General features: G+C 39.0%; 3 protein-coding genes and 1 long non-coding RNA gene across 11 annotated transcripts; 2 read left to right on the top strand and 2 right to left on the bottom strand.

Annotated features, from left to right (window-relative positions):
- Nucleotides 1-473: 473 nt before the first annotated feature.
- LOC104016359 (galanin receptor type 1) lies at nt 474-20,570 on the top strand. Of its 2 annotated transcripts, none has more exons than XM_009469220.2 (3): nt 474-1,537; nt 3,190-3,255; nt 18,191-20,570. In XM_009469220.2, exons 1-3 carry the CDS (start codon nt 830-832, stop codon nt 18,506-18,508), a joined length of 1,092 nt encoding a protein of 363 aa, XP_009467495.1. In that variant the 5' UTR covers nt 474-829; the 3' UTR covers nt 18,509-20,570. The 2 variants fall into 2 exon arrangements, with proteins under 2 accessions (XP_009467495.1, XP_087594777.1); XM_087738651.1 differs by lacking the exon at nt 18,191-20,570 and adding an exon at nt 14,451-14,605.
- LOC148050995 (uncharacterized) lies at nt 14,396-24,151 on the bottom strand. The gene is made up of 3 exons (XR_015700313.1): nt 24,011-24,151; nt 15,184-15,289; nt 14,396-14,495 (listed from the first exon to the last, which is right to left on the bottom strand). It is a non-coding gene; the product is annotated as an uncharacterized LOC148050995 (long non-coding RNA).
- DDX28 (DEAD-box helicase 28) lies at nt 21,564-23,957 on the bottom strand. Its single transcript, XM_009469355.2, has one exon. The coding sequence runs from the start codon at nt 23,861-23,863 to the stop codon at nt 22,229-22,231; it is 1,635 nt and encodes a 544-aa protein (XP_009467630.2). The 5' UTR covers nt 23,864-23,957; the 3' UTR covers nt 21,564-22,228.
- DUS2 (dihydrouridine synthase 2) lies at nt 23,830-52,370 on the top strand. 7 transcript variants are annotated; one of them, XM_087738639.1, is made up of 17 exons: nt 23,830-23,969; nt 24,425-24,564; nt 27,538-27,583; nt 29,120-29,211; nt 30,139-30,182; nt 30,998-31,058; nt 34,778-34,825; nt 38,118-38,183; nt 40,801-40,860; nt 41,648-41,718; nt 42,236-42,322; nt 44,662-44,830; nt 45,773-45,894; nt 48,589-48,732; nt 49,918-50,005; nt 50,595-50,668; nt 51,886-52,370. In XM_087738639.1, exons 2-17 carry the CDS (start codon nt 24,442-24,444, stop codon nt 52,121-52,123), a joined length of 1,533 nt encoding a protein of 510 aa, XP_087594765.1. In that variant the 5' UTR covers nt 23,830-23,969; nt 24,425-24,441; the 3' UTR covers nt 52,124-52,370. The 7 variants fall into 7 exon arrangements, with proteins under 7 accessions (XP_087594765.1, XP_087594768.1, XP_087594769.1 ...); XM_087738641.1 differs by lacking the exon at nt 23,830-23,969 and adding an exon at nt 24,145-24,275; XM_087738640.1 differs by lacking the exon at nt 23,830-23,969 and adding an exon at nt 24,185-24,316.
- Nucleotides 52,371-54,269: the final 1,899 nt, after the last annotated feature.

Below are 54,269 nucleotides of genomic sequence, written 5' to 3'. Positions count from 1 at the left end.
CAGATATCCAAGAAGCGGCAGGACCCAGCTCCTGAATCTAAGGCTCTTCCAGATTTTTGTGCTGAAAACACAACTATCCAGATTGCTGTTCCCTTTATGTGAGCACATTAAAGATGATGAAACAAAAAAATCCTGCTCTGTTTATAAAAAAATGTATTTTAGCCTTTTTCCTCCCCATGCAGCCAGTTCCAATGCTGCTCCTCACAGAACTGCACATGCTATCACTCAGCAGCTGCTGCTCAGCCCCTCCCTTTGGATGAGAACTTGCTTTTGCTCTGCTCTTCCCCTCCTCGTGAGTAGTAATGTATGGGGACAGAGCTGATCAGGGGTTATTTTCTGAAGGGCTCAGGTCACAGACAGCATTTGTTCCCACTGCCACAGCTCCGAGCGGAGCTGTGAGAGCAGGTACGACAGCCGCAGATCCAGGGACTGGTGTGGGAGGGAAGCAGAAGAGGAGGGGCATGAGGAAGCCAAGCTGCAGCCGCTTTGCCTCTGCTCCAAGCTCCCAGGGCAGCTTCAACCTCAGCCCTTCTGGCACGGACTTTTCCTCTGCCACGAGAGCTTCTCCAGCAGCAACTGCCAAACCTGCAGTTACCTCTTGGATGAGAAAATTCCTCAACCCCCTTTTTTGCCATTCCAGGAAGAATCTGCACCAGAGACAGACAGAGCTTAGAAGAATCATCTGAAGAAAATTGCTCCCCAAAGGAAAGACACAGAGCATTGGAAAACCCAAGCATTCATCCTCTGGCCACCACTAACAAACATAGACCTGCGCAATAGCAGTCAGGGCTACAGTGACTGCTCCCTGCCTTCCAAGCAGCCTGGCTCCATGGAGGAGCAGGAAGACAAATTTGTGCTTTCCCTCGGAGCCAACACAAGCAAGTGCAGCCTTGAGACTAACCAAACACGGGCTCCAACATGCTGGTCAGCAGCAACCAGGGGTGGCCCAGAGGTGGTGATTGTACCGGTGCTTTTTGGGTTGATTTTCCTCCTGGGAATGGTGGGAAACACATTGGTGTTGGTTGTTTTGGGGCGTCTCCGGCCTGGGGGACGCCCATCCCGCAGCGCTACCAACATCTTCATCCTGAACTTGAGCATTGCAGACTTCTCCTTTCTGCTCTTCTGCGTGCCCTTCCAGGCCACCATCTACTCCCTGCCAGAGTGGATCTTCGGCGCCTTCTTTTGCAAGTGGGTTCACTACTTGGCCATGGCAACAATGCTGGTCAGCATCTTTACTCTGGTGGCTATGTCTGTGGACAGATACATTGCCGTGGTCCATGCCAAGCGTTCACCCTGCATCCGCAGCAAGCGCAACGCTGCCCTCGGCGTGGGTGTCATTTGGCTGCTGTCTCTACTCATTGCCATCCCTGTAGCCCAGCACCAGGTGCTCATGAGCGGTCATCAGCAAGCACCCAACAGCTCCTTCTGCTGGGAGCACTGGGCAGATGGTTCAACAGCCAAGCAGATGTACAAGATTACCATCCTGCTGGTGGGATACCTCCTGCCCCTGGTGCTCATCACCTGCTGCTATGCCAAGGTGGGTGAGAGGAACGTGAGTAATGTTTAAATGGAGGGAAAGATCCCTCCCAGACTCTTGGTGGCTTGGATGTGTACACTCAAGCTACCCAGCCAACAAATAATAGATCCAATTCTTTCCATATTCTCTCCTGGTACAGAATACTTCTCTGAGACAGGGGGAGGGAAGGAAAACAGAGAGTGAAATTACACCAGCACACAAAAAAGTTTACAACTGCTAAGTTGACACTCAGCCTGACACCCAAATCCCCTAAAGACTCTTGCTGTTTTTCCTATTTTTCAGTTTGTTCTCTCTTGATAATAAATGTTTGTTCCTGGCAAGAGGAAAAACCCATGGAGGGAGAAACTATGCAGAGAGTGTACAGCAACAGTATTAGATAAAGACATCACCCCGATTTGTTTCTTTCCTGTTTTTATTTGTTTGGGGTTTTGGTTTGGTTTTGGTTTTTTTTGAAAAAAAGCTCAGACACTGTGTCTTGCAAAGACTTGCAAAAAGAGATCTTAGGATCAGAGTTTTATTTAGCAAGAAATCTCTTCCTTTCTTCTTGTGGATTGCTATCACTTAAATTTTTTGTTTCCTGTTACTGATCTTTAGCATGTTTAAGACTGATAGTAAGTCAATGAGTTGTGCTAGCATGCAGAATAAGTTTTCTGTAAATTTTGAATTAATACCCTATTGTGCACAGACTGCCAAGGACTGGACTTCCTTGTCACTGGTCAGTTGCAGGTCTGCCCTCTCAGGAAAAAAAAAAAAAGTTTTCCTGGAATTTAATTTCATGTCTGTTTAATCAAAAAAAACCACATTACTTTCAATACTAATCTGTTCTGCTATCATCAGTGCTAAGGACAGGACAATGCACTTAGGTTTAAGCTAAAAATCTCTAAACCTCAGGCCTTGCTTGTCACAAGAGGAAAAAGCCACTAGAGCTCTTAATTCCTGTCACTGTAGCTCCAGCTCTTTGTCCTCTCACTGCCCTAGGTGAGACAGCAGCAACTGGAAGGTGAGCTGCATTTAATAGAGGCATTTTTTTGTTCATTAATTGCTTTAGAAAACTTAGTCTGTTAGCTCCAAAGGCCAAAGCATAAAGATTGCCAGGTTACTACCGTGCTGTAATCAGCTTTCAGAAGCTTGTTCTAGATGTTGTTAACTGAGAATTTCCTTACAGTGCTCTAACATTTCTTATGACTCTCCCTCTGAAAGGAGAACCCACTCCAACTGCCCCATTTGTTAGTGCTGCGTTCAGGAGCCACAGGACAGTCACACCAGGGTACAGTACTGGCAGCCTGCTCTCTGCCTTTGTATATAATCAACCTAGAGAATCAATGTAGATAATTTGAGGCACAAGCTAAAATTCAAAATCCACGGAAAGACTCGTGTGGATTTCAGCGTAGTGCCAGCTGAGCTCTTAATATATGCTGAACTACATCTTCTGGAAGCATAGCAGTTTTAATGCTTTTTCCAAACCCTGTTTCTTGAAGGAGAAAGAACTGTGGAGGGCTTAGAATTAAAAGTCTCAAAGTATCAAATTCAGCTTTGGTTGAAGTCATGCTAAAACAATTCTTTTAATTTTTGATGCTTGTATGAGAAGTTCAAATACTAATATACACAATTCAATTTCCCATTCAATATATTGCTCCTTTTTTCCCCCCAAGGTTTTATATCATCTCCATACGAAAGTAAAGAACATTTCCAAGAAGTCAGAGAGATCAAAGAAGAAGGTAAATATCTTTGGTTTAATCTGTACACTGACTATAATATAAGAAAAATGTCAGGTTTCTAGAATAACCAACAGCCTTTTCAAGCTCCATCTGCATACTGAAGTGTCATTCATGCACAAGTCTTTCAGTTCAGGTTCAGAATTCATGTTGGCAGCTTGTTACATCTTTATAGACTCAGTACATAGTGATGCCATTATTCAAATGTTATATTGATCTCTATATACAGGCCTGCTGGACTGCCTTTTGATTTATTGTGCTATAATAGAATCCCACAAATACTATCTTTTTACATTGGCAGCCAGTAAGACACTCGGACTATAAAAATATCTAGGTGTTTTGGTTATTTCTCAGCAAGCTAAAAGGAAAATACATGAAGAACCCTGAAATTGAAGTACTTCAGTTTTGCTGCAGTTTGCATTTAAGATCTTTCTTAAGGTTTGCATCTAAGTAGGTGGTGGATTCAGATCCTGGTTTGATCCCTTTGCAAGCCAAAGAACAGGGTTATCCCTGGCTCAAGCTGTATGAAATAAGTGGAATTGCAAGTATTTACTGAGAAAAACGTTAAGGATAGAATATTTTTTTTCTAAGAAGCTTAGCCTGAATAAGCCATAATTAATAGAAGTTTTCAGGTAGCAAAACTCACCGACTTCAGTGATGCAACATCAGATTTACCTGACATGAAAGGGGAAAATGCTATTTCAGTCAGAAATGCTGTACTTGTTGAGTGCGCAGTGACAAGTGAAACTGTAGGCTACCTCGCTAGTCAAAGACAGGAAGTAATGGAGTGCTATCATTAGCTGCTGGTCGAACAGTCAGGTCACAGTCTACACCAGCAGCACAGCAACTGTACAACCCAAACGAGCAGTGTGTGAGCCTCTGAGCAGATGTGACAGCGATGGAGTTGACTAGGGAGTGCTTTGATTTGCTCTCAGCCAGCGCACTGGCCAGTTTCAGCAGCTACCTGCCACATTAGAGCAGGCCTACAAGATGTTGCCATGATGCTGCCGATGACAAAAATGAGGGTCATTACAGCAAACGTGGCCATTTGATTGAAAAGGGGACAAGACATGGAAATCAAAGCTTTGATGTGATTCCAGCAAAAAAAGACAGAACCACTTCTGGGCACGACAAGTTGCATCCAGTGATTTATTCACTAGCATTACAGGACCCCTTTGTAAATCTAGATCTCTAACAAGATGAGGAACTCAAGATACTAGTTTTTCAGCATACTGCAGCTATAGCTCATAATAACCTGAACCAGTACCTCTATTGATTTCTCTTTCGCCCAAGAGGCTTACTGTAATAGAGACAAAAAGGTATATCCCTAATCATAACATAACCATCTGTTCCTTATCTTGGAAAGAAACCAGTCTTAGCAGGTTAATGTTCTGTATGCAGCTAAGGTATCACAGAAAATTGTACAGTTCTCATCAACATAGATGTCTTCATGGTCAACCAATTGAGGAAAAAGCAGAGGTACTTTAGGAGGTTAACTGTGCACTTTAGCAGCTTTAGTAGCATCTCAAACAAAACTTAAGCATTTTTAATACAAAAATAATATTATCTTTCAGGTGTATCCTCTGCAATATTGTGGTACAGTTTTAATAGTCTGGTCTGTGCTGCTTCTAGTTGATTTAGAGCTGTTACAGAGATTTTGCCAGTCATTTATGCCTATGAATCCTAACCAGATTTAACTATAAATTATATTTAATTTCTACTGGTTCATTACATTCACTAACATTACACTCAGTTTTGTTGGCAATATACTTACGTTTATCAATCCATAATTGGTCTTGCACCTACACTGCCTGTAAGGATAGAACTCAAGTGGTATTTGCAATATTATCTCACAATACAAGATGACTATAGAAGTTATAATACACCACGCACAATATTTCCTTAATGATAGTTACTTTCCCTTTCCCCTTAGAGTGTTTTGGTCATGTTTTCTGTGTTCAGTTGCTGAGTTCACAAAGTATAAGCATAAAGCCTCACAAATACCGCTTTGTTCATCTGCTTGTTCCTGAACCTTATTGAGATTAGTGTTATGAGTCCAGCTCCTCTAATTTCAAGTAGGTTCTGATAAACATTCTTTTAATCACCTTTTCTAAGGCTATAAATTATGCAAGAATTAGCTGCTATGTATTGCCTGCTTCAGGAACACCACCAGACCTAGATGAAACAGACTACGCTGAAGAACACCATGTCTTATTTTGCCTACTGACTTTCTGATGAACACTGATGCTGCCACAGATAATACTGTGAATTAAAATTTGAGAACCAAGAGTATCATTTCTGGGCAGATAGTGCAGACTACAAGCAGAAAGTGCAGTCAGAGTCTTGTGTGCTTAACAGCTACCATGAGAAAAGGCAACCAAGATCTGTTGACAATTTTGTTTATGTAAAATACAGCAAATAAAGTGCTAAGAAGCACTGTCATTTTACATAGAATAATTTCATGACTCCACAAGTTTGAAAAGTTGCTTTAGGTCTCAAAATCATCAACAAATCCCTGAACAGTTTGGTTGGTTTGAATTCCCCTCCTGTCTTTCCTTACCTATATATGAATGGCACACTACCCATTTCTTTGCTATATTTGAAGAGAATGCTACCAACAGTCAAAAATTACTACTGTCATTTTCCCATAAAGCAGTAAGTTACAGAATTTCATTTATTACACTATTTTTTTCAAATGTATCTGTTTGCATTGTTTTCAGATTTGACCTGTAGAGTTCGATGAAAAAACAGCTCTACAGTTTCTTCAGCTTTGAGTTTCCTGATTAGATATGACTTCACCTGTTCAAACAAGTTACTGGTACAGCACTTTTTCCTCCCTCCCCTTAAGTATTTCCCTGGCCATAATTCTGGAACACCCAGTAGCAATTCTTGCTCCATTTGGCACAGTTAGGCCTAATTACATAGGTGATTCTTTCAGATGAAAGAAAAATCAAATACATTCCTCTATACACAGATATCATCTTCCACAATTTGTCTCCTTCCAGTACTTTCTGTGTAGAAATTGCTCATCTAGCCTTTCTGCAGGCCAAACAGTATCTTTAGTGTACCTATTTCAAGTATTTTTTTGTTTCAACCACTTCTCTTAGCATTTTAGTCTTTCTTGGGTACGTTGCAGACACACTCAATTCCTGGATATGCTTTCAAAGTATACTTGAAACACATTGAGTGTCAATGATTTAAAGCAGATCTTCTTAAGAAAACTTCACATTAGAACCTAATAGGAAATTCATATGTGCGTGTCAGTTCTGTTAAATTAGCTTCCTTCATATGTACTTAATTGGTCTATTAGTGACAAGTAGTTTGGTTTGGTTTTAATTAATAAACTTCATCAGAGACTAAGTGAACAGCTTTTGCTTATTTTGCTCAAAGATGTTTGACAAATGAATCATGCTCCACGTTTGAAGGGTTAATTTAGCATATACAGAATATCTAGCTTGTTCTGAAATACATGTGCGACTTCAGTGGCTAAACCCTAATTGCCTTGATCTGTCACAAGAAAGTGTAACACAACAGCAAAAGTCTTCCAATATGAGATGATAAAATTACTTGTTGCACATCTGTTAATTCACTGTGTGTATCTTGACCACACTGATATGGAAAACAAAGTGTCATACTGGTACAAAAGAGTACAGTCTGGAACTATGACCACTCAGTTCCTACTTCATTCCTATAATTTCAAGAAAGCAGGACACACTGGCTATTATCCTCCTCCCACCCCTAAGGGAAGGGGGTTTGGGTTTGGTCTGTTTGGGTTTTTTCCCTGGTTTGGTTTTTTTTGTGTGTGTGTATGGTTTGTGGGTTTGGGGTTGTTTTGGCTTTTTTTTTTTTTTAAACAGGTAAGTAGTAAATTTTGCAAACAGTTATTTGTTCAGATCTCACTACATTAATCTGGGCTATATACATAAGCAAAGGTCTCAAAAGAATCAAATTGCAGACTCAGTCCTTGTGGATCAAGATTTTCCAGTGAAATGGTTGCCTGAATTACCACTGCAAACAATTTGTTTTGCCATTCAGAATTCCAGAAACTATAATATCTCTTCTGCTTTGTCCTATACAGACTCTTCAAGGTAGAACACTTCCAAGATAAAACATAGTTAAGAAACAAAGCAAATGCCATAGAGCTTAGGGAAGGGACTTCTCATAAGCAGCATTCCACACACTGGCTGAAAACACATAGCTATTATTCTCCATTGTAGGCTGCTTCTAAAAAAAAACCAGTAATATTGGGTAAGATTTTTTAAAAATGTCGTGACTTATTTCTGGATCTATAGCTTTCATTGACCTTGTCGGACCCTTAGTATAATACCATTCCCTCCACCCCCAAATCCTGTAAACACTGATAACAGGTAGAAGAGACATCATCCTAATTCACATAGTTTGAGCCACGGAACACAGAAATGCATGCAGTAAGGAAGTATTACAGGGACAAATCCAAATTCAAGCCACCTGACAGGTCATAGAGCAGCCAGTATTTTATCTGCTATTAGTACATCCTGTGAATCTTGAAACAACATGTGGATCTGGATAAGGCCAATATTTACAGAACAAGTGAGAGAGACTGCTAGATGCAGACCTAGGGCAATTTCTAAAGAGATGATGATAGCATGGCCAAATGAACACAACAGTCACAACAGTGACAATGAGTCACAACAGTGTTGTGCAAGTATATGCCTGACTTTCCTAGTTGCATTGCTGTAGCAAAAGAAAGCAAAATAATAATGGATTTAACTGAATCTGAGTATGTAAAGTACATTACTGGAGCCCAGATACTTGGTACTGTAGCTCAACCTCCCTCTTTAAAGATCATATTGTAACAGTAATCTGTATCAATGCCTTTTTAAAAAAATAAGATAAAATAAAAAAGCCTTTAAAAACAAAAATCAAACACACAGGAACAAAGCTTAATGAACTACAGTACTACAAATTTGTTATTCCAAGAACTCTCTTGCTTGTTTTCTCTAGCACTTCCTTCTGCCTTTTTCTGGCACAGCATGGTTTTCCAGCGCTTGCCCCCACAGCGCTGTGCTCAGCCTTCTGTACAGACATACCTGGTGTGCGCTGTTTGCACCCAGCAGAGGAGCACCAGCTGCCCAGGGACCGAGCAGAGCTGCACGTGCAGACAAGCGTGCCTACTGTCTGTTATCCGAGTACAGAAACAAAACCCAGTTAAAAGTTAAAACAATTATAAGTTTTTTAGCTATCTGTGCAATTAAGAGGAGCTCCGACACATACACCTAAAACAGAGTGGCACTGCCCCCAATTTCTCCTCAAGGGAGCTTTGTCAAAAAGTTCCCAGAGGACACTGGTATATGAAGCATCTTCTCCAAATAAGTCTTAAATGCCAGGCTTCACTTCAGCAGGATCTGAAGACCCTGCTCTTGTCTCCCAGACAGCATTGCCACAAGATACACCTGGGGTTCCAGTGTGGATTTCATTCTGTGCATGGTGTTTGCAAAGTCACCTTTCCCTTCTCTTCCATTATTTGTGATCTTTCTGCTGCCTATCCTTGTCCCATTTGCTACAATGTTGTACTGAAAGTTTATGTTATTTGAAGATATGTAGGGGCTAGGAGGATAGATAGGAGGGCCCTGTTTTCTAAGGCCAACCTACCTGTAAGTAGTGTTTAGATACATGATTTTTAAAGTTAATTACAAACACATTTTATTTGAATGGGCCCAGTTTATGAATAACCCAGAGACCTCTGACAGCCACCCCCTCCAAGTCAGTGTTCAAACACTCGCCGAAAGGAATAAGTTTGTCTTTAACAGAATCCTACAGATGACATACAATCTTCCAGGCACATACATTAAAAAAAAAAAAAAAAAAAAAAAAAAGGGTTTGCACTTGGGTTGCGATTTGTAAACTTTTAAGTTACAGCAAGATTATGTTCAAACTGCAGCAACTTTTCCAATTTATGCACACTTGAAACTTGGCAAAAATTTCCCTTGCACAAAGTTTGTTGCATCCTGACTTCATATTCCATTATCAAAAGCGTTTGACCTTTAATTCAGATTCCTAGTTTACAAATTTTTATATATGCTTGCCATCTACATGTCAATGTTGGACATGCTCAATTTAATATGCTTTTCCATTTATATGTAATATTTGTGCATTAGATCAAGGAAGCATTAGATCAAGGAAGTAGTTTAGGACTTTTTGCAAGCTTAGGCTGAAATTCTGCATGATGAACCGAGACTGTGCTTGCAGAAGAGATACATAACTGTCTGTTTCCCCATTTAATGCCATACTAGCTGCACAAGTTTGCCAACCTTAAAACTGAGATGGTGCGATGCTGCAGGATTCCCCTTTGCAGTTTTGGATAATTGTTTCTTGAGGCCAGGCAGCAAGACCACATGCTAAGAAATCCTGTGCACCCCTCTATCACAAATAAAGTATACTTCAGTTCTGTTACTTCCTTTCCGCATTATGCGGAGTACAGCAAGCGTATAATTTGGCTCCAAGGAAAGTTAACAATGCCCTGTCTGACAGTGTTGAAAAGTGTTTCATAAGAGCCCAGCCCTAGGAACTCCGAACGTACATTTGCAGTAAATAGGATGATTTAACAATGGAAATTAATGCAAACCGAGGTCTATTCTGATCAAGAAATGGCCCTGTGGTGTTTTACTGGCCTCTGGAGCACACCAGGGTTCCTCAATGTTTACTCAGTTTTGTCCTGTACATCTTTAAAGAACAAATAACAAGACTTGCAAACTGAACAATCTGAAATGCTTTTTCAAGTCTAAGAATGTTTCCGGGGATGTGAATTTCACAGCTATTTTGCAAGCTCCCTTGAAAGGGCAGTAGAAGTGGTGGAACCTTGAGGCCAAAAGCTCCAATGGAGCCATTTAAAGCTAACAAATTAGTACTATGCTTTTCTGTTGTTTAGCTACAATGGAAAGGTGAATCATGCTTACCTGGTGGGAGAGCAGTGTCTCTTGTTTTGTTCTCTATTCCTTTCCTAATAATTCCTAAAATTTGATTTGCCTTATTTTATTACTTTTTTAAAAATTTCCCCTCTTCTAGCCACTACTTGAGAACCAAGTTGTTCACAAAACTACCATAAGCCCAAAATCTTGCTCCAAAATTGTAATGGTCAGTCCGAAGCACATCTCTCTTTATGAAGCTGATTGTTTTCTTCCTCAGCTTATATATTCACTACCTTACATCTACCTACATGCAAATTAGCTGTTCATTGCTCCCAGAGCTAAGTAAACGCAAGTACATACAGAGTTGATTTGGGACACTCCATGGAGCACTGCATTTTGAAAGTCATAGAACAGGTTGAGGTAAAACATACAGAATTCCTTCAAGGTAGACAGGTATTTCTGAACACCTTGGCCAAGAGAGGCAGACGAAAGTTGCACTGTAACTGCTTTCCTATATGTGGAACTATTTCTGTGGCTTCTGTTCACACAAATGGAAGGTTTCCATAGAGACTTAATGAATGCAATGTTCAAGGCCTTGGCACTTGAACAACAGTAAGTACAGCAAAGGAACATGGGACATCCTGGGATCCATCCAGCAAAAATATATTAATCAGAAGTGAAATCCTGCAAGTTATTTGCTAACAAGAGCCTAGGGCAGCAGGAATAGAGAGCATCATTACCAATTAGTGGATAATAGGAATATCACAATGCTCATAGGCATCTATGAATACAAAGTGAGTCAGTATTAAGGGCATCAACAGAGGAGATTAGTGACATAATCACAGAATGAGAGATGTGCAGATGAGCAGTTAGAACACTGCAAGCAAGCTGCTGGGAAATGAAGAGTCCACCTCTTAGTGCAATGCAAGTTGCCAAAATGAACTGATAACAACGGAAAATCTATTTGCTTCAGTCCCTCCTCTTCTTCATGACAGCCAACTGCCATCTCTGATTGCAAGAAAGAAAATACAGAACAATGAAAAAGAACACTTCCAATGTGGTTTTCAGAGCACTGAAGAGTAGTATTACACTCAAGTGTAATAAAAAAGATCTAAGGGCAGTGAGAAGTGCTTCAGAAGTAATTAACAGATGCATTTGCTCTGAAGCAGAGGAAGCTGCTGTCCAACATTTAAGTTAGTTAAGAATAGGTATAGCCTTTTCTGATTCAGCTGTTTGAAACATTGTGCATTTATCACTAAGCTAGAAGTATGTTTCTGGAGATCAAATTGTGCTTTGGGACATTTCTGTTAGAACTTTACAGGTAGAAAGGAAAAGGATGTTTGCAAATGTGTCAGGGGGAGTTGGATTTGTGAACAAAGGAGAGAAGAACCTGGCACCAGGAGAGAATAGACTGACAGTTTTCACTTTGCATATTGGCTTAAAGAGGGACTCGGAGCAAACGGGTGCTCTTGACTGATTTCTGTCTTCAGAAAAGAGGATCCCAGAATTTAAAGCCACAAAAATTGTTTTCCTCAGAAGTTAGCAAGTACCTCCAGCAGTACAGTGGTAGATTGTGCTAAGCTACCTGTCCTTCCTGGGCACCAGCACAGTGTACCTGCAGTATCTAAAAGCAAAATCTTAAGGCACCATGGGTCACTACTTTTTTGCCAAGCCTTTACTACAGGAAAAGTACAATATATAGCCAAGTCTGAAACTCTGTGGCTTACCCAAATCAAGTCTGGGGCAATCAAAACATGCACCAATTGTCTCTCAAACTTTAGGGAAAAGGAGATGCAAGTTAGAGAGGAGCATAACAGGAGAAAAGAATTTATCAGTAAATCACATCATCAGATAGGCTTTATATTAGAAGTCAAAGAGAAAAGTCCTGGCCCACACACAAAGGCTGAGGAAGTATAGTATGGTGTGAAGAAGCAGCACTAGCTAGAATAAGTCTGCCTGTGGAGTCACAGCAGAACATTATTAACTGAAATTAGTTTTAGGGAGTAGGGGAAGGAAGACCTAAAGTCCAAACCAAGTTCATTATATCCCCCATCCTCCCACAAAGCAGTAATAAAGGAAGGGTCAGTTGTTATTTGCTGGTAAGACGGTGTGGAAGAACAAGCATAGGCTTCTTTATGCTTCTTCCTTCAGAATCATGGAAGAAAAAAAGAGAAAAAATCTTCCACCATATTGAGAAAAGAGCAGTTGTCTCACTAATGAAGCCCAGTTTTTCTGCAAGCTAGTGAGAATGTACTGTTTAATAAAATCCTTATTGAAAGTTCTTTCCCATTTCTTTGCGGCTGAGGTACACAGTGCAAATGGATGGTCTGATCAGCTCTGAAAAAAGATGTGCAGCTAGCTGTCTCAAATACGACTAGATCAGGAAAGTGACAAGCTCTCTACCTTTAGACTGCTCTGTCCACCCTATATTTTAATCTCAGGAATGTTTATTAATCTAATGTATCAGGTAGTTCTGCCAAAAACAGGTAAGTCCATGGAATACTCGAAGCATTTGACTCATTACAGGGCAATCTTAATTTTGCCCCTGACAAGTTGCCTGACAAGTTGAGACAACTTCATTAGAAGCTTATCAAGGACAACAGCTCAAAACACAGTTAAATGCTAAAGATTCATCATCCTCCAGAATGAGGCATCTCCCCCAAAAAGGGTTTTTAAACACATTTCCCATTGCTTTTTGAAGGATGGGTAAGGCTAAAAGCAAGAAATAGCTTGTCCAGGGCTTAAAAAAATCAAAGTGAAAACAAAGAAAAGCAAAGCAGGAAAGCATAAATGACAGTCAGATCACCTATAAAGATAACAAAACAATAAGCAAGTAAATTCTAGACAATCTTTGCATAGCAGAAACAATAAGGGGAGAAATAAGAGAGAAGTTCTATTTATTTGACAAAAATATTTATGATTATTCTCTTAGTCTCTATTCTCTGAGTCTCTATTTCACACCATGCTATTGATTCACTGTACACCTTAAGCATACTTACTTTGTCTGTACAACAAATAATGCACTAAGTTATTTTGTGGAGCTGCTTGAAAGATTTCTAGGGGTATTAAGAGAGAGTTAGAGAATCCAGCAGTGGCCATTGTACATGTCTATTATGGACCCACTGAACCTTTGGAGATGAACCAGAATGCCAGCATTAAGTGGGCACAGCTAGACCAACAGTAATGCGTTAACTGTGCAAATTATCACAGCCCACTGAACAAACTCAAACAGTACACAAACTGTTTGGATCAGTCCTCTGCAGCTGGTCACAGTCTATATTAACATTAGTTTTAGCTACAACAAAGTTACCACAATAAAAGCCAAACATAATATTTTGTTTCCGTTTCCTTTATCTCAACAAGATAGTCCCTAACTTGAAAAAAGACACAAGTTCCATTTCCAAAACATTTTTCTTGACTCATGAATTATGTATATTATTGATCTGGTATTGTCTGTGTTTTCCATCTGCAAAATCCCAAATAGCTGGACCTCAGAAACAGCTTTGTGCTAATACATAGCAACTGCAAACCCATTTTTTAATACTCAGCCCTATGTTAAATGTGTGGTTTGTTATTTCACAATAAAAGGAAAAAAGAATCCAGGTATATATCCCTTATTCAAAAGAATATTTCAGTGCTTGTAGCCCCCTAATTAAAGCAGAAGGATGCTATGAAAAGGTTGCCTGGGTAACAAGCCTAAGCTACTTAACATTGCTAGAGGGTAAAAAAGTAGCACCATTATTGCTGGTGAAAGCCAAAGATGGGATCTGTTTATTAATAATTTTTTTAGTACCCATCATACCACAGCAGGCAAGCTAGACCCCACAAGACCACTACATCTGTGCCTTTCAGTTCCATCAACTTCTAATCATACCAGTATATTTTTAAGGACAGCATCCAGTTCCCAGTGTGGCCAGTTTGAGGATGTTTGGGAGCTGAGGTTGTTCACTCATGTGGGAACATGCTTTGTCACCTCATATGTCAGACAGCATTCTAGTAGGTGAAACAAAGAAGCACCTGAAGTATGCTGGGTACAGCATGAACGTACAGGTTATTGCCTTTCAAAATTAATACAAACTTCCTTGAGAGCCCTATTTGACAGAAATACCTTCTTTTTTTTTTTTACTTGTATTGTAGGCAAATGTTTTCTCTTATCTGCACAGAAATCTTGATCTGATGCAATAACATCTTCCTAGACAAGTTAACAGATTTAACTGGCTTGTTAATGTAGCTAAGACAAACGAAGGCGGTACCTTTGGCTCCCAACCAAACACATTTTTCCACTTCAATAATCATCTGTTTTTATTGCAGGAGATCATTGTTGCAGACCCGATGGAAACACAGCAAAGATGGTACCTGTCCAACATAGAGAAAACTCCTCTTTATCATGCAGTTGATTTTTCTGCAGGGTTAAACAAGTAGAAGAAAAAGCAGTTGCCATGTAAAGCACCTCTTAGCCTTCCCCCACATTACTATTGTCCTAGCAAGCAGAATAAACTTTAAACATTTCAGTGTAATTCACTCAGACATAAGATCAGGTTAAACGTATGTTATAAACAATAATTAGAATTCTAGTGTGCCCTCATGTTCTGCAGGTTTTCATACTGTTACTTAGGAAGGTCAGCATAATATGAAGGTCCTGATCCAACTCCAATTGTCTAGATAAAGTAAGCCCTAGCCAGATATTTAGTAAAGAACTATACCTGAACACATAAGCATAGCAGCTTCTTAGAGCTGCAAACGCCTTTCCAAGTATTTTGACATTTAAAAAAAAAAAAATCAAAACAAAAGGTTTTTAAAGTTCTGAATGATCTTAGGGAACTTCAAGAACATTATAGGGCAGTTTCTAAAGTGAAACAGAAGAACCTGGAAGACAAATAGATTTTCTGCAGTTTCACCCTGTATCTCCAACCCCTTTGAACAAGTCAGGTTGTAAACATAAGACTTGTTTATAAATATTTTAGGAGTGTCTCCCACTGTTCTCACGTATGGGACTGCAATCAGCTGTTACAAGCCCCGATGTTATGCACCAAGATCTAATCACCTTATATTCTTTCTGCCATGAAGTAATGTCACTCTGCTCTTCCCTGGAGCATTCTGTCATTTCTCCATGCTGTCATCGTCTCCAGAACATGATCTTGGTAGTTAGTCTGCAATACAGAAGCCTTCTGTTAGCCAGTATACATTCATGAACGCAATACCTAACTCATTGATACAGGAAGACAGAAAAAGCCATCACTAAAGTAGACTCTAGACAAGTAAAACTTTATTAAGTATTTGGAGAGCCATTAACAAGGGAAAGACTGCAAATGCTCTTAGGAGAAGTACTTTCATTGTACCGCTACTGTCTTTTAGGGCGCCAGAGAATCCATCGAAGACATAATTCCTTAGGAAACCTTGCTTCGTTAGTTCTGATACTCATAATTTCCTGGTTTTCCTCATATTACCTTTCCAACAAGGCCAAGAATATGCCATAGAGAGGCAGACTTACTAAAACACCCTGCAATTTCCATCTCACCCAAAGCACACAGCCACAGAGGGTACCAAGAAAGGAGCAAATGACACATGAAATGCCCTCCCAGTTTAATGGGAATCCAAAAAATCACCTTCCTGAGCCCAGCTCTACCCAGCCACTTGAGTCATCACTGAAATACTGCCTGGGAGACATGCTTAATTTGGCAAGTCATGCCAACTCTGCAGTGCTACAGAAAGGTCAAGAGAACATACAGAGGTATTGCAGCAGCTGTTGTATTTGCTGTATCTGGGGGGGGAGGGGGGGGGGGCGCTGAGAAAAGATTTCCCTTCTCCTAAAAGGTCGTTCCACTTTAGGTGTTTTGGTGTTAGATATATGTAAGCCTGAGTCTTTAACACTTCTATTTATACATTTTAGCATAACAGGTATAGTGACAGAGTGCTTTAAAATGAGATACAAAATCCTGCAGGTCTTCTCTAGCAGACAAAACAACTACTAGATGTAGCCATTATTACCACTGATTAAATGAGTTTTTGTTCACTAGAAAATTATCCCTCTTCTAGGAAAGTAATTACACACTGTTCACTTTAAAATCACGCAAGGGAATTATTGACAGAAGCATTGACCTAGACGAGTAAGGCTGTAAACCTTAAGCTGAAACAAAGCCTAAGTTCTAATTTTTCTCCGTTGCTTTTTTGCTACTTGTACAATAGTTCTCCTTAGGGGAAGGGTATCATCTGCATATTTGGAGATTGTTATATTTATTAAAATGACAAAATACAAATGAGAAACACTAAATGGTAAAGTTGAAAAGCACACATTTTGCTGAGAATCAAGTGGGGGGAGAGAAGTCACCCGCTGTGCATCTGCTACAGTACCCCAAAAAGGAGGGATTAAATATGTAAAAAAATCCTCACCTTCCATTACCATTAGTATTTTTGAAAACTCCCAAAGTCAGGTAGAATTACCCCTGCAAAAACATTAGGAAAGGCTCTCAGGGGCCCTAAGTCAGTAAACTCTGAGCCTTGCTAGGTATTCACTGAGTGTGCTAGAAGTAGAAAGTGAGAGAAAAGCAACACCCTCAGCTGCCTTAAACTTGAAAAGGTAGGTCCTGCTCCCACAGGCCTCAGGGTCTTACAGAAAGGAAGCTGAAGTGACTTATAGTTTAATTTTATTTACTGTAGCTTACAGTAAATAAAACTCATTCTTCATCCTCTTCAAAGGCTTCCACAAAAATAAAATAATAAAAGAAAAGAGTGCTTTTGTTGTAACACACACCCTTAACTATACCAGGTTGAGGAGTTTTTGTTCAAAAGGAGAAAGACCTTTTCAATAAAGATTGAGTTATTTCTTGGTATGCATCCTGCAGGTCCGCTGAACGTTAGCTTCACAGCAATATTCATAGGGCAAGGGACTTCGCCTACATTGGTGAGGATCTCTGCTTCAGGGACAGCAGACAACTTGGGCTCACAGCCCCAAAATGCAGGCGCCTCAGTCTTTGCCTTCAGTCCTCTCTCCACCCAGGTTCCTCACAGCCCGAGCCCCTCTCCCCAAGCTACCATTTCCCCTCAACAAAAGGAACAAAACGCAAAGAAACACTCTGCTAAAATTCACACTGAAACAGCACAAACAGCTCATACCACCTACCTTTGGTCAAGGCTATCTCTCCCTGCACCCCTCCCACCCTGGCAGCACACAGCCACCCCCCCATCCTGCTCCACCATGTTCCTCAGCCCCCTCAAGACACCACCTCAGCCCTTGTTCCTCTTCCCCAGCCGCAGCTGTGGGACTACCACAGCTGCTGTCAGTAGCTCACAGCTGCTGTCAGTAGCTCATATTAACCTTCATTTTGGATGATAACTTCAAAGGCGGCTGTTTTCAGGAAAATTTTACCTCAGGTCAAGCTTTGGGGTTTGCAAACCACAGCTTGTGATGGTGGCTGTCCAGCCTAACTGGAGAGCAAGCATTGCAGGGGCACACCTCTAACCCAGCCAGCACACAGGCTGGGATCCCACAGGCACAGTGGGCCTCCCTCAGGTAATCACCTAGCTAGGAATATTTCTAACCAAAGAGCACTGTGTATTTAAAAAAAATAATCCTCTATGCATTGTTTTTCTTGGTTTCTCCTGTAAGAGGGAAGCTACTAGAAAAATCTTTCTCCTCAGATCATTCTTTGTTACTCCTTTCAGTGTCATGTTTCCTTGCAGACTGTTTTCCCCTGCAGTTATTTTCAATAGCTTTAATGTTCCTCAGCCTCCAAACGTTAGGGAATATTATTTCCACTCTTCCATGTAACATAGCATTACTTTGCAGCCTCTGTATTGTTTGAGCTTTTACAGGCACTGTCTCCATTCCCTATAGAGTTATTTGCTTGACCCAAAACCAGGCAATCCTTGTTTTCCAGGGAGGAGGGTTTTTTAGCATCCTTTTTCATATTGTCATAATTTGCCCACCTGGCAGTCATCAGTGTTGCCTGTGTTATGCTGCCATCACTACTGACAGAGGGAGGCAAACTCACTCGTACCACTGACTCGCTTGACCACTGCAACCATTTAATACATGATCTTGTCTTTTCCAGACAGCACAGACGGTGCTTCTTGTGGTCGCCGTGTTCCTGCTCTCCTGGCTGCCGCACCATATCATCACGATGTGGGCAGAGTTTGGGCAGTTTCCCCTGAACAACATCTCCTTCACCTTCCGCATCATCTCTCACTGCTTAGCCTATGGGAACTCTTGCATCAACCCCATCATTTACGCTTTCCTCTCGGAAAACTTCCGCAAGGCCTGCCGGCAAGTCTTCACCTGCAAGTTCTTCCTGCGTCCGGTTCCCACTGAGAAACTGGTCAGAATACGCATGGAGAACTTCTCTACCACACACTCGACCACTAATGTGTAAATGGGGCTCACAAACACATTTCAGGAAGAAGAGGAGGGGAAAGGGTGTTGTCTGGAGAGAACAGGTATACAAGTGCTTTTCAGGGAGCAGTGCAGTCTGCAAAAATGTGGACTTTGTCAGATTACTGAAGTGGTAGGAGGTATTTTTTCATCTGGCTGTTAGGACACTTGACACAGCTTGTCCTAGGGTACCTTGCTAGGCACTAGGCTATGTGCAACCCAAGTACCTAAATGTCCTTGTAGTGCCCATAAGATAGAACTCTTATGCAGTTGTAGTTATGCCCATAAAGTCTGAAGTAAGAGTTACACAGAAGGTAGAATATGGACAGACAAGAAAAGAGCAGTTAATTATGTAGGCAGACAGTCATTAGGATGTGAACAATGAGTGATGTGACATTTAGAGAGCACTGAAAAGCAGTTTGGGAAAAGTCAAACTAAAAAGTCTTGGAATATGTCTTTGTTTCTTAAACAAGTTTGACCACATGCGAGCTACATATATTTTTAGCTCGCTAGCTGTGATAGGGTCATCTCCTTGAAGGCTTTGCTATAGTATTTACCTATTGGGTAGTAAAACCTTTCACATGACGTGTCAGTGATGTGGATGTCTGCATTTGGTGGCTCTTTATCAGCTTATATATCCCAGGGTTTGAATGTCTGTATGCTCCTGAATGTAATTACTGCTGTTAATCACTGGCTCCAGTAACTGTCTCTTTGTGAGCACCGGTAGGAAAGTGGTATTTCTCAATATACGCTTAAAAGAACTGTGGTTTTGTTTGAAAGTAATGTTTACAAAAGGCTTTATTGGTAAATATAGTGCTCTCTGAGTATACCTACCCAAAGCTTTTTATTGGCCATTTTAGCGTGTAAATGTCAAAAGGTTTTGGGTTGGGTTTTTTTTGATAAACTGTTTTGATCAACACTACCCTAGCAACAATCAGTTTAGAGCATTTGTACCAAGTTCAAGGTTTACTGTTTGTAAATATATAAAGTGTATATTACTTCAAAATTAAGAAGCATGTGGCTAAAAGAACTTTATTATTTCACTGTGTTGTCCAATTTGATAATATTGTGTGCTGCAATCCAGACTGACCTGTCATGGGATTCACTGTAGCACTATTCCAGATTCATAGACTACGTTACTGAGTTTTTAAAAGTGAGTTACAGAAATTAAACTATAAATTATACATCTAAAAAACATAACAAAAACATCCAAATATAACCTTGTAGAACATCTTCAAAATCTTTTGTTATGGCCATCAGAACACATACAATTAATTTCTGTAATGTGTAATACACCAATCATTCATTTTTAACATGTCTATTTTGTACCTCAGTGTCAAGTATGTCCACAGTGCCTTTTATAATCTGGATAATTTATCAGAAGTCACCCTTCCTCCCATTTTCCTTCCACATATTTTAACTCAAGAAAAAACCTACTCTCTTATCACCAATGCCACTTAGTTACTGACACAAATTAAGCAGATCCATTCATTATGAGTGACCATTGCCACATAGTTCGACCGTGGATCTTGTGTCAGAAGTTATGGTTTATGTGACATAATTTAACTGTGATTAACTTTCGTGGCATTACTTAGCTGGAAATTGTAGGCAATAGAGCAAAGTATTACAGTACACAACATCTGCAACAGTTCCAAAATTTTAGCCCCAACAACTGATTGATTTCATCCTGTATACCAGCTGTAAGATAAGACAAATACTTGAAGACAGACATCTGAGATCCCAAGCAACAATTTTCCTCAGAAACTTAAAAGGGCAACTGTGTATGTTGAACTGGGAAGCACGGTCACCATTACCAGCTGCCTCAGGAAAGACAGGCATTCTATGAAGCGGGTAGTAAGTTCATATTTATGATAATACAGTGAAGCGCTACAGCTTTGAAAAAAATCAGATTCAAATTATATGACGCTTGAGATGGAGTCAGCCTGAAAATGCTTAGGCAAAGCAGGCAAGCAAATATTAAAAATTCTTAGTTGGAGTCTCTCGAATACAATTTACCTTATTTAAATTAATCTGTGTGTCTACAGTTAAAGGAAGCTGTTTCTCAGCAGTTCAGAGGACCTGATACAACTTAAGATGCATATTAACAAAAGGAAATAGGATCTTATGTAAATTATAATACTAGATTGTCCCCAGATTTCTGTTTAAGGATTTACCCTACTCCTATACTTGAACAGTAAGCTTCTGCTTGTGGACACATTAGTTGCCTGATTTGCAGTTACATGAACTACAGATGAGAGGGAAGTAGTCCATGCAATTAATAGGTCCAAATATAACGGCTTCCAGTCTCTGAGTGAATCACTCTTTCACTGTATTTCTATAAGTCGAAAGCTTTCTATTGTATGAAATAATTTTACCACAGCTTGTAACTTCCCCTAAGAGCCCCTTAACTGTGCAATGTGAACAGAGCGCATGTGTACAATTTCTAGTATCAGGTTATACAGCCTTATCCTTAAGTGATTATCTGTGCAAGCTTTCTGTTTGTTTAGATTTTACTCTCGGTATACTAAGAGTAGCTCCAGTGCCTTATTTCCTCTGAAACCAATGATTTAGATACTATGCTGTGATCGTTTCATTTAACAGCTTACTATTTCTACATACTGAGTTTCAGCACAGGCTAAAGTGGATAGCATGGGAAAAACAACCACTAAAAGAAAAGGCTGTGATAAATCACTGCAACAGAAATCAGAGCTAAAATGCTATTTTTATGTGATTCATTATTTACCATGGATACAAACTAGCTGCTAGTTATGAAATAGATGTGAAATAACCTCAGCCTCACCTTCATCCTTTTGGTTTAAAGCAGAAAAGAACAATGGCACAATATTCAAAAGAAATTTTGTACTCACTCTGTTTGTTACCTGTGAGCCATTAGAACCTCTGAGTCAACACACTTCTTCCCTTTAACAGGAGACATTTTTTGGTGGATTGGGTTGGTTTTTTTTTTTTTCTTTTTTTACAATCAGTTCAGAGACTGGACATCACTACAGCATACAGAAAAAATGAGCAGAAAACACTTAAAGGCTTTTTTTTTTTTATTTAATAGAACATGAAGCACCTTTTCTCAGTGAAAGATAACCATGACAAATTAAGACCTTGAAAAAGCCTCAAGCTTTATTAGGCCTTCTCGTTCCCGCCAAACTTTAGAGGTATCTGGTCCAGAATTCTCTGAATGAACTGCTACATCACAAGAAAATCAAATATAATTTGTCCTTTAGTCTTTCTACATGTATCTATAACTGGTCAAAATTATATCAAAGGAAAATATTTTCTTTTTTTTTTTCCTGCCACAGTAGTAATTTTTAAGTTTTATTAATGAATGTTTAGTTGCTGGTGGTGGGAAGCAATGAAATGCAACAGAGCTGCACTTCATACAGGCATGCTTTCATTTTGATTTGAATTTAAGTTTAAAGTCTCGACAAAATTAAACAAAATCAACTGATGAGATCATTCTTCAGTGTTCTCCAAAGGCATTTTCTTCGTCACTTACTAGCTTCCTTTTGGAAAGCCATGAGTTGCAATGCTTATGGAAATGACTACTGCAGCTTCCACAACAGTGCACAAAATTAACCTGGCCACTTGGCTCTGAAACTCAATTCTCTGTTCTTGCAGTCTAGCTTACACACAGCAGTTCATTCGCTCTGCCTTAATGACTTCAAGCTTAGTCCCTGCCAGGCCGTTTATTACTGCTTGGCAACCTGAATCAACCTCCTTTAGGTGGAGGCTTATTAATGGAGGAGTCCATGCCTGGGAGACCTGCCCTTTTCCGGGCTGCAGTCTCTATTTTCCGCACCAGGTCCACATCCCACCGATGGGTGACAAAACTAACCACGGCTCCAGGCGCCTTGCTTCCAACCCGTCCAACTCGCCCCACGCGGTGCAGGTAGTCCTGCAGGTTGTCTGGGAAGTCATAGTTGACCACTAGCTGCACGCTGCTGGTGTCCAGCCCCCGCGAGGCAAGGTCAGTGCAGACAAGGACAGACACATCACCCTTCTGGAAGGAGGCAAAGATGCCAGCTCTAGCAGCTGCTGACATCTGTCCCTGCAACCTCAGGTGCTTGATTTTGTGGTCATCTAGGATATAGCCCAGCCAGTTGACAGTGCTGGCACTGTTGCAGAAGATGAGAACAGCCCCACCGGACGCCGGGCGCTCCTTGAGTAGCTGCAGCAGTTCGGGCAGCTTGTCCCGGCCTTTGAGGCGGACAAACTTCTGCTGGACGTGGGGTGGCAGGTGGTGCAGGCGCTGGGTGGCGAGGGTGACAAACCGGCCCACGTCGGTGAACTTCCCCAGCGTCTCGCTCAGCCCTGCGGGGAAGGTGGCTCCGACCACCACCACCTGGGTCCTCGCCTCCCCGGGGCCGGCCGGCCCGGGGGCGCCGGCGGCCAGGGGCGCGGCTGCCAGGATCTCCTCCAGCGGCGCCGTGAAGGAGTCGTCGCCCACCAGGGCGTCCGCCTCGTCCAGCACCATCCAGCGCAGCCGCCCCAGGGCCAGGAAGCGCCGCCGCAGCGCCTCCCGCAGCGCCCCGGGGGTGCCCAGCAGCACGGCGGCCCCCGGCGGCGGCGCCCGCAGCTGCCGCCGCAGCCCGCCCGCGGCCCCGCCGCCCGTCAGCCCGCGCACGTGCAGCCCCGCCGGCCGGCACAGCGCCGCCGCCACCGCGCCCACCTGCGCCGCCAGCTCCCGCGACGGCAGCACCACTAACCCGCGGGGCGACGGCGGCCCCGCCGCCTCCGCCGCCGGCCCCTCGGGGCGGGAGAGCAGCCCGTCCAGCAGCGGCAGCAGGTAGGCCAGCGTCTTGCCGCTGCCGGTCTCGGCGGCGCAGAGGGCGCTGCGGCCGCGGCGCAGCGCGGGGATGGCGAGGCGCTGCACCGCCGTGGGGCGGCCGACGGAGAGGCCCTCCAGGCCGGCCAGCAGCGCCGGCTGCAGCCCCATCTCGGCGAAGGACGGGCCCTGCCCCGCGTCAGGCGGCGGCGCCTGCAGGGCGGGAGCCGCCTCCTGCGAGGGCTCCAGCTGGAAGTAGTCCCCGCAGGCCTTCCTGTGCTTCCAGCCCGCCGACACCAGCTGCGGCTGCTCCCAGCGCCCCACCGTCTGCCAGCGGGGCTGGCTCAGCTCCGGCCGCCGGCTCCGCAGCAGCAGCTTCCCGGGCCGCGTCGCCGCTGCTGCCGCCTCCCCTTGCCCGCGCCGGCGGCGCTGCGCGCCCCGCTGCAGGCGCAGCCGCAGGGCCCAGGGGACGCGCACCACGCTCCCGGGGGGCTGCGCGCCCGCCGCCGCCCGGGTGGCCGCCAACCGCCGCGGCAGCAGCGGGAGGGCGGCCGCCGTCCCGCCTCGCCCCAGCGCCATGGCGGCCCCTCACGTGGCGGCGGCGGCGCTGCCCGATGACGCCGCGAAGAGACGCTTCCCCCGGCTCACCCCGCCCCGCCGCCCGTCGCGGAGCCACGCGAGGAGGGTGAGTGCCACGGGTGGGGGGCGCGCGCGCGCGGCCGGTACCTCAGGAGGCGGCGGCGGCGGCAGTGGTGGCGGCGGCCGCTTCCCGTTCGCCTTTTCAGCTCACGGCTGAGCGCTGACCCCCGTGCCGCGCCCCGCGGGAGCAAACATGGCCCTGAGGGGCTCTGGCAGAGCCGGCCCGGCGCCCCTCGCTCCGGGGAAGGAGGCCGTGCGGCGGGGAGCACCCTCCGGGCCGCCCCGACGCCTCAGGGCGCCGCTGAGCCCTCTCGCGGCTCCACGCAACTGGCGCCTGGGCCGCGGGAGCTGAGTAAGCAGCCGGCCTGCGAGCTGCTAAGAGAGCCCTGTCAGGTTTGACAGGGTCACGCACTCCCCCCCCACCCCGCCGAAGGAAACTTCTGGGCATTTACGAGTAGGAAATTACATTCCATGGCCATCCCCCTCGATTGTCTCTTTCAGGTAGTACCGCAACAGGAATGACGGTGAACACACCTCTGTGTTTTAGAGGAAAGAAGATCCTGGCTCCAATGGTGCGAGTGGGAACATTACCAATGCGTCTTCTTGCTCTGGACTATGGTGCTGATATCGTGTACTGTGAGGTATGAAGGATGAGCAGATAAAGCAGTCTTATCTGATAAGATTATTAAGAAAAGTACAAATAGACTTTGTTTATTGTAGGACTTTTTCCTTTTACATATATTTTTCATTAGAAAAATGGGGAAAGAAGAATCTCTATGGCTTAAGGCATTGCCCTTTGAACAGTCCTTGAGTTATGGAAAACCCATATTTTAAGACTGTTCAATAGTTTCAATTTATTTAGACAAAACACTCAATTTCCTCACATTCTACTTGGTTTTGCTTTGTGTTGGGTGTCCCCCCCCCCCTTTTTTTGAGTAGAGTCATAGTATTGAAGGAAGTCTTAGACTTCCTTACCCCCTCACCCGGTTACTTCTGCTGTGCTAACCCAGAGCATCCATATATACCCCTTACAGCACTGCTGTCCGTGTTGCTTAACCACTTTTCTTAAAGCTGCCTGAAGTTGAGACTCTGGTTTGCTGCAGATATTATTGCTAGCACTGCTCTGTAACTTAAGGTACTTACGCTTCGCTGTCCTTATTGTTGCAGTGCATCAGTATTCACATTTTCCCCTTCAGTGCTATTATTAGCTCTTCTCAAATGTAGGCACCAGTACAAGTTACATGACTCAGCCAAGATTAAAAAACAAACAAACAAACAGTAAGCAGTTAAATATAATGTAAACATGGCTTAAATACTGGCTTTTCTGGAGAACGTTTGATCTGTACCAATAGAACAGGCTGAAACAAACTGTCAGAATCAGTTATTTACGATATTCTCCAGGAATCTTCACATAAGTTCTTTCATGAGTTAGCTCACTGCCCTTTTGGGGGGAGAAGAAAGGAAAGATTTGTTCTCAGATAAACAACAGACTGTTTTTATCTTGGCCACAGCTCACCTTTTGTCTCTAGCTTCTAGAATTACAAATGATATTTAATTAGTTGGATCAGCTCCATGTGAAAGAATAGTTATTGCTGGGTGATTCAGAAGAAATCTCAAAATTCAGTAGAATAGTTACTTGTGTGTGTCATAAAATTGGGAGTGATAAGGTGTTTTTCTTCTTTCACAAACAATAGTTAACAGTTTCCCAGTTTATGAATTATGGCCTCTCTGCTCTACATGGGATTAAGTGAGAATATATATTTTTTCATTCTCTGGGAGGCTAACTGTAGATCATGTATAGAGAAATCACACGCATAGAGTTAGGGAATCTAGAAGTCTTAAACACTAAAAGTGAGTCAGGCTTCAGACAGCCTTTGTACTTTTCCAGTATCTCTTACACTTCTTAGTAGCAGCAAAGAACCTTGTTACTGAGCAGCTACTGGATTTCATTAACCACAGATTTGACAGGGCCATTGTATAGGAAATTAGTGGAAGATAGTAATATAGTTTTTAAAACAAAACAAAACAACACAACCAAAAAACCACAACAAACCACACACATAAAGGTATTGCTTTGCTGACTGCTGAAGTCACAGGGCATGAGAAGTTATTTAATCCAGCACTATAAACTGTATAGCTAAAGCAGTTTCTCCTTCACACACGCTTTTTGCCACAATTCCAAAGAAACTACTTCAAAAGAAGAGACCCTCAAACTTCCTTAACAAGTTGCAGTATGTAACAAAACTTGTAGGGCGTGTTATTCCTGTAGCCAAGAATCTGTTGTAGTTTTCCTCATCTCAAAAATAAGGTCTCCTACATTGTCTTTTTTTTTTTCCCTCCACATTGCTGTTGAAAGACAGGAGAGTTAAGATGCCTTTGATATAGATTAGTGTTTGCAGGTAGATATCTGTCTTAATACATTTTATCAAAGAAACTACGCTTTGTAGGTTTTCTTAAGAACAGACAAGATAGTATAAAATAAAACAGCTGTTTTAGGTAATTATACTGCAGTTGTTTGGCAACAGAACAGCATGGATAACTGCATTTTGTAACTTCATTTTCTGATTTATCCTTTTGTTTTCCAGTCCTTGCCCCCCAACATTTTGGAACTCAAAACTGTTTCAGAACTTAAAGTGAACAGTACCTGATGAAGAGTATTAGTTAAAATCTTAAAAGTACTACTTGTAAGACCTATGGTATAATGCAAGCAGATTGAGATTGGCCTAATTTATTGCTTGGTTATCTCTTACCTGTAAATCAGTAGGTCTTAAACCCTGTCTTATTTGCTGAAACAAAGAGTCTATAGTAGACTAAACTTCTTCAGGTAACTAACACTATAGCATGATGGTAGGTTTTATTTCTTAATTTATGTAACAGTTGGTTTAACAACTGCATATTTATTTCAGCAGCTAACAAGTTATATTGGCTCAAGCTGTAGCCCTTTGTCAATTAAAGGCAGTCAGTTTGTCTTAAAGCTCTTCTATAATCAAGTTGATGAGATACATATGAGAAAAGGACTGAAATGGTGTCCTTAATAAATTGCATTGCATAAATCTGCAGTTAAGCTAATATATATAGACTGAAGTTCTGGTTTTCTTTTAGAAGCAAGCTACAATTTCTAGAAGAATGGTGACTGTTTATTAGGTTCTTTGGTACAGGTCAACATGAAGTTTCATTTTGTCTTTTAACTAATGTAGAGAACTGTTAAAACTCAGGATTAAGGTAAAGAAATCTTAAAGCCTAGTACTGTGGTTTTGTTCACCTATGTGCTTGGCCAGTACAAACCTACGCTGATTTTTGAGGTGGTCTGTTGCTGTAGCATTAAGTTATCTTCTACTCTAGGTGGTTCGTTCTGCTTTGTTTCTAGCTTGCTAGATAGGTATTTGAATAAAATGGTTCTTCTAGAACTATGTAAATGTATTGTGTTCATATATTCTGTTCATATTTTGAAACTTCTGTTGAGAGTGTTGTATAGTTAAACTTGTTTTCATTTGCATTCTTTTCTATGTTTGGTATCTCTAGATAGTTGTTCTTACTTAATAAAATGGGCAACTGTTTAGAGCTGTGTGGCTTAAACACTTCAACTCATGGCGATTTTTATTCTTTCTTCTCAGGAGCTGATTGATATAAAGATGCTGCAGTGTAAAAGGGTTATAAATGGCAAGTATAGCATTTCTTTTGTTAATATCTGTAAGCATTCTTTTTTCTAGTTAAGAAAAAAGATAATTATTTCTCTGAAGTAATTTTATAGTGCTTACAATGATGTATCAGTACATATGATCTCTTTAAACAGTGTCTAGGGACTTAAAATAAGCTTTTGAAGCTGTACCTTACACTTGTCTGCTGCTCTACAGTTTCAAACTTTCAGTTTCCCTTCTTAAGGAATTTCAGCAGTTCAGTCGGTATCCCTCAGGAAAGCCACGCATTTTTTTGGAGGATAGGGGTAATGTATTAGTAACTGACAGTTTGTTATTCTTTTTAGGGCCCTAACACGAAGTCTTTCTCCACCATTTATTTAGTTTATTACAAGGATTTGATGAGTTTTCTGTTAAACTCTTTGACAGAGGTCAGGTCACTGGGTGTGCAGGTATAGGCCTTCTAAAGCGAAAGACTTTCTAATTCTAGCTCTGGGAATTATGTCTTTCTCTTTTTATTAAGGAAAATGGGATCAGTGTTGGAAATCCATTACTAATGTTTCAGCATTATGCTTCCTGACAGCAGGTGAAAGAAACTAATAGCTGGAATAGACAGGACATTAAAAGTTCCAGTGCATTGTTTAAAGTGTTAAAGCTTTTAGTTTTATGTGGGTTAAAAAGACAAATAATACAACTGTGACTAACAGATAACCCTCCTCAATTCTGTATCTACATACTGGCTTCAGTCTCGTTCTCTACTGCCTTTGTATGCTACTATATTAAAGAACGAACAGTACAAAACTCTTGTTTTGTTTTGGGTTTTTTTGTTGTGTGGTTTTTTTTTTCCCCCAGAAGTTTTACATGTGTATGCGCTAATATAAAATCTAATTTCCTGAGAAAAACTACTAATGTTAGTTACAAAGCCTTTTAATTTTCCAAGAAAAGTTTCAAAGTGTCCAAGAAACAAATTCAGAGACGGTTTCCAATAGTAAGTCTTTATAAATGTTAGCTGTTTGTGACTTTATAATATACACACCTTTTAGTCTACTGCAACAAGGAAGCAAGACATGCAACATCTCACTGTTTATCATTCTTTTATTAACTTGAGGTTCATGGGCTAGATTTGGCCTAACGTGATTTTCACAGACAAGTTCTTAAAAATATATTTTTGAGACCTCCCCAGCTGAGTGGCATGAGAAACAGTTGTTTGTAGTGTCCGTGTTGGGGACCAGAAGTCTGCTACAAATCTACTTTCTCTTCCTGCCCCTTCCCAGAAATGGTACCATTATGTTCATTCTGGCTGATTAGTCATTAGACTTGTTCTGGTGCTGATGCTTGCCCAAGAAACAGGCTGGGGGATGATTAGGGAATGCTATGGGAGGGAAACAGCAATGTGCAGGAAATGTACTGCAAGGACTTCTAGGAGGTAGGGTACCATTAGTTCTGTGGTTCACGCATGGCTTATTTGATAGTATTTCATTTATATACAAGTTATATAGTGATATCACTTTTTTATGATTACATTTGTATATCACTTTTATCTGTTTCTCATTTCATGTAGAAGTACTCGAAACAGTGGACTTCGTTGCACCTAATGAAAGAGTTGTTTTCAGAACTTGTGAAAGAGAGAGGCACCGTGTTGTGTTTCAAATGGTAAGAAACTAAACACAGGTACTGTTCTAATAACAACATAGTAAAACAAGGTAGTGCTAGTAACATTAATCTAAGTCTAAAGCAGCTCTCTGTATTGCATACTATCAATTTTTTGATGCCTCAGTGGATGTAAATGAAATTTTACATCACCAAACTTGTTGCAGAATTTCTAATCTGTTGGTACACATGCAGCCAAGATGCTACATTATAAGCTCTCAGTACAGCTGTTTTCAGAAGAGGTGATTAAGATAAATTCTGTGCTCTATGACAGCAGCTTGGTTTTGTAATAGCTATTTTTGATATATTTCCAAATGTATAGATAGCAAAAATAAATTATGCTGATGTTTGATCACGTGTTTAAACCTTGCACTGTCCAGTAAACAGTCTCACTGTTTATTGGGAGGATTAGTCTGTGTATTAACATTGCACAAATGGATTAAAGGCTGCCAGAGAGCCAAAGGTAGCAATTTGTTCTTTGAGACCACTCTGTGTAGGACAAGAGAAGATGGGGGTTGGAGGGAGGGAGAAGTGTGGACTGCATTAGATATTGGAAAAGACCTTTTTCAGTGGTAATGATAGCCCTGGAATAGGTTGTTTGTGTAGGCTGTAGAATTGTTATTAGTGGAGCTTCTAAAGAACATGATAAATAAATATCCATCTGGTGATGGGCTAAGAACATTTGATACTGCTGTAGGTTAAGAGGGTGGACAGACCTCTCCAGGTCCTTTTTTGCATCACCTTTTGTCATTTAGTGGCTGACTTAGTACATGCTTTAGCTAAATGTTTCAGCTATCCATTGTGCCGTGAATGGGTCTTTGTCACTTTGTACTAAATGTGTACCGCAAATACACACATGTGCAAGTGAGCACTTATTTTTACTAATTTGATTATATTTTATAATTAGAAATCCTCTTGTTTTACCAACAGGGTTCAGCAGATGCTGAAAGAGCCCTGGCAGTAGCTAAGCTTGTGTAAGTAATCTTCTCTCACCCCCTTCCCACCGTGGGTTTGTTTGGGTTTTTTTGTATGGAGGAATTATGATGGAAGACAGTTTTTTATGATTGAGAAGATCAAGGTTGGTCTTGATAAGACCAAGAAAAGTTCTGTAGGAGCTGCACAGTAAAGTGTATTATCTCAAAAGGCTGGTGGTATAATGGTGTAACTGCAACTTCTATTTAAAATAATTCTTGCTCCAAACAGCAGCTGCATAAGTTCTATACTGGGATTGATGGCTTTTTGCTAGTGCAGTAAGCGTGTCCTTGATCTCTCCAATGTGAAATTTTCCTGGGTATTGCACAGCTGCAAGTAAGATCAATATGCCTGAAAATGTTTCCTATTGTTTGTGGTTTGAAGCCCCCAATAAAATATTGTGCAGAAATGAAAAGTGTGTCTCGGACCTTTTTAAAAGGTGTTTTTAAGCCTCCACTTTAAATAGATGGAAGTTTCAATAGGGCTTGCTTTAGTGACAGTGGTGAATTTAGAGGTGTATATACTTAAGTATATTTAATCCTATATAAACATGTTTAAGGTGAGTATTTGCAGCTTTTGCACAACAGTGGTCATTGAAACCTGTGGACAGACTTAATCTGCAGACCACTGTTAAAATAAATATGTAACTTATATAAGCGAGAAGCTAGAAATTTAGAAGTTCAAATAAAAACTTAACCTTAAATTCTCATTTAAGCCTTAATGATGATGGAAAAATTTTCCTGGAGAGATGTCTCTTTCTTGATTCTTGTTTTAGTATGCTGAAAAATATTTTAATTGTTCCTTTCTTCTCTTTCAGAGAGAATGATGTAGCTGCTATTGATATCAACATGGGATGCCCAAAAGAATATTCTACTAAGGCAAGTGGATTTTGATTACTCTTAAATAAGCTTTTTTTTTTTTTTTTTTTTTTTTTTTTTTTTCCCTCTTTCCTTAGAGGTGTGGAGTGCGGAATACCTGTTCTGGTTTTCTGGGCTGAACAAATTCAAGCAATAAAATTTTCATGCAGATAAACTTGAGTTATTTTTTTGTGGTAAACAAAAGAGTCTTGAAGGTGTCATGGCCCTAATACAGTAAAATAACATACTCTATTATAAATCTCACTTAAGAATAGGTTTGGTCATGTAATTAAACATACCATATCCTTAAGTGGGTAAGCATATATGAAATTTGTAAGCTCAGGTTAGTGTGGACTTGTACAACTGAGGAAGTGGTGATTGTATTTTCTGTCAAGACAACCACTGAATATTGAGAAAAACGTAGTGAGGTTGTTAAATTGTATTATTGTACAAAATTAACACTGAAGTTATGTAGGAGTCTGAAAATTCTGACAGACTATGTTGTATCTTGCACTTAAAAGTAAATTCTGTAAGGCAGGATGAAATAAAGTGGGTTGGTTTTTTTTGTTCTGTTTTCCTGAGGTCACTAATTCGTTGGATGAGTGAAATTTGTTCTTCTTAGCCTTAGAAAAAATAGGAATCACAGTTTGTCATCTGAACAAGTAAACATTCAGAACTTAGCCATGCTGAGTTCAATTATTGGTCATTTTTAAGTGGGAGCAGGATGGATCACTTAACTTGATTTTTTTTTTTTTTTTTTTTTTTTTTTTTAAGGTATGCGCATGCAATACCGAACTAGTCCTCTGTCATTGGTGGCTAAAACAAAGTAGTCAAACTGTTTGTTAGCACTGTTAAGCCAGTTAGCGTATAGATGAAATATCAATGAACTAGAGCATGGAGCTCCATTTTGATGTGGGATGTTAATGCAGAATAGATAAGAGAAATTTTGCATTTATTGTCAAAGAAAAAGAACTTCAACTTGGAAGACTTAAAACATCATTCGAAGGAAGAAGCCTGGCTGTTGCATTTAAACTTTCTATCCTCTAGTCTTTGTAGTATTGGCATTTTTAAAGTTTGGAGCACGTTCTCTGTCATGTGGATCTGTAATGCTTCATCCTTTATACAGAAAAAACAATATATTCACATAGGCAGTACTTTCACTTCCTAATTCTGTGTTACCCATCTTTATATCTGGAAGCTTTTTACTGGCCTTTTACTAAAGCAAGAGCACAAATGTAAATGGTAACTTGAAATCTGCCCTAATTCCTAGTATCAGCCTAAGCTTTTTATAGAGCTTATATATTTTTCTGTTGTCAGACCAAGTTGCCTGTGGACCAAGTAAAACTATATTTTTTTTTTCCCCGCCCTCTCCCCTTTCACAGTAGGAAAAATAATAGAATTCTGTGGCAGTTTATTGTATCTGGTGCATAAATACATGGCCAGTTGAAATATCTGGTGCATGAAAGCAATGTTGTTAAAATGGAAAATAGTGAAGGCCAAAGCTGACACTGCCAAACATGCCTGTACCTTGCATGACGCCATGCCATTGTACAGACTCTACTCCACGTATCATCCTTCTTTCTCAGTTTTTCAGCCAAGAGAAAAGAAAGCTTTCTCTAAATGGGTTTATTTTCCATTAATGGAACATGTCTTTTGACAAAACTACTTGAAGAGGAAAAGGGTTTATTTTAGACCAAATTGCCTTAAAGAAATAAAAGGACAGACTACATCATGGAGTTTTGGAACAAAAGAACCCTAATGACTGTACATACAAGAGAGGGCTCATGTTTTTCCATCACAAAGATTGCTTTTCCTTTGGAGCATGTGAGGTGTGTAAGAATGTTCGACACCTTTCAGGTATCTAGTATCTTCACGTTAACAGTTCATAGTGTTTCAGCCTGGATCTGACAGTGGCCAATGTTGAAAGTACTAGGCGATGGTGTAAGAAAGGTATAGGATGGATCAGTTTATAGGGGGATTTTCTGTTTCACTGCTTCTTAGTTTTGTAGGTTGGCTTGCGCTCTGAAGAATAAGTACTTAAATTCTTCTAATATATTCCATCTAGCTTGTGAGTAATTTTATCCACATATGGTTCTAGGGTTTTTCTGTTTTAATACCATTAACTTTTTTTTTTCAATGATAACTCATGAAAATGACAAGGTAAGTGAGGTATGGTGAAAATAAACATTTCACATTCTTTTAAACTCAAATTTTAGTTTCCCCTGTTCTGGAGCCTGTTTATTTATGTATTTAGATTCTGTTCTTTCTGAACTTCTTCTGTTTTTCTGCCAGATGGCTTTTGAGATAAAGTGGTATCACCAAGGAACTGTAGTCATGTTGAGGACATGTCATTAAAATCATAATGGTCTGATGATATTTACAGTAATGTTTTCTTTAGCCTTTATTACTTTCTTCTATAACTTCTATAACTTCTTCTATAACTAATTACATGAAAGACTATTTAATCCTTCCACAGAATCATAATTAAGAATAGAACACAGAAACATCTGCCCTGTACTAGGACAAAAGATCAAAAATTCAAATCATAAAATCATAGAATGGTTTGGGTTGGAAGGGACCTTTAAAGGTCAGCTAGTCCAACCCTGCTGCAATGAGCAGGGACATCTTCCACTAGATCAGGTTGCTCAGAGCCCCGTCCAACCTGACCTTGAATGTTTCCAATGATGGGGCACCTACCACCTCTCTGGGCAACCTGTTCCAGTGCTTCACCACCCTCATTGTAAAAAATGTCTTCCTTCTATCTAGTCTGAATCTACCCTCTTTCAGTTTCAAACCATTACCCCTTGTCCTGTCACAACAGGCCCTGCTAAAAAGTCTGTCCTCATCTTTCTTATAAGCCCCTTTAAGTATTGAAAGGCTGCAGTAAGGTCTCCCCACAGGCTTCTCCTCTCCAGGCTGAACAACCCCAGCTCTCTCAGCCTTTCCTCATAGCAGAGGTGTTCCATCCCTCTGATCATTTTTGTGACCTCCTCTGGACCCGCTCTACCAGGTCCGTGTCTTTCCTGTGCTGAGGACCCCAGAGCTGGGTGCAGTACTCTGGATGAGACCCCACCAGAGTGGAATAGAGGGGCAGAATCACCTCCCTCAACCTGCTGGCCACAAATGGAGGTGAATGGTTATTCTCTGACAGTAGTTTTGGGTCAAAAAAGTTCATACAATTTTGAACTTATTTCTTATGTCTGCCTATTGGCCTCTAGATCCACGTATGCAGATGAGATAGTGCAGAAAGAACAGCTAAAATATTTAATTGTTGAAGTGTTCATAATTTGTGTTCAATACAGCCACTAAATTTGTCTTAGCCTATTTTTCTGCATGTAGTATGTAGACAGAAGCTACTGGTATCAAGACCTCTCAAACATGATGTATAATGTTAAAACAATAAATCTGTTCAGCTGTCAGTTAATGAGTAGAAACCAGATGATTACGGTTGCTAAAAATGTCTTTTTGAAATCCTGTCTGCTCCACAAAGTAATGGGAGCAAGTTGGTTCCCTGAATTAGTGCTTAATTATTCTGATACGGTTCTAGGAAATGTGTTTTGCCAAAGTATTCACTAATGCTCCTGCACTTTAGATTTTGCTATTTTCTCCCACCCCTTCCCCCCCCCCCCCCCCCTTCTTAATATAACATTGTACTTCTGCTGTGGTCTGCTATTAGGCAAAATAATTGAGTTGAAAAATGTGTTTGCCTAGTGTGTAACAGTTTTTGTGTATTTTCCCAGGGAGGTATGGGAGCGGCACTGCTATCTGATCCTGACAAAATAGAGTCTGTAAGTATCACCTTGTGGGTTTTGAACTGCCTTGGAAATGTACTGTGGTCTACTGGAAGCAGGAATGAATGCCTGGAAGACACATTTATAAAAGCTAGAGTGGAATAATCAATTTTGAATACTAAAATTAAGGTTATGGATAAATAATCCTGATTTAGTTCTCCTTGTCATTGTCTGGACTATAAAATTGCTACCTTCTTCCTTTTCATTTTTAAAACTTTCACAGTGTGGTGCTGTATTTCCAGAGGGAGGAGCTTTACGTGCATATGTATGTAAATCTATATAAAACCCTATGTGAACCAGTATGAAAAAGGTTCATATACATGTATGTATATATTTATTTGTATATATATTCTTTTATATCTATATAAAACCCTGTATGAACCTATATGAAAAAGATAGTTATACATCTATCCATATGTAATATATCTATATGTAATATAGATAGATAAGTAATATGGTGTGTTTCCCTCCCTGCCAAGGACTTCTAAGCTTCCTGAGGTTAAACAGAATCCAGACATTGCTCTGGGTTTTCAGGAATGTTCTTAGCGCATAGTTCTTTTATTTTCTTTCTGTTTAAAGACCTGATTCTTCATAGTTCAGATGAGTTGACTGTGAACTTTGTCTTGCCTCCCCTTAGCTTTTAGTTGCTCACTATATCCTTTGGAGTTCTGAGGGCAATTCTAGCTTACAGTTCACCTCTCACTAATAACTGAATTGTGGTACACAGTGGCAAATGTTTCAAGGTAGTTATTCTTTCTTTCTTGTACTATCAAAAGTATGCAGATCTGGACAAAACAAAAGTACCAAAAGCATTGCTCTGCCTTTTTCCATGAGTGTTCTTTGTTTTAAGGGTTCTTTGATGTAAGTCAGTCTTTTGAAGAGAGACCAGACTCTCTTCGCTCATCTGCATGACTCTCTGAATGATAGCCAGTCTCTTTCTGGTCCCTGTAGTTCATGCCTTTTCCTTCTGTCTAAAACAGATGTTGAGTCAGTCTGTTTTGTAAATCCTTCCTCTTACTGGGATAACACCATTCAGCTTTGTAGGCTAGTAAGACTTCTACAGTTTCAACAAGCTGATCCATTGCTTAGTTACAATTCTTTGTAAGCTCAGACATGAAAACAGGTTGTTCTGCATCATTTAGTTCATTGTCTGAGGACATGCCATTAGAAAGGAATGTCATCAAAGTTATAACCATGATGGAATGCCAGCCTTTTGCCAAATGTAAGAGTCTCTTGGTGTCAAGAGCCACTGTGTTAGCCAGGCTGCATAAACTGACCGTTCAGCAACTGGAAGCATTATTAATTGTGCCAAACCGAGAGTTTAAATGGAATAGACTGGACCTATTACTCTTTCTTTCATTAGCTGATGGCAAAAGCAAAAGTACAAGTGATCCAGTTCTGATCTCAAAACATTTTTAGAGAAGGTTGGTATCAGTCTTGATTTTTCAAAAGAGAAAGGAGAATCAGGTAAGTGTTGCTATCTGCAGAGAGTCAGCTAACAATATAAGCAACAGAACTGGAACCAGAACCCAATTTTTTGAGGCCTCTATGGTGTTCCATGAATTAAGTAAGGTGGGTGGTACTGTCCAGAATTAAATTGCAATTTATGAAGCATGAGGTGATGAAGGCTGAAAGAAATAAATTTAGAAGTGGGAACTGAGAGGAAAATATTTAGCAGGCTAGAAGTAAATCTGGCAAAAGTATTTCTCATTGGAATGAGAGGCATTTGTAAATATGATGGCTAACAGCTTCCCTTCCCCTCTACGATCATTACATTTTGTTTTGATCTTCAGAAGAGCAGGAAACTTGATGTTCAAAAATCTGGAATTGTTCTTTTCAATTTAAGATGTTAATAGCAAAATCTGAGGCACGAAAATTTACTCTTAGCCATCTGCAAAAGGATAAGTAAACTTGCAGCCTGCAAAAGACACATCTGAAATTACAGCTCCAGATCAAGCTTTCCATGTGATTAAAAAATGTAGGATTTGGTTCTCACATTGGAATCCTTCATGAGAAGGTTTGCTTATGATGCTATTGTAAGAAAAATATTATAGTGATGATTGGAAAATGATGTCATTTCAGTTTGATTTATACACAAAAAATAAAAATACTGAAGAGGGTTTTTTTTTTTTTTAGATAATTTGCTTGGATCTTACTGTTTTGTTTGAGAGGACACTACTGAGAAAATATTTGAGAGGACAGTGCGAGGTGACACTAATTACTTGCCAGCTGTTCTAAGAGCTTGTGAGTGCTAGCTGTAACAGCTCATTTCTGTATTGGGAACCTAATAAGTGCAGTAACATGAAACAAAATTCAAGTTTCATAGTATACACTACTCTGAAAGGAACCATTTACCTGCAGTTCCAGCCATTTTATACAAGGGAAGTGTACGCAGAATAACATGCATGACAATATCTTAAAAAAAAAAAAAAAAGTTGAAAAACAAGTATTTTTCTAATAACAGTCAGGATCAGCTGGTTTCCACTCTTTTATTTAGAGAGCTGTTGGATTTCTGGTACCATTTATTTTATAGTCATACAGTGATTTACACATGTATAGGACATTACATGGCCCTTTTAAGTATGGTCTGTTGCACTTAAATTCAGCCTGTGAAAAGGAGATTCTTTCCATAGCTCAGTTCTTAAATGGTTAAACTAACTGCTGCTCATTTATCTGCTTATTCTGAGTTAGTTTTAATGAATCAAATATGCTTTGTGTTAAGTGTGGAATTCAGTTTACAATTTTTCTTTTCTTTTAGAAGGTTCAATGATGTTGGTGCTTGATATTTTCCGCTAATCCTTTTCCATTTTAAAGGGTTTCTTCTCTTCTTAAAAAAAAAAAAAAAAAAAATCTCTTTTTAGGGAATACTTACATATAGTTTTCATAAGAAACTCGCAACTTGAATATATGAAGACTGTGAAAACAGTTGCATGAAAATAAAAAACCTTTGCACTTTATTTTGAAATGATCAGAGTTTACTGGTCACTTCGTTAAAAGCATTGTTGAAACTCCGTCAGCAATTAATTGCTCTGTAAAAGTCCAGTTAAACCAAAAAAGAAGTGGAAATAAAAATGGCTTAGGCTAGAAATAGGTTTGTACATCTATCGGATAAAATGATATACTCAATTACAGACTGCATGTGTTCGTCTAGCGTGTAAGATTCTTTGTAGAGGAACAGTAACTAGTGTTACGTTGTTCTCATTTCTTTGTATCTTCAAGAGAGAAAGGAGGAGAGCTTTATTGATGTCACTGTTGTGATCACAGTTTTGTCTTTTTTTTCTTTTTCCAGATACTGACTACCCTTGTTAAAGGGATTTGTAAACCAGTAACGTGCAAAATCCGCATTTTGCCCTCAGTAAGAACATAAATCATTATGCTAAAGTGTTTAGTTGTTGTTTAATTCTGTGATTTTTTTAAATCAATTAGAATATATGGCATTCTAATATGTTGGTATTTTAGACCTGTTATTGTGAAATAGCATTTGGAATTCTAATTTCTGTTTGGGATGCTGTCATGACCTGAAGGATTATCTGACCTCTGGGTGTATAGAGATAGGGATTGCGGGTTTGTCAGATTCCATGGTACACAAGGGCACAGAGGCTTTTATGCTCTAAATTTCTCAACTTCATTACAGATTACCACAAATACCACAAAAATCACTGTAGCAAATATACCTGTGATTAATAAAGCAAGATATAGATATATCTATCTCAAGCTATTACAAATTATTAGTAGCAACGATTAATAGTGTAACGGCAAGGATTAATATGGTAGCAATCAATTATAGCAACAATCAGTAACAGCAACAACCAAGTAGGGATATACCATTAAAAGTTACTACAAACTTATCACTAGTGAAGCAAGCTTATCAATAATATAACAGCAGATATACTTATGATAGATTACTTATGCATATATATATGCATATATGTTCATAGTAATAATACTGATATCAAGTGCATTAGACAGATCTCAGAAGGGGGCCAAACCATCCCAGACAGAAGGACAAACTGATCCCAGAAGGGCACCCAACCATCCCAGAAGTAGGAAGACAAACTCAGCCAGCCCCAAACATAGGCCCAGAGGGGGACCAATAAAATAACAGACAGAGGCTCACTCCAAAGATGATCTGTGTCATGGAGTTTGGAGTCAGCCAGGCATCCCTGGCAAGAGTCCAAGATCCCGCAGAAAGTTGTGGAGAGTTCAACCTGTTTAGAAAAAGGAAAAGTATGTGCAGCATGGGAAGTTCTCAGAGAGAGAAGCTCCATTTTGGATAAAAGTAAGTAATTTCATGTCATAGAGACACCAGAGGGTGTAGGATACTGCCCCTTGAGCAGCCAGTAGATGCTGTTAATGCCTGTTTTTCACCAGGGGCAGCCAATAGGTGATTGTTTTCTGTTTTTTCAGACCAATTTTTATTTTTTCTAGACTGTTTTCCTATTCTTACAGTTAGAAGAGCCAATGGCAGTTACAGGTTCTTGCTTTCTCAGGATGTTTTCCCCTTTTTCCAGACTATTTGTTACTTTTGCAGATGACAAATTGTTTATACGGTTCCTTGGTTTTGCACTTATTGATGGTATCTCAGGATGTTGCTGGTTTCTAGGTACCCAGCTTCACTTATCAGGGATGCTTCTGGTTCACAGGCCTGGTTCCCAGGCTGAAGGTTTTCAGGCTGGCAGGCATTTTCTATCTCAGTATTTTTCAGAAGATATTTTCTTCTGTTCAGTAATTTTCCCCTTCCAACCAGGTCGCCTTTCTGGCTGCTCACATCAGATGCCCAACTTCATTTCTCCTCTCTAATTTAAAAAGTCAAGAAAATACTAAGCATTAGATGTCTACACAGGGTTTTATTCCATTGAACTCTAAATGTGGATACTTCTATTAAAAAAATATTTTAGTCTGTTTATTGTAACCCACTGAGTTAATCCCAAAGCTTTTGCTGGTGAATAAGCACTAAATGAAAATAAAAAGGAAAAATGCACTCTTATTTTAGAAGAAGACTGCCAAATGTGGAATTGACTGAGAGTAATATCGTGTACATAAGCACAGTGTGATGAACTTTGGATTTCTTGACAGCCTGCTTGAAGTTTAAACTTCAAGAGGGGAAGACCAAGCCCTAATGTTACTTCTCCAACTTCCAGCATTCATGGTAACAATGAAGATTTCACTAATGAAATTGCGTTTACAAAAGAAACTGCCTGTGCTCTGTAAACTACTCATATTCTACACTGCAAGGAAGTTTTGTGTTACTTGACTCCTAATTTATTGTACGTGCAATGATAGCAATATATGCTACAAATGATACCCGAATTAAAAACAACTTCTGCAGCCTTTTTAGAAACTCTTTGATAGATTGAAGCACTGAAATTGCTAGCTTATTCAAAGAGGTTCGCAATCGTCTCAGAAGCAGCATCTTCATTGCAATTACAATGTTTTGGTTTTTTTTTTTTTTCTGGATAAATTCTTGGGTAGAGTCATTCATTTCAAAGAAATTGTGGTAAGACTGTTACATTGCTAAAGCTGTTAAATTTTGTTTTGTCAGTATTTTTCTAAAATTTAACTATTAAGAAGGTAGTGAAAATATGTAAGTTCTTTTTTTCTTTTTTTTACAGCTGATGTAGTTTCTTTACTGGATTTTTTTTTTAGTTGAATTCCCTACATATTTTTAAACCTCCAGGAGATGATGTGCCTTGTCTTATACTGACTGTTTTGCATATGTGTATTTAATTGCCTTTCTCAATACTGTGATTGCATATGACCTGGATAGATATTTCTGTAGATGAGTGAACTGTAACTGAGCTAGCTATTGTTCAAGTGTCGTTTACGTGTGCACTTAAAATGATTAAATGAACAAATGAAGCCTGTGTGAAAAGAATCAGTAACTCTGCATAAGATCATTTTGGTTTTGAAGTACCGAAGTATTAAACCTGAGAACTGGCACCTCTCCTTTTTATTTTTTACAACTATCCTAGAGCCTCTTCCTTTTTGTTTCAAGCTGCTTTTGCATAACACGTCATCCATCAGAACAGCAGGTGAGCTTCTGTCTCTATGTCCATGCCAGCTGGTAGATGTTGCATTTTTTTCAAAGACTGAATGTGCTATTTTTGTGATGAGCCACAGATCATTCTCCAGCTTTTGAAAAGAAAATTGGCCTTATCTTTTTTTTTTTTTATTCTCCCTTTCCCCAAAGCTGCATAAGACAGGCTAATCCAGCAGCGTGCCAAATTTCTTTCTCCCTTTTTACAGCATCTTGCCTCTTTGAAGATATACTGGGAGCTTCCCCTTTTTCCCTTGTATCTTTTGATTCACTGGACATGTAAAAATAGCATTAGAATTTTTTAGATATTAGTTAAGTTTTTTAAGACACATCTGAGAGGAATATTTATAGATGTGTGATTGCATGTTATGTTGATTTCAGAAGGTATCCTCTTATTAAGATGGATTTTAATTACAATTTACAGAGTAGTCGTTAGAGAGGACTGCTAATCAAGTGTTTTGTGTCATTTTCAAATGACAGTCTAAAAACCTGTTGGAAAATATTTTCCTACTACAGAGTATTGTGTTACCTGGTGTGAGAAAGTTTGTGATCTATAGTTTCAAGGAAGTATTGAAAATGGTTTCTTATTTTTGCCGTACTATGTAGTTCTTTAATTGAAGTATCTATTAAATGGTTAAGCATGTTGGGAGTTACTGTTGAAATACAGGAATTTTATCCCTCTTGATGAAAGAAAAGGCTTCCAACATTTGTTTGTACAATGATCACATCATAGTTATTCCTTTTTCTTTGAACTAAAATCATGTCATTCTCTTATCCCTCAGGTTGACGATACTGTGAATCTGGTAAAGAGAATAGAAAAAACTGGCATTGCTGCTATTGCCGTCCATGGAAGGTAAATCCATTTTAGGCAAGAGAGACTTAGATGATTTGATTTTTTTTTTTTTTTTTTTTAGTTTGCTGGTGAATGTAGCACAGTAAGATACGACTAGGGTATACTCTACATGAAATACGTGGTTCTGATTTCAACTGTTAACTAAACCGGTGTTGTAGAAAATCAGGCCAGTGATTAGGGAATTGAACCACTTCCTGCTATTTTTCTAGATTTTTTTATCTCAAAGACGAAATAAAACTAAAATTATCTTGCATACTCTATATCTAAAAAAAATGCCGCTTATCTGGATGTGGAATTACAGTAACAATGTTTTAAAATTTATTTGATGTGAAATAATTCTCTTGTATTTAAAAAAAAAAAAAAAGGGAAATTCCATCAAATATTAAAAGTAAATAAGTGGCAATAAGTATACCCCAATAATCCTTGAGGCATGTCTGCTGTGATTCAGATATCTACAAATTTATCTACAAATTCCATAGGAAATCTTTGGTCTTGTCTTTTTTTGTTTGTTGGAAAGGAAGAAGGAGGAGAGGCCTCAGCACCCTGTCCACTGTGATGTGATCAAAGCCATATCTGAAGCAGTCTCCATTCCAGTAATAGCAAAGTAAGTTTAACTAAGTAGCTCATTATTGCAAGATGCCTGTACCTAACAAGATTTGCAAGTGCAGGAAGAAGATCCTTCATGTAGGGCGAATACAATGTTACCAAAGATGAAATCTGAATGGAGGTAGCAGTGACAGAAGTTGGCTATATGAAATATCACCATGCCTCAGTTTTTAGTTTAAAAATTCCATGTATTTTCCAAAGAGTATTGCTTTTGTGTGTCACAGTCTATCCTATGCAAGTTATTTCTGATTGTATCCAGCAGCTGAATTCTTTATGCTTTTAAGCCCTGTGCAGTGACTGGTTATAACCCTACCACTGTGTATCTTGCACACTTGCACACTAGATATCACCCATCCCACTGCTCAAAAACAGTGTTACGTTCTGTGGCCTCACATGTTCCCCAAGTCCTCCCTTATTCTGCAGACATACAGACATGATCCCACTGAATCTGTCTACTTGTATTGATAGATCCTTCAGTAACTCTGTGATAGTAAAATAAGAAACTCAGAAAAGTTTTTAGCTACAAACAGGTAAGTTTTAAGAGCAACTTTGGAGGTAATGGGAAGTATCAAACTGTACTGAATTGTATCTGATCTTCCTGACCAACATCTTTACGTGTTTCACCTGTTTATAAGTGGCAGTAGAGTATCCTTGGCCAGAGAAGCAGTGTCCTTAAATGAAGTTCTCTCTTCATTGATCTTGAGTTTTCATTGAAAAGCTGCATCTCTGCAAACCATATACTTGGATCAGGAATTTGAGAACTGTTTACCTGTTCCCATTTCTATGTAGAAAATACATTGACAGTCACAGTTTTTGCAGTTAGAAAATCTGTTTCTGTACTGGACAAAGGAAATATTCCATGCTGATAATGTTTGTTGATCCACTTTTCAGTGGTTCACCCCCTTTCTGGTTTTCAGAATAATTTTTTAAACAATATGGAATTAAAAAGCCAATCAAAATTCACATTATGCATTGCCATGAAGCCTTTGTTTGCCTAGGTGAAAGATGAGGCTAACAATTTTTCTTAATTTTATGCATGTCACAGAAATGTCAGCTCTGTATGAGTACTTCCAAAGTAGAAGTGTGCAATTAAGATATAAAAGTATCAGAGGCTTATTGTTGATAAATTGGTTCTAATTAATCCCTATATCAATTTACTTCTTTGCAAGTGTCCCCACATGCTGAACTAACCTTAACAGTCCTATTTTTTAAGGGTTTTTCTGAGAAGGATATGATCTTTGTTTTCAATCCACTTAGTGAAACTTTTCCCTCTCTAAAGAAATGTAAATGTGCAACTTGGAATCCTGCTTATTAAATACATTTGATCCATGATACTTGATCCCTGCTGTAACTTCTTTGGCTAGTATTTTGGGAATTCTGACCACTTGTACCTCAGGCTTGGTCAGGAAATACACAGGAATGAATAAAAGGAAGTAGACTGGTGCTAAAAAAAAAGCAAGAAAATTTGAATTGGTATTATGATTTCTAGAATGGTACTGTGTTTATGGTATAAGCTTCCTGCACTTATGAAAGATTGCTTGTGCTGTCTTCACAATATAAATGTCTGGTTTAAAAGTAATTTATTGTTCTCTAGTTTTTATTTTGAATTTGACAGTGTTTTTACTTTTGAAGGGATAAAGATCCTACTCTTACTTTATAGTTCAAAAATCTAACTTCTATTTTACATTTAAAAGATGTTGTGAAGGGAAACTTTAAGAGAAGGAAAAGGTGCTTTAAGTGTTCTTTTTGCTTACTAACACATCTGACTTGCTGACTTGAAAGCAGAGGCAGTACAATAGAAGCAGTGCAACCTTCTTTAAATTTGAAGTGCTTTATGACTGATCCAGAAGTACTACTTGTAGTTACTCTCCCTATGTTAGTGACAGAGTGAAAATGGAATGATACTGTCCATACTTGTTTTCAGTGTCACTTGTGCGAACACAATTAGTATGCTGTAGGAGGTTACAGAACTAGCAATTAAAGGTATCATTTTTCAAACAACATGGAAGTGATTCTTTGTGAGCCTTATCCATTAAGAACTGTGCAAAAGCACGCAGTTTGTGTAAAACACAAACTATATTATTTTGTCATAAAAAGTCTTCTATTTTTAAGAGGAATATGCAGATAATTGAAAATATTATATATAATCAGTGTTTTAATGAGCCATTTCTAATAAAACTATCAGACCCGTTTCCTCTCTTAGATTTGAAAAAATGCCGTAAATAGACTCTGCCACCATTAATAATGTAATATCACATTGAAAATACAAGGCTGTGTTAAAGTACAAGTAATAGCAGATAAAACTTTCATGATTATAACAGTGATGTTAATTTTTAGTGGAGGATCTCATGACTTCATCAAAGAATATACGGACCTTGAGACCTTCCAGAAAGCAACAGCTGCCTCATCAGTAATGATAGCTCGTGCTGCCATGTGGAACCCATCTATCTTCAGAAGAGAGGGTCTTTTCCCCTTGAAGGAAGTCATGCAAGATTACATCAAATATGTATGTTTTTTGGAAGATGTTACTTGTAGTTAACATTGTTTAGAACTGTTAATCCAAATCTTACTACAGTATTTTAACTTCTCTTGATTTCAAAGACTTAGGCTCTGAGGGTATTTTGACATACTGCATGCAACATGGGTCTTGCATATCAACCACTACTTCCTCTGTTTTATTTTGTTCAGAAAAAAATTTTGAGAAATCTGTATTCAGAAAACAGTTTTTCCTGACCATGCTTTTCTTACCTACCATGCTTTTTAGCTCTAATTTCTTTGGAACATTTATGAGGCTTAGAAGGCTATCTAAAAATGTCTAGGAAAGCTAATGATATGTAGGCCGACTCTCCTGATGTTATAGTAGTACAAATCATATTGAACAGAAAAGTGAAGGAATATTAAATACTCAGTTACTGCTGGATTCAATTAATTGCTTTTCACAAATACTGTCAAGATTTTTTAACAGCAGGGAAGCAAAGGGAATGATTTGCCAATAAAGTAATGATATATATCTATAGCTCCATTAGCTGAGTCATCTGTAAAGTTTTATCTATTATTCAAAATACACAATTTTAGTGACATAATAGGAAATTAATCAGAAATCTGTGGCTTTGATCATGCCATTAATTCAAAATTTTTTGGTTTTTGAAAATTTGGACTGCCATTAACTAGTTACTTCCTAAAATAGTACTGCATCACTAGTCAGTTATGTAAACTGGTCAACTCTTTCTTCGTAAGTATACGAATAATTTGAACGTATGTTCATGAAAGCATGCCAAAATAATTGGATTATACGCACATTCATGAGTAGTCTTGAATATGTTATTAAGAAAACTGTACATTGTGGTTTGCCTTTCAAAAAGGGTTTTGAAATTCATCAAGAGCCATGAGCATTATATATGAGAAATCTGTTTGGTATCTTTTTATATACTTTGTCTCTCTCCTCCAGGCAGTGAGATATGATAATCACTATACCAACACAAAATACTGTTTGTGTCAGATGTTAAGAGAACAGTTGGAAACTACTCAGGGTAAGAAGCTGCATGCTGCGCAGTCCACACAGGAGATCTGGTAAGCATGTACTTCAGAAAAAGGAATTGTACTCTCTGTCAAACTTGCAAACCACTTCTCTGTCTGTAGCACTGCCTGGCATTTCATACCTTCAGAAGAAGTTGCAAAAAAAAAAAAAAAAATCCAGTTAGTAAGGTGTGAAAAAATTTCCAGGTTTCCCCAATGCTCAAGCGGGTGTTAAAGTTTTAACCCTAAAACTGTCTATATATTCAATGTACTAATTTGAGTGGTACTTCACTGACTGACAGGCATTTATCCAATATTTGTCTTAACTGATTAAGAAAAGTTTCAGCGTTCTCTGGTGGTAGTCTGGAGGTTAATAGTGTGGAGCTTGTCTTCTTCCAGAGATATTAGTTTATTTTAACTTTCCCTTTTGCATGTGGGGTTTTTAATGTTACTGGAATTTTTATGACAACATGTTTGTTTTTAAATGACCACACTTCTGAATGAGAGAGAAACTCAAAACAATTTATGAAGATCACCTATACTTAGATGTATTTCTTTTGTGCTGCTTTTCATACCTGAGATATGCTAATGAATGATGACAACCTTTTTGAGGAAATATGATAGCTTTGATGAATCTCTTCATCCTGGACATCTGAAACAGTCTGGATGAAATTTCTCAAAGGGGGAGACAGAAAAGGAAGAAGGAAAAGTTCAAGAGAAACCATAAAATACACATGTGGTTAAAGAATTCACACAGAATGGAGGGGAATTCAGGTTTGAACCCATCCCAAACTGAACAAAATAAAGGTCTGAGCTTGCATGTGTCATATCCATGTTGTGTGCTATAGTTATCCTTCTGATGGAATGGAGGGGAAGAGAGTCTCTTTGTTTTTATAAAATAAACAGTCTGAAACTGTATTCTTACATGTATGAAAATGGATAGAAATGTTGAAAGCTTGAAATATTTTGCAAATCAAGTTATTGTTTTCTAGCAAGCCCTAATCAGCATTCTGTTCATGTCCAAAATGAATGGAAATGCCTGCAGTCCTTTTGCAATTTACGAATTGTGGCTCTCTATAAACGCTTCTGTCCATGATTATTACATTACAATACAATGAGAAGAGTTTGTATTCTATATATAAAAGGAGCTAGCCTTCATTAATCATAAAGGAGCAGTGGAATCCATGACCAACATTTACACTTTTCAAGTTACTTCTCAGTTTTGCAATGTAAATAGTTGAACAATTTTTAGTATAGTAACTTTCTATCTATTTTGCTTATATTTCTCCAGTTTGGTTAGAAGAGATGTAGTATAGATTGAAACTGAAACAATCTTTTATGACTTCAAAAAAATCTTAGACAAAAGGGTGGTGGTGTTCTCTACTGAATGAATAGTAATGCTTAGTATGTAAAGAAAATAAATTTTAAGTAAGAGTCAAGCCTTTAAACAGGTAATTAGAAGTGTCACAGTTTATACACGTAAACACCGAATAGATCTAGTGTAAAACTTCTGGTTTTATGTGCTATGCCTAGCAATTCTTTAGGGGCTTCCAAAATTGAACATAATCAGTTTTTGTATGTGTGATGCAATACCAATTTCAAAATTGGCTTAAGCAGTGTGTGTGCATGAGAGCAGGACAGGGAGAGAGACACCTGAAAATTTATAAAACCTCTTTATATCAGCAGACTCAGTCTTTTAACCACTGTTCTAAACAGCCTGTTTGATGTCCAGATAACTGAACATGCAGTTATTTAAAGTGCAGCTATACATCTTCAGACAAAAATGTTATTTAATACTGCTGCCTCCTGGTGGTGACGGCATGTTACAGCCATTCAAGGTTTTAACCTCAGTACCGAATGAAGAGAACAAGCTGCTGCATTTCAGACAAAAAAATTTACATAACAGTACATAATAAGTTATCTTCTCTTAGAAGCATTAGTTAGCATTATTCTGCTTCATTGCTTTTCCACTTAGAGCATTGGAGGTGGCTTTGTGGCCAGAATTCATTTTGTTATTGAGCAGTCTCATACCAATGAGCATTCTCATAACAGTCAGAAAGTAAAAGTTTTCTTACGCTGCAGGTTTTATTGTTGTTATCATCTGCAGAAAATGAATAGTCTGTTTTTCAAAGTAGATGCAGCCTGCCATGGATCTGAAATTTAAAAGGATTTGAGGCTCTTGCCTTTCACCCAAATCCTAGTTGCTTGCTCCCTTATACTGGGGCTTGTGAATAATACTCTGAAGTCAGAAGACCTGAGATTTTGAGGTATTTGGATGTTATAGTGTCTATTGTTTATAGTATTTTTAAATACTAAAAATAGAAGAAGAATCTATTTCCTACTTTTTGTTCATATTGCCCTTCTGGAGCTGATGTGCCAGTAGTTGCTCGGAGATGTTCTTTGCTGATTCATCCACCTGCAAGTTATTAATTGAGGAAATAACTTGAACATTGCAGGACCTGTATTTCTGATTGATTTCTGCCTGGACTTTCAGGCTGCAAATTGAATATATAGTGCTGGAAATGAGAATGTTCCTTTTCTACTTGTAGCTCAACAGCATCTGATAAGAACTGAAGGCAAAACAATATAAAATCACTGTGCAGAATATAGCCACACTTTTCATGTGATTCTCTGTACATATATGCTCTACTTAAACGCAACGGATTTCTATACTTACTTTCCTCTGTCATAATGCGATACAAAAATTTATAAGCTGATCTCTAATACAAAGGAATTCTGTTTGAATAGTGAAGTCTTTGAAATGGCTGACTTCTATGAAGAAACAACAGCTATTTTCGAAGCAAAGAAAACATCTTTAGAAACTGAGACACAAGATGAAGATGACCAAATGGAAGATCCAGATGTAATAAAAATGGCTGTTAGATTTGACAAGTAAGCATGCAAATTAAGTTTTTCACTATCTTGCATCTGTAAATAAAAACTGAATTTGACAGTGCCTTACAGTTTTTTTGGAAAATAAGTGTGCATAACAGTACTTACTGAGTGAATTTTTATGAAGCAATTTGTGTACAGCATTACATAATCACTAGCATCACCACTCTTCCTGTGCTATTTGGATGTGCTAAGATGTTCTTTAGTTCCAGGCTTCTTGAGACTGCTTAATTCTCTCAGTTAACTTGCTGAATGATTTTTTTAAAAAATCCAAACATCTGTATGTAGAAGGATGTGAGTTCAGTTATTTTTGGTGAAATTTAACTAAAACACAGTAGTTCTATAAAAAGTCCTGTACAAATTTCATAATAGTCTTTTTCTGAGCAGATAACATATGTGCTTATCTACAGTCTCCTAAACATGTTCCACTCATAAGGTATTCCTTGAAAAACTAATTTGTGGAGTTATGCACAGGGTTACTCTAAGTAACCTTTGATTATAATCTGTGAAACCTATAGAATTGCTGTTACTTTCAAAGTTATACCAGAGTTTGCTATTTTTGCTATGTTGGCTATTAAGTCTATCAAACAGCTCAAGGAGAGTGTGATATAAAGCGCTCGTCAAATCCTCAGGTTGTAATGGCTTTAATATTTACAGGATGTATACCTGACTCCCTGAGGACTGAATACAGTTGTTTTACAGTTTTTCTTTTCTCTGCCAAGTACAAGGCATGTCAGTAACTGAATCAATGCCTACCTTTTCTGCCCTCTTTTATGTGATAACTCTACTGTCTCATAACAGAAGCAGCTTCTTTTCTTTCTTCTAGTATTTAATCTTACATTGTTGGTTATAATAAGCAGTGCCAAACTGTATCTCTATGCTGTGTCGTATGTTTAGTTAGAATCTCCTTTCTGGTAAGTATCTTTTCTCTAGTTGTATTACTACAGGATGTGAATGTTTGGGAAGAATTAATAGAGAGGTTTATATTTTATTTTAGATGTTATGTCAGACATATTACTTGAATTATCTAATAAGGAAGCAGCATTTTTCTTATCATTTGAGCTGTAAAATTAAACTACAAAAAATAACTGGTAGAAGTAATACAATAAGTGGCACTATTGGTTTTAAAATAGATCTGTTTAAGTAAACTCTGCACAGTTGTTGACCACAAATTTTTCTGTCTAGGCGAGAATATCCACCACAGATTACTCCAAAAATGTATCTTCTGGAATGGTGTAGGAAAGAAAAGCATCCTCAGCCTGTTTATGAAACGGTGAGTCAATGAAGAAACCCTTTCAAACCTCTTCGTCTGCCTTGTCTATGAAACTAAGTATTTTAAGACTCAAGGTAGTGAGAAATTCAGCTTCCCAGTCTGGCATAACTCTTGAGTAAGCAGCTTCAGAAATGGTAATACACATGTATGAAAATAGCAGCTTATTTTATTAGAAAATAAAAATTTAAAAGTCAGACCTTCAGTCTGGTTTTGATTCAGGTGTGAAAGAAGTTGCTGTAACTACAGGTACTTCTGTTAAGTAAAGAATTTGGATTCAGTATGTTTTCTCTGTTGTTGCATGCTGTTATAGGTCGGAGCTATACTGGACAGGAGCAACTGCTTGCTTGGGTGGGGAAATTATTTGATTTTTTTTTTTTGTAAAGCAAACTTATTTGCAGTTTGAACAAGTTCTCATTTTTTAGTCTTAAATATGCAAGGTTAAATTTGTGGTGTGAGTTACAGTAACTTTAAAGGTGTTGCTTGATTGTGGTGTAAAGACAAGAATAACAAGGAACATTGACAATGTTGGTTGTTCTGTAAATGACATGATTGTTTTTTGACACTCCTCTCCCTTCTTTTTTTTCTCCAGGTTCAAAGACCACTGGATAGATTATTCTGTTCAGTAGTGACAGTAGCTGAGCAAAAATACAGATCAACTCTGTGGTAAGCTATCCTTAATATTTTTTGCAGCTATATTGTAATTGTTTCTGAAATGTTGCCTAAAACTTGCAATGAAAGGGTACTCCAGTTTATTCCAGTTGACTTTAATAAAGACTTTAATAAAGTCAACTAAAAACTACCTTCTAAAGCTACCTCTGGGAGACAGAAAGGATTAAAAATTTGAGACTTGAATGTGACAAGAGGAAGTAAGTTTTAACATAATCAAGTAAACCATTACAGATTTTAATTCACTTAGTACATTAGTCCACAAATTGTATTGGAAGGGGAGCAAATAGGTGACCTGGTTCAGAAACTAACCAAGGGAGGCAGAGGTGAATGTTGGAGGAGGTAATGTCTTCAGCCACTACAGCAGATCCATTCTCAATAACAAGTCAGGATTAAGTGTCTATATACAATGAAGCAGAGGACAGTTTAGTGGCTTCTCGGAGATCACAATCAACAGTTACATCCAGGGCTGCTCGAAAGTTTCATGACAGTATTTTATACCATTATTAATACTGGAGTTGACTTCAGGCATTTGCATCTAAGTTGAACTTGGTTTAACCGCAAAGCTGGAGCTCAGTATTGCACATTTTAAAGAGGACAAATGCATACAGCAATTACTGGTGTTTGCAGCGTTCCTGTTCAGAGACTTTAGGAAGTTAAGCTCAGCTGATAGGAAACTTTGAGAAGAAAATGTTTTCCAGTACTGAATTTCACAAATGTGTAATCTGTAGTCCCTCTCAGAAATGACAGCATTTTTATTATTATGGAACAATTCCTGCTTTTGTCAGCATCAATGAATTTCTACACCTACCAGTGATTATATTTGGGCCCGAGTGTCTTTCAAGAAAGTGATCCTTCAAAACTCAGTTTTGTTCAGTGATCATATTTGTAAATGTTAACTTTGTGAGGATTGCAGCCACTTGGGCCAAACACATGCTGACTTCATACCTTTGAAATGAAGAGTGTTTGAGACACAAGACCTGATAGAAGCAGATTTTCTAGGAATATTACATCAGGAGTGATGCATCAACATTGACACCTAGCAAGATTCAAATAATTTCTGGAACTGACCTATTTCGTTCTTCTGCTGTGAGATGACTGCAAATGCTGTTTATTTCATGGTGTTGCATCAGAGACAGGAAATAGGTTGTCTTTTGGCAGCATAGAGACTTCAGTTTCTACTTTTACCTGTGCTCTGTCTGCTTGCTCTTCAGGGACAAGTCAAAGAAACTAGCAGAACAGGCTGCAGCTATTGTTTGTCTGAGAACATTGGGTGTCCCAGAGGGAAAGCTGTGTGAGGGAGAAAATCGCCTGATTAACAAACGCAAAAGGGAAGACCGGGAGCGCTTGAATAACAGAGACCACGGAGAAGACCTTGCTGAGCCTTCCCATAAAAAAGCTAATTTTATTGAAGAAACTTCTGACATGAATGTGCCTAAGATGCCACGGTAGCATGGAAATTAGAGGTTTCATGCCTATGGAGCTACAAATTAGCTCCTATTTGTATATCTTGCTGTTCACATTTCATTTGGATTCTCTCGGAGACAGATAAATTCCCCAGTTGTGAAAAATGCCAATGAGATGTTTACTGTTCACCACTCACTGTCCCTATGGTGCCTTTCAGACAGGATAAATTAGCAACTTGATTTTAAAGAACATTGAGAAGATTATCCCAAATAATAAATTTTTTAAAATATCAGATATTTTGGAAGCATTGTCATTGATTTTATTACTTGTTTTTTATTTTTAGGAAGTCTATAGTGTGCTGGTAAGAGATGTATGAATACATCATCCATAAGCAGATGGATTCCTTATGGAACTATGTAGTTAATCAGAAAAATTAATGTAGGAGAATATTGGTGGCTAAGTAGACATGGTTTTGTCAAATGAGTTTTATGCATGTCTTGCAATCTATCTTTACACCCGTCATAGATCAAGAAAAATTTTTTTGCAGAGAGAAGGACTTAGAAATTATAACACTAAGCATGAAAATAGCATTCTTCTTTCATAATTTCTACTACATTTTACCCTCCAGAAATATGACAGTAAGAATTAACCATTCTTTCCTGGTCTTGGGTATTACAATTGTGCCTTTCCAATAAGGAATAGTTTGCCATCATCATAACTTCCTATTAAAGTAAACTACAAGTACATTCTATGTGCCAAGAGAGGATACAGACCCAGTCTGATTTCATGGTAATCTATCTGAGCTTGTCTGATTTTTAAATTAGAGTTTTGAATCCCCAAAGTAATGTCTTCATGGATTAAGAGAATTCGGGGATTTTGGTTATTAACGATTTATTGAAATGGTGGTTTAGTTTCCCTCAACAGGGTGAGGGATCTTCAGATTATCAGTTCTGGTCTGAAAACAAAATGACAGGGATATCATGCCATGATCTCTAAAGCATTTTGTATGAAGAACATACAAAATATAATTCATTTGGATGTAGTTCATAAATAGTCTTCCTATTTAAAAATTTGAATCTTTTAATCAAGTGATTGTGCCAGCATTAAACCATTCTTCTACAACAGAAGAACAGTATCTCACCAGATCATGTTCAGACTTGTGAAATTAAATAGATGTGTATTCATATTTAAAATGTCTGCTGTTTACATCAGAGTAATTTATAGTAAATCTATGTTGTCTAAGAAGAAGAAAGTTTTTCTTGCTCATTTTGTACATGGCAGTAAATGCAGTTAAATATACTTACATTTACTATAACTTTAGTGCTACAATTTTACTCCTAAGCAGCAAAAGAATTTTCAGTATTAATCAGAAATTACAGAAGTAGCCATTTTCCTATTGCGAATGCTATCTCAGTATCTTGTTTTTGTCAGGACTATTGGGAGCCATCATAAAATAATAGAGAAAAAGTCATTCTTTGGTCCTGGTAGCAGTGTGGCTTGCAAGGTCTAATATCATAGAATGGGAAGGGACCTCTGGAGATCATCTGGTCCAACCCCCCTGCTCAAAACAGGGTCAGCTGGAGCAAGTTTCCGAGGACTGTGACTAGCTGGGTTTCGTGTATCTCCAAGGACTGAGACTCCATGACCTTTCTTGGCAACCTGTTCCAGTGTTTGATCACCCTTATGGTAAAAAAAAGTTTGTGTTTTTTTTTTCCTTCCTGTGTCTACATGGAATATCTGATATTTCAATTTGTGGCTGTTGTCTCTTGTCTTGCCACTTAGAAGAATGTGGCTTCATTTCTTGTCATCATTTTCTGTCTAAAATTAAAATTGAATCTTTGGATAAACCCCAATTGTTATAGGTGGCAGTGCCTAAATACAGTGCGGACTTCTATGGCAGCAGTTACTATGGGTTGGTGGAAATTGCAGTGGATTGGGACCAACTGATAGATAAGCCAGCCGTGGGGAGCATGTAATTTCTGTCTGGGCTCATAGAAAAGCCCAAAGAAAAATCCCTCAGGAGAAAGTCTACCACAGCTGTTACGGACCTCTTTCAGAAAAGAGACGGGATCATTCAGTATAGGAGCCAAGGCATTCGTAACAGTATTTGTACCTTTTCCTTTTTGATCCTGATGATTTGTCACGTGATGTGAACATGCTCCCTTTCTGCCTCCTTAGTGAAGTGTAGCCT

This window comes from Nipponia nippon, unplaced genomic scaffold (assembly GCF_047370975.1).
Source record: "Nipponia nippon isolate SJK-2023a ecotype South Korea unplaced genomic scaffold, ASM4737097v1 scaffold_7, whole genome shotgun sequence".
Taxonomy (NCBI): domain Eukaryota; kingdom Metazoa; phylum Chordata; class Aves; order Pelecaniformes; family Threskiornithidae; genus Nipponia; species Nipponia nippon.
The sequence above is the reverse complement of the archived record's forward strand: the minus strand, read 5'-3'. Positions and strand labels throughout refer to the sequence as shown.

Bases quoted from the DNA above. Each gene is read 5' to 3' on its own strand.
- DDX28 (XM_009469355.2), bottom strand. From the start codon at position 23,863: ATGGCGCTGGGGCGAGGCGGGACGGCGGCCGCCCTCCCGCTGCTGCCG.
- DUS2 (XM_087738639.1), top strand. From the start codon at position 24,442: ATGACGGTGAACACACCTCTGTGTTTTAGAGGAAAGAAGATCCTGGCT. The intron at 31,059-34,777 runs GCAAGTGGATTT...GTATTTTCCCAG, and splicing joins CAAAAGAATATTCTACTAAG to GGAGGTATGGGAGCGGCACT. The intron at 38,184-40,800 runs GTAAGAACATAA...CAACTATCCTAG, and splicing joins AAATCCGCATTTTGCCCTCA to AGCCTCTTCCTTTTTGTTTC.
- LOC104016359 (XM_009469220.2), top strand. From the start codon at position 830: ATGGAGGAGCAGGAAGACAAATTTGTGCTTTCCCTCGGAGCCAACACA. The intron at 1,538-3,189 runs GTGGGTGAGAGG...TTTCCCCCCAAG, and splicing joins TCACCTGCTGCTATGCCAAG to GTTTTATATCATCTCCATAC. The intron at 3,256-18,190 runs GTAAATATCTTT...TGTCTTTTCCAG, and splicing joins CAGAGAGATCAAAGAAGAAG to ACAGCACAGACGGTGCTTCT.